The sequence below is a fragment of the Thamnophis elegans genome, chromosome 6 (assembly GCF_009769535.1).
Source record: "Thamnophis elegans isolate rThaEle1 chromosome 6, rThaEle1.pri, whole genome shotgun sequence".
Classification (NCBI taxonomy): Eukaryota; Metazoa; Chordata; class Lepidosauria; order Squamata; family Colubridae; genus Thamnophis; species Thamnophis elegans.
In genome coordinates this window covers 45,940,701-46,012,789 of record NC_045546.1, presented here as the reverse complement: position 1 = coordinate 46,012,789, position 72,089 = coordinate 45,940,701, and positions in this window count along the sequence as shown.

The window sequence follows — 72,089 nt, the reverse complement described above, 5'->3', positions numbered from 1 at the left end:
TCGCTCTGAGCATCTGATATATATCCTATCCATCTTCTAATTACTAATTAATTTTCAACTGTAGCTTCCAGGTATTACTCATAGATTCATTAAATTATACTTCTTCTGAATCAGGAATCAACATAATCTGCTGACTTTTTTAATGGGAATGAATGGTCATTGATTGATTGTAGATTGTAGAAGTTTATTTATATGCTGCCCTTTTCCCTGGGGGGACTCAGGGCGGCTTACAACTCGAGAGCAGGGGGGAGACAAACTTTTAACACGTAAGACAATACATAAGACAATACATCATTAAAACACAGCATTCATACCATTCGGGCGGGTTACAGTCTTTAGCCCCAGGCCTGACGGGATAGCCAGATTTTGAGGGCTGTGCGGAAGGTCTGGAGGGTGGTGAGGGTATGAATCTCCACGGGGAGATCGTTCCATAGGGTCGGAGCTGCCACCGAGAAGGCTCTCCTCCGTGTGGTTGCCAGTCGACATTGACTGGCAAATGGGACTCGGAGGAGGCCTAATCGATGGGATCTAATTGGTTGAGTGGAGGTGATTGGCAGTAGGCGGTCTCTCAAGTACCCAGATCCACTACCATGAAGGGCTTTATGGGTGACAAGTAGCACCTTGAAGCGTACCGGAGATCGACAGGTAGCCAGTGCAGCTCGCGGAGGATAGGTGTTATGTGGGTGAAACGAGGTGCACCCACAATCGCTCGCGCGGCCATGAGCATGTTTGCACTGAACAATTGAATTAAACTTGCAGATGAGTACTAAGTGTAATAATTCCACTGGAACACCCTATGTTTCATTAAAAATACTAATTTAAAGGAGTTGGGACGATTTGGGGAAGTAAATTTAGGTGATTCTTTTCCTTTCACTGTAGAAATACCAATACAATGTTTCTACAACAAATAATTGTTAAAACTCTGATTAAAGTGAAAAGTCCATTCTTACTTTTTAAGACTGGACAGATTTGACACACAGAGTAGGCAATTCGAGAGCCACCTAATTTGAAAAAACTAGAGAGGAAATTTGAATAGAATTTTCTGCTGTAAAAGCTATTTGAGGCCATCTGAATTATTTTATCAAGGAGAATCAGGTTGGCCCTAATTTTGGCAAAGCAAATCACTTCATCAGGGTGAGTCTAAGTTTACACAGGCCTAAGAACTGATATCAGCTGTTATCAGATGGATGTAGCCAGCTCTTTTAACTGTTCTTTATAGGATTTGGTAGACAAGAGGTGTCAGAAAAAAAAAGGAATTAATTTTTTTGCGACATTGTTGTGAAATAAGCAGAAATATTTCAGTGATGGAATATTAATAATAGGTATTCTTCAGTGATGAAAGAACAGTACTAATGTAGTAAAGAAAAGTGGCATATCCCTTATTTACAGAAAAGGAAGATATGAAGAATCTTCTACTGTTACACATATTTTATTGACCAGCAGTTACTTATTTTAAAAGCTTGCTCTGCATTTTCACATCAGCAATATGATATAAAAACTTGACTTTAATAATAAGCTAAACAGCAAACAATCAGAAGATTTTAAGAGGAGTCTAAAATTCAGCTATTCAGTTTCTTGGAAGCTTCTCTTTCTTCTGTTATTGAGCAACTGATGGTTGACTTTTCAGCACTGTTCTTCCTAATCACTCAATGATTTCACTACTCCCAGAATATGCCCTTCACATGACTTTGTTTATATTAAGGGATTTACTGCAGCCTGGCTTCATCTCAGCAATCTAGCAGACACCCCAGGAATAAAATCAGCAGGATAAGTTATTTGTTATTACAAGTCTGTCAGTTGAGAGCAAAGTCTCTCTAGAGCTTTTGTAGTTGAACTAGTCTCAGTCACTCACTTGCATATTAAACCAACAGAATGTGAATATGTATCACATAAGATGTGTGAAAGAAAAATCCCTATTTGTTAAAATACTAATGCTGTAATTAAGTACATATGTAACTGAAACAAATCCTTATCCATTTAACATGCTTTATTTCTGAGTAGATATCTGTACAATGAAATTATCAGTAAAGTATTAAAGAATCAAGCCAACTGTGTGTAAAATTTTTTTCATGTGGTAGCTTCCCAGAATTAGAATCATTGCACAATCCAAGGAATAGGTGTATTGAATAATTCCAGAAGATATTTGCAGATATATTTTTTCAAATGCCAGTAGCTGACGTGTGCTTTACAAATGGTGTTGAAATGTTGTTACTTAACTACTTGTATTTGTATGTTTGGTTGACTTCCTCTCTTCTATTTAGGAGAAAGGTGTGGGAGAAACGTTTTTTTTTTTTTTTTGGGGGGGGGGGTTAACCTAGGCAATTCTGCAGCCTACATGCGTAGGGGTTAACCTAGGTAATTCTGCAGTCTGTTTTCTGATAGACCTTCTCACTATTGAACACAAGTCTTTGCCCTTTGATTCTCCCATAATTATTAGGCATTTGATTAGATGTTAGTGGTCTAACAAAATGTCATCTTAAGCCATTTTCTAAAATTGATTACATTCAATTACCTTTTTTAAAGAAAATGTTGATGGCAACATACATAACACTGGATAATTCAATATTGTGTAAATTTTCACAGATGCCTATCTATATAGGCATCCCTGAGGTACAAGAGAGTAAGTAATGAAATGTGCATCACAATGTCGCAATGCAAACTTTTTTTCCTTATGCACTGCTATGATACAAAATGCATAAATGAAAAAGCAGAGCTTCATTGAAATAATTTCATAATTTTGCATTATCATGACTAGCTGAAGTTTATGTATCTAATGCAATTTGTTTTCAGCAGAATTAGATATTCCCATGCTAATGGCATCAGTAACGTTTGGAGCCAATGGGGACGTTGTCAACTAGATAAGGATATCTGAAATCCATTCCCCATTATTGTTGTTAAGGCAACCACTTCTTCCTACACCACCCTTTTCACAAGTAAAAGAATGTGCTGTCAGAAAACAATGCCCACGCATGTATATAGAAAAATATATTCATATGACCATGTCCTGAAGTTATATGAGCAGTAGAGTGTCTATCATTATGTATAAGCATTACAAGATTTACTCTCAGCCCTGCTTCCAGTACTCTCATTTTGAGCACGCCCTTGAATCTTGCCCTGCCTAGATATAAAATGTATTCTATTCACATTTACTTTTTATTCTATTTCAAATATATGCTTATATAAAATGTGTATTCTGCTTTTCTGAACATACAGTGTCATTTGGTTATAGGATATCCATATTCCTTCTCCCTATAGTTCTTTGAAATATTACCCAGCATTTTGTCTTCTGAAGTCTCTTCTATGATGATGAAATGAGCATCTAAATAATATTGTTAAAATTAGATGAGGCAGGAGGATGACGAAGAGGAAGAGGAGGAGGAAAATGGATGGATGGATGGATGGATGGGTAGGTAGGTAGATAGGTAGGATAAATAGATAGATAGATAGATAGATAGATAGATAGGTAGGTAGGTAGGTAGGTAGGTAGGTAGGTAGGTAGGCAGGCAGGCAGGCAGGCAGGCAGGCAGGCAGGCAGGCAGGCAGGCAGGCAGGCAGGCAGGCAGGCAGGCAGGCAGGCAGGCACTTTGCTTAGTTTTCTGTCTTGGACTGAAGTTTTTGTCAATTTCTAGTCAAACAGTTTTTGGCAAGTTTGCTGAGAATTCTAGGGACTGTAAGTCTAATACTCAGCACCAGACCAGTCAATGGAAAGATAAATTGTAATTTATCTTTTTAAGTAATAATTACAAAGATTGTTATGTTTATTTATTTCATATTGTTATGACAATATTGAAATGTGAATTTGATGCTCCAGTCTACAACATAAATCATTTGGAATCAAAATGTGCTTTTGCTATTTAGAAGCTGTTGCTCTGAACTTTCAACCTGTTGCTAATTCAGCGACTATCTGCATTAATGTCAATGTCCTATAAAATTACTAATTGTTTTTAACCAACAAAGACAAAACATTAGTTTTTCATCTGTGTCAGCATAAAGGTTGCATCAGTTTGTTTCATCTCAAAACAGCTGCATACTTTCATTGACTTTCCTTGCCCTTTCTTTGTGCACTCAGTGTAACCTCTTAGGTTATATCCTGGCCTCCTTTAGTGACCTATGACCAGAGATGACCTTTAGCTAGAGAATGTGACATTTTGTTCTCCTCTGGCAGACATGTGAGCCTCTCATTATTCAAAGGTATGTGAAAATAATGACCTCTAGTGACCTTTCAGTTTCCTTTCATTTACTGGTATCCTAAGGATGCTTGTTCAGCATATTGTTGTGTCCAGATGTCTGACTAATGTTGAATCATAATCTCTTTTTTAAACACAAATCTGCTATATGTTAATTACATATTTCAGCTCTTGAACCTATTGCCTGTTCAATCAAATGTCATGGAACATGATAGCCAGGAACAGGTGGTATCATGATTTCATCAGATGAGAAGACAGTACAGAAATGAAAGGAGATCACATTCTATGGGCAGTTCCAAACTAAGATTTACCATCCATCAGCTTCTAGAAATTTAAGACACACAAAAGAGGTCACACTGTGCTACAAGCAGAGGACATGGGTTAAAAAAGGCATAATTCTGGGTTCTAGATGAGCCAAATATATGTAATCTAAACTACATGATAAAGTCAAGTGTAAAAAGAACCACCAACTGAAAATCCAGCTCCATCTGTTAAAAAATTGAAATTATATTAGTTATTTAAATTCAAATCCACTACCATTTGATTTGTCAATAAATTCTACTTTACTCAAGATATTTGATTTTCAGTTAAGATGAAAAGAAAGTTTAGATTACACTTTCTTTCCAGGAATTAACATTTATTTGTGGGATTTTGTTCACAAACAAATAAGCTTGTAGCAATGTGACAATGTATCAAGAAATTGACTTCTTAATTTACCCAGACACAATATCTTAATCAAATTTAGTATCAATTATATGTGCTTACATTTGTAGCATTAACAATAGCAAGAATTGTGCTCAAAGTTTTAACAAAATAGTGCAAATAAATAAAGAAGTAAACTAATACTTTCACCCCTTTATGGTCTGACAATGAAAGTGTTCTGGGAAAAAGGAATCTATTTCAATATACAAAGTGCAGTACTGGTATTTGTTATTATTGTGATTTTTTCCTATTTGTTAATATTTTTAATGATAGTTTGGTATGGGTGAAGTCTTCTTATCTAGAAGCAAAAATGCATAGGGCATCTAAAATTATTCCATTGATTGTTAAGATTTAATCCATATTTCTACAAGTGCATGGACACCCTTTCCACATGATTATACATTGGGCAAGCACTTGCACTAAATTAAATACCAATAAAATTGCAAAAATAGTAAAAAATATATACAGTATAACATATGCAATTTAAATATATACCTTACAAAATAATAACTGAAAATCATCAAAGGCTGTCAAATTTTAATTTGTAATGATACAGGAGAAAATATAAAAATTATCATATTAAATGTCTCTACATGAATATTTTACATGAATATTTACAGGTATAAAAAATCCACAAAACCAAAATGAATTATACTTGATATCAAACACAATTCTAGAACAAAAATAATATTAAAATAAAATCATATTTAAATATTTAAATAAAAGGTCTGGGAAAATAAATATTTTGAAATAAGTGTCAGTGTGGAGGAGACATGTTCCAGATTCTATAGCAATACATTCCATAATGAACACCCTGCAAAAACAGAACAATCCAAATTGCTTCTTAAAGTTGAACCTATTGCAGCAGAGGCTGTAGGTAAGTGTCACATTGATGATATAGGAGTACAGAATGGACTGTAATAGCCTATAAGTAACTAGTAGCATTGTGAGGCTTTATACAAAGCATCATGAGTTAGACTCAAAAAGTAACTGGCAGTCAATTAGTTGTTCAATAGAGTTTATGTGAGGCCTCAAGGAGTTGATTCTGGATTAGTAGCAATTGAAGACTGCCCAAAGGGTGCATTGCAAGCATCCTATCTTAAGTTACCATAAATGAGCTATTGAAGTAAGATCTCTTCTAAGTAGAGGAACACTTCATTTATCAGCTGAATGTGCGTGCTTACATTTGCGAACCAGTAGGGAAGGTAAGTGAATATTACCCCTGCATCCAGTGGTGGATTATGGCCAGTACGCTCCAGTACGGGCATACTGGTGCCTGCTGGGAGCACCAGGTACCATTCCGGTATGGTGCTTCAGCGAGTCCACCCACCCACCCTCCGTGCGTGTATTTGACCCAACCGGGCCATTTGTGCAAGAGCACAGAGCATACAGCGCCTGGCAATGCTCAGCCGAGCAGCTTTAGCATTGTGGGTGGTGGGTGCAGATACACGCACAGCACGCATGCACGTGGTGGATGCCCGGCCCCATCGCAGTGTACCGGTTGTTATGGGATCTGGAATCCACCACTACCTGCATCATAGCTACCTTGACTACCTACAATATACAACAGGCTACCAATCTAATAATAAACATTTCCTTTGTATAGACTTTGATGTGTTCCTTGTTTTTCCTTTTGTTCTTGAATGTAAATCAACTAAACTAAAATAAATCTTTCTTTAGTGTAAATTCTACATCTGAGAAGACTGCACTTTTCAGGAATCAACTCATTAAAATTAATGCAACTTTTAACCACATGGCACATTTTTTTCTGGTTTGCAAGAACAGCTGAAAAAATAGACTATTTTCATGAATAGTCAAGAAGCATTGCATAGATATGAGAGCAAAACATTTATTCCAAATGATTCTTAAATTTTGTACAGCCCAAGCTTTTATGATATTTAAACATTTTTGATCAAAACATCCTTTTTTGAGTCCTGGAATTTTTTATCTGCTATATCTATATATTATTTACTTCTATGTCTATCTCTATCCTCATCAACAATATCTAATTTAAAATTTGTTCATAGCTATTATTCCTATGTGAAAACAGTAGTATTAGTGATAATTCAATAACTTTGGAATCATACTGTATGAGGATATAGCAAGTGTCAAATTAAACTGAAGGTAGTGTAATGGCAATGTCAATCGTTCCCTGGCTAAAATTATCTTTTCCACTCATTGGAAACATTTATGTACATAAGAGATATCGTGTGGTAGCAGTCCATGTCATAGACACTTCTTATGCTACCAGTATTACCAGAAAAGAACCAGAAGGATATGTGCTGCTGCAGCAGCTTATATTAGTGAGGAAATTCCAAAAGGGATTTAGACATTAGTTTATCAAGTCATCATAAATATTAATGTGCCCTACATTTAACAAAGTTAAAGTGCCTGAGGTATTTGCAGAACAGAGCTTGGTTAGGCACCAAAGTAATTCTAATTTTATTGTGCTTGTATACATTCTTTGTTCAGTACAAATATGTATAGTTAAGAGTTCATATGGTTCAAATAGGCTGATCAGGGTCACTATTCTATGACAACTATAGCTAGATATGAGCATTTGGAAAATCTGTTATATATGAGCAGGAAAACAGGAAATATCCTTCATTGTTCTTCTTCAACAGCTGTTTGTTAAGTTGATGTTCCATGAAATTCTTGTACATTTGATCGGTGTAAATTCCAGTTTAACTACTGTATGTATTCCAGTGGTGGGTTGCAGGTGATACACCCTGGTATGACCGTACCAGTGCCTGCCCAGGGCACCGGGTACTGTTTCAGTACAGTGCTCCGGAGGGCCCACTCACTTGCCCGAGCTCCTTACCTGTATTTGAGCTGTTCGGGGGCTTCTGTGCACAGAGTGCACAGCGCCTGCGCGACGTTCCACCGAGCAGCTGGAGCATCGCTAGAGGTAAGGGCACATGCAAGCGCTGAGGGCATGTGCGCATACACTGCACACGTTCATGTGGTGGACACCGGGCTCCGTTGCAACTGTACCGGTTGCAATGGGATTCAGAACCCACCACTGATGTATTCTATATGTTTAAAAGACACATTGAACCAAAGTTCTCTAACTTGTTGTCATCTAAATAGGATGGAGCTATCACTTCCAGGATTTTGGATAGCCTCAAATGGAAAAAGATAGTAGTGTGAATAAATAAGAACACCTTAACTGCAAATAATTTTACAGTTGTGGAGTACTTTTTGTACACCAATTTACAGCTGGATTATAATACAATGAACTAAACTTTTTACCTTCTCTTGTTTCAGCACCAAATATTTATTTTCATCATGTTTATGTGGCAAGTTGGTTCCAGTCTTGCTTAAAAAAATATTACTTAAAAAAGCAAAAAATAAACATAATGTCATATTTCCTAATATGCATTATATTCCTAATAGCAATCTTTTTCCAGGCAGTTGATTGTATATTTGAAAGGAATTTTTCAGTAATGGTGGATTATAGCTGAATTGCAAAAATAAGGCTTTCAGAATCGGCACTTCCAAGTTATTCTGGGAATTCCAATGATACATCATTAAAAAAAATAGAACAGAGTCAAAAGTGTATTTCCAAGATTTTTCCATGCTTGGAAAAATGTAGCTAAAAAGCCGCATGGCAAACAAGGTAGCCAACAAGACCTATGCTATTGCCAAATTCATTAATTCCATCCACTATGTGTTTCTGTTCTTCTTCTTTAATAGGAAAAAAATATGGTGATTGAAAAAGACTTCCTAGAGCAGAAATCTCTATCTCCCTCCATTGAGGATAAAATGGGATATTACATATGATATCTGTAAGCCCCACTAAAATTAAAGTGAGTTATTTTTTAGTACAACTTCTGGAATTGTGTTGTTAAAAATATCCAAACTTAATACTAGCTTTAGGGGAGAGGACTAGATTATGACCATGGTAATCCTTTTCTTGAAATGTGTTCCCAATAAAATGTTGATTCCTGACAGACACTTTCTCAACAGAAGAAAACTCCAAATAGATTGTAACTTCATGCATGCTTTCTTCTACGGCACAAAGAGCAAATAGGGTGCATTTGAAAGAATCAGAAAGTGAGTCACAGAGAAAAAGAGTAAGTGATTCCCCTTTATCAAGTAATGCTGTGACTCAGTTCATTCCTCTTTTCTGTCTGTTGTTTTAAAACTGCTGGGAAACTTGATTGCTACACCATTACTAGTGTGGCCTTGAATGAACTGGCAGTGTTGGAAGCTTTCTCACAGGTTCCTCCTAAGTTGTCTGTATTGTTGTCATGAAAAAGGCACAGAAGAAACTTCCTTAGTAAAATGTGGCATTTTTATCTTGAACACTCTCTCTCTCTCTCTGTGTGTGTGTGTGTGTGTGTGTGTGTGTGTGTGTGTGTAAGAGAGAGGGAGGGGATTAAAGCATAAAATTGCAGAACTGAGAAAAGTTTCTTCACTCTCAGCAGCTGACCTAATTAAAGAGCAGAAACTGAGGAATCATACAGAAAAAGCTGGATGCATCAGAATCACATTCAATGGCTTTAGGCAGTTGGGGTTATTTTAAAGGCTTGAATACCACAGCACTTTCCAAGGGCCCTGGGTGCTTGTGAAATTGAAGGTCTAAGAATGGAGCATGAATAAATCAAAACTCAAGCAGGTGTTATAACTTCCCTTCACAGATCTGTCATAGCACTTTAATCTTGACCTGCAACACTTTCGTTATTCTGGGCTAAAATACAAATTTGGCAGAGAATGGACATTATGACTAATGGTGTGAAGATTTTAAGGGTATCTATGAATGGATGCCTGAATGAGAAACAGTCACATTTTCATTCATGACTCAGACTTAATATGCCTATTGCTGGAAATACCCAGAGTCAGTCACCATAAATACTGAATTAGTATTTGAACCAGGACAACATATAACTTTCTAAAAACAATTAAAGAGCAGGTATTTTAAACTTATAATATGTATACAGTTGTATATATAATTAATTAATATGATATAGTATAATTATAAAATAGTACCTGATATAATGCCTGGCCGTCAGGCTATGAAAATTGAATAACTTACAAATTATGTTAATAAATTGTTTCCCAAGTGAAAAAGAAATTAGCATTTAATGGCTAAAGTCAAGTTCCAATCTTATGCCCTTTACTAGTTGAATAAATTAATAATACTTTGCTTTAATTTTGGAGATACAGATCTCAAGAGACTGATCATTCTAGGCAAGAGAAAACATTAATAGACATTACCAAATATTACCATTAACAAATATTTGTTAAAAATTGCCAGTACTTTTTAACAAATATTGAATTGGTATCAAATGCAACTATATCACAAATTTTGCTTTTGGCTTACAAGCCCTAGCTTGTTATAGTGTTCTTAGCCCTTAATTTCAGGTTTAGATATAGCACAAAGATATACTTCTTTGTGTATAGGCATGTGCAAAGGTAAGAGAAGGAATGAGTCATATTTGATTCTAATATCTTTAACTGAGGCACTTTTTCTTTTCAGGATCCCCCCACCCCTTTCCAGACTATTTGCTGTGAACAGGAGACCATACCTATATCTCTGTTAGGTTAATAGACTAGCCTGGCTTTTGCTTGTCAACATGTATTTTAAAGATATATACAACATAGTATACTCTGCTACCAACAGTTATTAATAACTGGTAGCTAGACATTCTTAATGAGAATACAGAAGGTCTCATACTGAGAGAGGATAAGTTTTCTTAAAAAATGAAGTGATCTTTAACCCAACAATATAAGTACAGGAGCAAGACTAATTGCCCTGGATTGTACAATCAATTCAGTTTCTAAGCAAGTACAGTATATTCCTTAAAGAGTTAGTCAGAAAATAACCAGAAGTAAGTTCAATTAATTTTCAATTAAGTGAAAAACAAGCTTCCTTTAGGTGATAAACTACACATGTAGTGGCAACTAGACCCTTCCCTATGCCTATAGTTCTGAAGACTGAGCCAGTCATAATCATCTTGTGGAGGAACGCAAGGAAACAGTTAATTCATCATCCAATTCTAGTTTTAATTTCTCTAATTCCTTTAACTCCATATATCAAAGTTAAATCAGACAAAATGAAAACTTCAAAACATTAAAAATATTTTTCAAATAGAATGACTGTTATAATATGTTTACAACATATTATACAGGCTGTACATCTTCTGTACCAAACATCATTTGTCAGCCTTTGATATTTACATAAATATTCCCTTTGTTCTCTTAGTGGGTAAGGATTTTTCTCCACAAAGTTCATGAATACCGAAATATTTCTAAAAGATCTAGCATTTGATGCACTTTGTTACCCGTATTTGTATTTTCACTGAAATTTGCTCAAGGAGATATGTTTTTCTCCCATTAGTTAATTTTCATTGTTAAATTGTATTTTTTAAACTACTGTAAATCATAAGATTAATTTTCAGTTTGTTCTGAGACTGGTTTGTATGAAGTGAAAGAATTTTAATTGAAATAGAATTACCCTCCTGCTGATATTCCTTTCTTCCCATCTCAATGTGCTGTAAATTTCAGATACAATTTTCAGTTAGACATTTATTTTACCTCATTATGCAAGTAAGACTTCAAACTTAAATTGCATAGTTATCGGCATTTTAAGGTTATCCCAAACAGTTTTTTCTTCTAGATTGAAAGAAAGATCATTAGTAAGAATGACGGAAATGCCAGCTCCATGGGCTGCAGAATAGAAAAATCTTAGCAAGAAGGTAGCTTGCAAATCTCAGGAGCCTTTCCCCCCACTGGCTTGAAGAGGGTTACTAAGCATATATTTGAACTTCATGGCTTGCTGGCTAGGGAATTTTGGGAGTTGAAGTCCACATATTTTAAAATTTCCAGTTTGAAAAACACTTCCTTATGACTACTACGATATCTTGTTGCACTGCTTAATAAAAAGAATAAACATACAATGTGCAACCTTTCCTGATTTTTATATATAGTTTCTCCTTATATTTTATAACTCTGAAAATGGTGCTGTCCAAATTACAGGCTGTCATTTCTCCCTGCTAACCAGATAAAATATAGAAGGTTTTGTGGGTGAAGTGAAGATGTTCAGACTCAGAACTTAACTTCAGTATATCTTGTTATATCCATTTGAACTAGTGGAAAGTGTTTCCAGATTCAGAAAGCAGGAAAATCAATTTTTGCTGACATAGTCTTTTCTTTAGTTAATTGACATGTTTACCGCTATATAGGCGATTACTTGTCATATACACTCCCGCTATAATTAGGAAAGATCAGATTTTTTAAAAATAATAATAATAATGTTCTTTATAGATAGTTTAACAAAAGGCAAGGAAGTTGCATACAGTAATATTAATGGTAAAAGATGTACATCACTCTGAAGCACCTAAATGCTAAAGAGATTGGGAGGAGAAGAAAGCGATTTCTTCCTGTGGACAGAGAAACTAATGGGAAACTAACTTATTGGCGGTTCACCGACAAGAGGGCAAAGGACAAAACCGCGCCCGACTAAACCGTGTCGCTGACGTCATCAACAGGGCGACAACAGCGCAGAGACAGAAGCACGCTGTAAACCATAAACCTAAACTTAACCCCTAAACCTAAACCTAACCCCCCTAAACCTAATCCTAAACCTAACTCTAAACCTAACCCTTAACCTAATCCTAAACCTAACCCTAAACCTAACTCTAACCCTAAAGCTAACCCTAAAGCTAACCCTAAAGCTAACCCTTACGTTAAGTTGAATCAGCTTTCTTTCAACATGCTATTTAAAGCGCCCTTCTTTCTCCGCGCTGGCTGTTGTTGTCGCGTTCATGACGTCAACGACGCGGTTTAGTCGGGCGCGGTTTTGTCATTCTCCCTTTTGACGGGTCACGCTTATTGGCAACTGAACAATAGATATTTAAAGGAGAGGGGGGAGTAGAAAAAGAAAGGAAGTATGTCCTTGACCTTTATCAGAAAAAGACAAATCCCTCCCCCATAAAATATACTGTGTTCTAAAACAGGGATAAGTAGAATATTACTATTATACATTAGTGCAGTAAAAAAACTCATAGCTTAGAGCAATGAATAAGCATGGAACACTCAATATAACAGTCCAGTAAAAACCAAAAACAAAAAAATGTATTATTAAAATCAAAGAAATTCCTTATCTCTAAATAGACACAAATTATCTTCATTTTTCTTCTCTGAATCAATTCCAAGTCTTTGTTCTGAAAATACAAACTTCTAATATCCTAGTCCTTTCTTGGAATTTTGTTGTTATTTTTTTGCTGTTGCAGAAAGTAATGATGCTTCTAAATATCTTTTATATGCTAGATTCAATTCACATGCTAAAGGGAATTCCATTCAGAGAGATGGATGTGCATTGAAGTTATTAACTCTGAAGATAATCACTTACACAGAATCATCCGATAATGGGCAAAATAACCCAGGAGGTTTGGAATGAATTAGAAGACAACAGAAAAGGTGAAGAAGAGATAGGTTATAGTGTCTGACTTTCTGCAGTCACCCAGGGCTGTCTGGCATACTGTTAGCCAATAGATTAGCTGTTCTTGTACCTGATGGAAGAACCCTTACAGTAAACTAGATAGCATGACCCTTAGAGTTGACATGATAGTATAATTTCCTAGTATGGATGGTAGTGGTTGGATTACTGCTGAAGTGACTAGATGGAAGAAACTTGTGGAAGGTTAAAGAATTCTGATGAGTAAAATGGCTGGCAACCCAAGATACTGTATAATTTACCCATCACTGTCTGTAGAAGGCTTGTAGGTGGTTCAAGGACAGGTTAGGGAAAGAATAGAGTTAGGACTGACTTCCAAGAAAAGCATAAGAAGTTATTTTATAGGACTTTACACACAAAAGGTACCAGACAATTCTACTTTCTGCAGGTGGGAAAGAGTGGAGAGAGTCAGTTAACCCTTGCCAGAAGTCAAATAGCAGTAACCAGTCTAAGAGATAGAAGGAATACTAGGCAGTATAATTACTCCTAGGAGCCATGGTGGTGCAATGGTTAGAGTGTAGTATTACTGGCTATTTCTGCTGTCTGCTAGCTGCCTACAAATTCAAATCCCACCAGGCTCAAGGTTGGCTCAGCCTTCCATCCTTCTGAGGTGGATAAAATGAGGACCCAAATTGTTGGGGGCAATATGCTGACTATGTAAACTGCTTAGAGCGGGCTGTAAAGCACTGTAAAGCGGTATAAAAGTCTAACTGCTATTGCTATTTTAAATAAGGAATAAAGTTTTTCAAGTGCAGATATCAGATCCACATGTGTAGAATCCAAGTTGACTAATTTATTATATTCTCCCTGTAATACAGGAATCTTCATGTGCGCTCACACTTGCGAACCGTAGGGAAGGTAAGTAAGTACCACCCCTGGTCTCCAACCTCGGAGCTGTTTACAACTAAGCCATGGAAACAGTGAGTACACGCATCTCCACTTGCACAAACAGCAGGCAAGCATGAGTGCCAAAGGGAGTGCATGTGCACATGTTTGCCAGCTGCTCACACAGAACTATCCCCTCTCTCACTCAGATCAGTTGTCAAAGCCGGAAAGATTGGGGAACTCTGATATGGAGTGGCAGCCAAATCAGAGAGTTGACTCTAACTGAGTAGGCAAGAGAGAGTTATAGGATTGTACCAATCATCTTTAAATGTTTCCTAGTGGTGCTTTCTATGAAAAGGAGTCTTGGGCTGTTTTCTCACACTTTCCTCTTCTTGTGTGCTAGGAAGAGTTGCATGTTTATATTCTCTGCATTCCAGCTTCCCTGATTAGATAATTTACTGAAGTTCATCTAGGATTTTCTTGCCACTAATAGAACCCTAAACACCAGGTTTTATAAATAATGTTGTTTACAAATTGCAGTGATTGGCTTCACAAATTACAGAATATTAAAAAAGACCAACCACCTAAAGGATGACTTAAAGGTTAATTTTTAACGATGTAATAGGCTACATATACCAACATAACACAGACCATACTAACAATTCCCCTTTTTATTAATACTATTCTGTTGTATAGGAGATAAAGTAATATGTTATATTATTTGGATACAGAAATATTTATGCAGTAGCACCTAGAGTTTAACACTATGATGCCCTTTAAAATAAGGAAAAATGTTTATATCGACATTAATTATGGTTCTGAAATGTTAATGAACATAAATTTGCTTTAGAACTAAGTGTAGCATTAATACACAATTGTATAATAAAGAGATAATAAATAATAAGTTTGCCTGCCTGCCTGCCTGCTGCCTGCCTACCTATCTACCTACCTACCTACTAGAGGTAGGTTCCTGCCAGTTCGCACCTATTCGGTAGAACTGATTCGTCAAATCTACCGAACCGGTTAGAAGAGGTTCCACCAGTGGACCCGGAAAGCAGGCCACACCTATAGAAGAGGTTCCAAAAAATTTTGAAACCCACCACTGGTCCTTGATATGATTATTCTACACTATCATGCTCATATTTATAAAAATCAGTGCCTCTGTGAAAAGTAAGGATGACTACTGCGTTTGTGGTGCAATCAGAACATTGCGTGTGTTGAAGTTGTTTTAACACAAACCAAAGATGCCTTTTAAAAGACAAGTTTACATCATATTCTTATGCATGCCAGTGCTGTGTGTGAGGTAATTTAAGGTGGTTCTGACAAGTATCATCGGCATCTTCATATCCAGTCACATGGGTGACAAGCCACTCCCACAAAGGAGGCCACCCACAGAGTAGGTTTGAACAATTTTTGAAACCCACCACTGCTACCTACCTACCTACCTACCTACCTACCTATCTATCTATAAATTTTGAGAGTATTTTGCATGTCCACTGAATCTAGTAAAATGTTTCATGGCATTTCCAAGATCTGTTACTGAATTCTTATATGAGTAATTCTTGCAGTATACTATCAATTTTCAACAATTACAGTCAGTAAGCTATATGGGAAGATTCAGGAAAACATCTGGATGTCTTATGTGGAACATGAATTCCCCATTCCTGAACTTGGAGGACATAAGTGTATAACAAAAATTAAGAAAAGTGTGCATTTTTTTGCATCTCACACTAAATTTTAACATGGTTTTTTTAAAATAACAACAATCTATTAGTTTGTGGTTATCTCAGCCATTATCAACTTAGTATGTTGCTTCAAATTTGACAAATCTTCATTGGGTGAATATTGCACAAGAGCTTTTTCTCATAATAGCAAGACTTGAAATCTAGTATAACATGTCCTTATCTAAAATTTACTTTAAAAAGGTTTTAAAAGATGGAAACAATTTATGGCCTGTGAATCTTACTTGATTATCTAAGTTTTGAATAAATAGATAAAAATGATTAATATAAGGGAAATACAGAATACTTCATAAGATTAAGTACATGATTATTCAAGGGAAAAAAACCCCTATCCCTATTTATCTTAGGTGAAGAAAGATTTGTTGGGCTTCAGCATACATACAAATGGAATCTCCTTTCTAGTAAGTTGTGGGCAGACTGGTCACAGCTGAAAATTAGTAATAAATTTACAGTTAAAATTGGCAAAGACCCAAATATCCTATATGTTTTTCTCTATGCAGTTGTGGAAGCTGTTCATTGCAACATTCTGGACTTTAGCCTCATTAGAACTATCTAATATGGTAGCCCAAACAGTCTAAAACAGACAATTCAAAAAACACCTTTCTAGGTTCCCTTATAGAGAGGATGTAGTCTTTAAAAACTTTATCAAGGTGAACTGCAGGTTCATTTAAATTTATTGTGCAGAAAATAATGATACAATTCTTAAATTTGAAAGCCTCAAAAGTTGTTCCAAAACCTCAAGTGCAGATCGAACATTTGTTGAAACTTCACATAGTGACATCAAACTTAAATATTTGTGTTCCTTTTTCAGGCATATCAGATTATAAGGCCCATTGAGATTTTTTTTTTCATTTTTTCATTTTATTAGAATTTATAGGCCGCCCTTTTCCCTGAGGGGGACTCAGGGCGGCTTACATAAAATAAGGAAGGGGGGGTACGAGACAGTAAACGCAAAAAATACATAAAAGTAAAATAGTAAACAACATTCATTCATCATTCGGGTGGGGACATATTATCTTATCCCCAGGCCTGACGGGTTAGCCAGGGTCTTAAGGGCTGTGCGGAAGGTCTGGACGGTGGTGAGGGTACGAATCTCCACGGGGAGATCGTTCCAAAGGGTCGGAGCTACTACTGAAAAGGCTCTCCTCGTGTGGTTGCCAGTCGACACTGACTGGCAGATGGAACTCGGAGGAGGCCTAATCTATGCGATCTAATTGGTCGCATGGAGGTGATTGGCAGGAGGCGGTCTCTCAAGTACGCAGATCCACTACCATGGAGGGCTTTATGAGTGACAAGTAGCACCTTGAAGCGCACCCGGAGATCACGGTAGCCAGCGCAGCTCGCGGAGGATAGGTGTTATGTGGCGAACCGAGGTGCACCCACAATCACTCGCGCGGGGCCGCGTTCTGGACTAGCTGAAGTCGCCGGATGCCTCTTCAAGGGCAGCCCCATGTAGAGCACATTGCAGTATTCCAGCCTAGAGGTCACAAGGGCCCGAGTGACTGTTGTGAGGGCCTCCCCGTTCAGGTAGGGTCGCAACTGGCGCACCAGGCGAACCGGGGCAAATGCCCCCCTGGTCACAGCCGTCAGGTGGTGGTCGAAAGTCAGCTGTGGTCCAGAGGACTCCCAAGTTGCAAACCCTGTCTGAGGGGTATAAAATTTGACCCCCCCCAGCCTGAGCGATGGAACAACTGATCGAATTATTGGGAGGGAAACACAACAGCCACTCGGTCTTCTCCGGGTTGAGTACAAGCTTGTTAGCCCTTATCCAGTCCATAACGGCCTCAAGACCCCGGTTCATCCCGTCCATGAGATGAGATTTAGTAAAGTTTTGTGTCTTCCTGCAACTGATGAAGGAAGTATCATGGTTCATGAGCAGAACGATGAAGACAAAGCAGGTAAATATGGTTTACCTAGAGAGGTGCCGCCCCACTAGAAGGGAGATAAGAAAGATGAAGAAAGATTGATTGTGTAATTGATGAAAAGGCAAGGTAATGCTTTCCCCTTTCTAATGCATTGGAATAGTTAAAATAATTCACAAGCAAAGAAATGAGATGAGGTAGTGAGAGTTTATAATCCTGTAGGCTCCACACGGGACGTGATGGATCAGTGGCTTAGCTTGTCGATCAGAAAGGTCAGCGAGTCAATGGTTCAAATCCCTAGTGCCGCATAACAAAGTGAGCTTCTGTTACTTGTGCCAGCTTCTGACAACCTAGCAGTTCGAAAGCATGTAAAAATGCAAGTATAAAAATAGGACCACCTTTGGTGGGAAGGTAATGGCATTCTTTTTTTAAAATATTTTTTTTATTTTGAATAAACACAAACAGACAAAACACAACAACACCACAAAAATATCTTCCATTACAAATTGTAAAGAGTGTGTAAAATTGGTTACAAGATGTTTTGTGCATCCCTTCCACAGTCATCACCTACAATTCATATCGTTATATGTTTTAAATCAAATATATTTATATAGATATTACTATCATCATAACTCAATCTTCATATGACTATGATTGTTTTACATCCCTTTATATAAAATATTCCAAAATTTAAAGCAAAACCACATGATGGCATTCCGTTATCTATTTTCAATATTATCCGCAACATTACATCTTTATAACTAACAATTTATAAATAACAATTAATTATGTTTAATAACAACGTTTCTAGAGTTTCCTCCTTTCTTAATCACTGTTTACATTTATATCCAATTTCCCTTTATCATGTCAATACAAATATTACATTATTATCATTATCAATCATTTATTTAACAATATTCATTATCATTTCATTTCATTTTATTTTTTGGTCTTAGTTTAACTAAATTTGCTGACTCTTTTAAAAAAATATTATAAGCTTTTATACATAACAAGGCTTATAAACTTCCTTTCATGATCACCATTTAGAATTTATATTAAATTTCCTCTTATCAAACCAATACATATGTGTACATTGTTATCATTATCAATTATTTATCTAACTATATCCATTCACTTCATTTTTAACATAATGCTCTAATTTTAACTAAATTTGACTAATATTTTGTTATTAGTTTTCATATCTCAACCTGTGTCTTTCCAGTTATAGTGCAGTCTTATGTCTTTTGCCATTTGTGAAATTAGTCTTCTGGTTCCTTAATCAAATTTGTGTGGACTTCTCTTCGCAACTTGTGCTTTTACATATCTTGTAAAATCTCGAGACCCTCCATCAGCTTCTTTAATCAGCTTATCTTTGGTTATCAGTAGTGCTTTTGTCAAAGTTTCTCTCCCCTTAAATCCATTAATTCTTCTCTTTTTCTTCTTCTATACTTTGGAAATCTGGGATAGAGCTCCTTTCCATCTACCTTCCCTTTCCATGTTCCACTCTTTCCATCCTCCACCACACTCAGTTCACTGTCAGTATCCATAATTATCTTGCCTCTTTGTTCATTTTTCCCTTGGGTTTTTTAAGACTCTAACCTCCACTTTTTCCATTTGCTGACTATCTTCAATTTTTCCATCGAATTTTACTGCATACAATCTATATTTTCCTATCTCTTCTTATTCTCTCGGTTGTTTCTAATAATTTTGATTTTCAAGCATAATCTGTTGTAATGTTATGGTTTCTTTTTGGTGTTGTGCCATACTTCCAACTAGTGACCACTGCCACTCTAGTTCAAAACAAGGTTTTGTTTTCACTTCTCTATAGCTGCCAAAGAAGCAGCCAAAGAGCACCTGTATAAACAACCCATGCTCTTCTCCTTATCTCTTCTGTAAACAAGCTGAAGCCTTTAAAGTGCAAAGTCAAAATGATCAAAGAGAAAAAAGAGAAAGCAATATTTCCAGGACTCAACCTCCAACCTCCAAATGGCAGTGTAACTTCTTTTCCTTCTGAATGTTACTACCCTCTTTATATTCCTTTTTATCTTCTTTATATTCCAGGCTTAAAAGAAACAAAATTCTTAAATGGAGCAAAATAAAGAGAAAAAATCATCCAAACCAATATTATAAAAATAAAGAAAAGATTTAATCCATAGGTAAAAAAGAAATAGAAGAAAATCAATACTTTCACTTTAAAAAGTAGGAAATATTTGCAAACTTCCATCCATTAAAAAAAAGGATAACACACTGTTCCAATATAGCTTAATTTCACTGCTTATTTTCTTTTCTTTGCAGTTTAATTTAGCTTTGATTTGGGGGGGGGGCAGTCTCTTTTATAACAATAAAATTTCCTCACTAGATGGACACACTTTCTCTTCCGCTTTCCTCCCGTTGCGGAGCTGTCCAAACTTCAGCAGCTTTTGGCTGCGCTTCTGTCACCGCCAGAAGAGATTTTCTTAGATCAACCAGGGACTTATGATGTCCCTGAGATCACCAAGGCGTACTCTTCCCTGTCACCATCTCTTTGGGATGGGTTAGGTCCAAAAGGACCGTCCAGTGGCAAAAGTATTGACTGCGATCTCTGAGCTCCCGAGATCGCATGTCGTACCATTGCGACGTCAGCTCCTGTCTCCTAAGATAACAGCATTCTGTGTGCCTTCGGCATTTAGTCATGCCGGCCACATGACCAGGGAGATGTCTTCAGGCAGTGCTGGTTCTTTGGCTTTGAAACAGAGATTAGCACCACTCCCTAGAGTGGGGAACGACTAGCACATATGTGCGAGGGGAACCTTTACCTTTACCTTTAAGGTACACTAAATAAAATATATTTCCTGAGAAGCAAAATTGATGTCATCCGGATTCCAGTGAATAGGTAGATGGTTAATTTGTAGCCAGTTCCCAGAACTATTAGAAAATATAATGGACTGAAGGAGAAAATAAATACAGTTGCCAACATACATATCAAGCCAAATTAAATAATAGATTACATAAAGTGTAAAGGAGCAAGGGCCTCCGATGTCTATTGTGGTTCAAATTCATCCTTCCCACAAATTAATGGCGTATTTGTGGTGTCTGTGGTGTTGAATCTGAACAGTTGTGTTTATATAACTGCCACTCTGGCATGAGAATGGCTGGCTCTCAGCTTACTTCTCATATTAACAGTATTTCAAGAATGCTATATAACCATATCATTTACAATTTAAACAGTCTTTCCAAAACTGTATAAACCTCTTGTTTCAAAAGCCTTTTTTTTAAGCTTTAAGAAATGGAATCAGGAACTAGGATTTGAACTTGCAATTCAAAGAGAATCTATATGACATTACATTTCTTTAGATCAATATCTGGGTATCATTAAGAATTAATTATAAAAGAAATATTTTGATAATGCTATCACAATCTTCTTAGATTTTTGGGGGGGAATTATAATTAAATGCTCAAATTATACCATACCTTATGAAAATATCTACTCATAAAATAAATACCAATTGTCCAAGGCCAAATTGTCTTTCTATTGTGGACATATTGATCATAATCCCCGCTTCCTATATTGTCAGGTAAAATAAACTGTTAAAATGTTGCTGTAGTTGGAAGCCCAAATTCCTGCCCTGATTTAATTCATTCTCTTATTTTCAGTTTCCATCCCTTATATCAAAATATAAGTGTTAGATGTTACACCGATGGATGAGATAGAATGTGATGTTGGCATAGGAATTCTATGATTTTTTGTGATTTTTTGAAATGGTGATCTCACTCTTCTATCCAAACAAGCTAGATGCCACTTTTTTTTAGGTTTGTCACATGGAATTATTTATTAAAACTATTTACCAGATCTAAAGGATACGTAATTGGGGAAAGCCACACTGTTAGTATAGCTTTTTTTAAAGTCCAAAATGTGCGGCCTCTTGTGTTTATCAAATTTAAAACTATATCTATAATACAGACGTTAGGGAAATAGACTTTTTCAAGGAAAAAAATACTGCTATTTCAATAACTAGCAATTGCATAGGGCCAAGGCTAAGAAATTGAAGGAAAAATATTTATTTAGATGTATAAAAGGTAGAAGAATGAACAACATAAAAGGCATTAATATAAAGTGTATACTTATAAAGTGCAATGCATAAAATAAATCCAGCATAGGTGGTTGCTCTATGGCTCTTTGTGTTGTGTAAAATCACTGCTAGTCAAAAAAGATGGAAAATGGATTTGTCAACACCTCATAAGTCTTAACATATTCTGTCATGTTATAATTTTCCTGTGTTGTTCACACATATAACCAATAGGATAAAAAAAATTCAGTCCCACATGCCTAATAATACGATTTTCATCAGCACATCTTCTGTAGATCTTACAAATTGAAAATTGTTTACTTAAAAGAAGAAAGTGCTCACTGGCACAAAAAGCTGCTGACCCTAACTATAGTGTCTATTCGCCCCATTCAAGCACATCCTGTATATTTTCAAGCTTAATAATATAGAGAGATAAATTAATCTTTCCCACAAGCCCAGTGTTCCATCAAAAAGAGCAAACCAACTAGTTAATGGATCATCGGATCCACTATTATGTAGAAAAGCATGCAATAAAGAGAAAATGAGGTTTCAAGAAGATGAAATAATTACAGATTAAACTGCTGCTATTCATTCATATTCCATATGATAATCTAGTCTAGTGGCATAATAAATAAAGCCTTGTAAATATTGGGAACCTTATTTGAACACGTGGACCTCACAAAAGAATTGCCACTGATTTTTGTAATATAGATCATCAATAGATTTGACATTTCACTTACTTGTATGATGTGCTCTTAATGGTTATTTAAAAATGATTTTCCTTTTCTCTGTAAGTTTAATGAATATTTACAATAAGTATTTGGTTCGTTTTATAAACTATTATTTTATTCTTTCAAAATTCTTTATATAGTTCACATCCTAATGTTTTGAACCTTAAAAGATGGATTAAAATATTTAAAATTAAAAGGCACTGGGTTGCAATTATTCTTGGTTTGGGGTAAAATAATAAATTTTCCAAGTCAAATAGGTGAAGATTACCTTCTTAATGTTTACAGTGGAAATCCTGGAAGTAAGAGTAGCACATCCATTGCTTATAAAACCATGCTCTATTCATTAGATTACCCTAGTTAAGAATATATATAGGAGCTTTACTAATTCTGAAAATGTTATAATTGTCATTTCTAAAATTATAACTGTTGTAGAAGAAGTCTAGAGTAAAGTGAGTACAATACATTTAATCTTTTTGAACCTACTGAATTTCCCTATTCATCCTCATACAACATTCACTGAAGGACATTATGTCTTCCATAATAATCACTGAAGAGAGGAAGCGTATATATAATGAATAGGTTACATAAACTGATAACAAATTGAGACTCATTGAAGGTACAAATGACCAGGCTCAATTATCCTACTCTGGATACATTATGTGAAAATACAGTTCTCTTGAAAGACTGTAATTCTGGGAAAGGTGAGGGAAAAGAGAAGAACAAGGTGACCAGACTCAGTTAAGATGCTGATCAGTGCACCACTGGAAGATTGAAAGACAAGATTAAGTTCTATCATCATCCTGAAAAACGTCTATGTTGTTGCTAGGAATCAAAAATATTCTGATAGCACATAATCAATCAATCATGATTTAACAGTAATTTGGAGAAGATGAAGTTGTCAGTTCTAGGAAGCATACTTAGAGATTGGGTGACATTTTCTACAGTTTACACTTCCCCTTTAGCAGTCTGGCTTCTCTTAGAACTAGTACTAATATTAGACAACTACAGCCAATATGAAAAAGCAATTTTATTAAAAGTTTGCATATTTAATGCTTAATTGTTGTTCCTCTAACTCAGGGTGTCAAACTTGTGGCCCACATGCTGTCCCCACCACTCCCGGTTTAGTGAAGGGGAAAAAAGTCCTCATACATCACATGATGATGCCATGATGATGCAAGTTTGATACCCCTGCTCTTAGTAAAGTTATAGGTGCTAGTCAGGAATGTACGAGGAGAACCTTTATCTTTACCTTTACTTGACTATATACGTATATGCTAGTAACATTGTGGTTTGAACTCTTTAAATAAAGTGGCAGTATAAGCAATAGGTGGCCCTTCCGTTAGGGGACATATAGAACTGAACATATATTAGCTACCAATTATTTTTTTAAGCTGAATTCTGTGTACTTAGTTTGGTATATAAACCTGTATGGGGTTCATTTCAAAATATCTGTAGAATTGTGTTTTACTGTAGAATCTATCCCATATTGATGGATCCTAAAAGAAGCAGTTTTTGTATGTTATTACATTTGTCTAACATGAACAGCAAATTCTGTTCAATCCGATGGTAGAACCCATGCTCTGGAATAAATTGCCTTTGGGAGTTGAGGCAGGCCTTTTTAAAAATAAAATTTAGAAGGGTGATAAAATTGTCAGCTCTGGGGAAATCAGGAGATTCGGGCAGTTCAAATGATATTAAGATTTATTACCTTAAGCTCCCTACAGAATTTGAACTATTAAGGGTCAAGGGAAATTAGCAGGAATTAAGAAATTCAGATGACCTGGACTTAGATGTCTTGTGGGCACACAGGGACTCATGACTGATGACACATTTGGCCCCTCCCTCAGGCTCAATCTGGTCATTTTCTACCAAAAATCCACCTGTCTTTGGGTAAGCTCTCTAGGTAAGCTGCCTAAAGCAGCAATGACCTATATCAATATATCAGTTTATACAGTTGACAATTTTAATACACATTAAAGGTAAAAGTAAAGGTAAAGGTTCTCCTCACACATATGTGCTAGTCGTTCCTGACTCTAGGTTTCAAAGCCAAAGAGCCAGCATTGTCCGAAGACGTTTCCATGGTCATGTGGCCGGCATGACTAAATGCTGAAGGTGCACGTAACGCTGTTATCTTCCCATCAAAGTGGTCCCTATTTTTCTACTTGCATTTTTACATGCTTTCAAACTGATAGGTTAGCAGAAGCTGGGACAAATAACGGGAGCTCACTCTGTTATGCAGCACAAGGGATTTGAACCACTGAACTGCTGACTTTCTGATCGACAAGCTCAGCATCTTAGCCACTGAGCCACCACATCCCTAATACACATTAAAACAGTTATTAAGACCAAAATCTGAGAAAAATTCTAATTGTTGTGAATACTAAGCTGAATATTTAGAAGTATTAAATCTTGCCTCTTTTATCCTAAAGATCTGAGAACACTGAAATAGGAGGAGGGTGGGATGGGAAGTAGCTATATAAAGCTAAAATAAATTTTAATAATATATTTAGTCTGCCATTTAGCTCGCAAAAATTAGAAACTAACATTTCCCCTAAAATCACGAAGCATAGTTTTAAGCTGCAGAGAGAAGCAGTAAAATCATCCCACACATGCAGATGTTTGTAATATGTACAAATATTTGGTTTCCATAAGTTCTTACTGCATGAAAACTATATTGAGACTGAGCTGATTCTGATCTCTAAAGTATATTTAACATGCTCTTAACCCCTACTTGACCTGAGATTGGCAATAGTCTGAAGCAGATTGATTCCAATCACACCCACAGTGGGACATGTGGTGGGTGAAGTTTCCGTATCTAGGAAGTGGCTAGAATACAGGCATTTAGTAATTGCTTCTTGAATTTGATAACCATGGTTACCATATGTCAAAGCAGGGCTATTTATCACTAAGAAAACTGAGTAAACAGTAATACAATAGTTCTAAAAACTTTGGGGAAGTAGATTTCCAAGCTGTCTACTCTTGAGCGCCAAAACAAAGTGAATGGCAAAATCCTCAAAAGGCTGTTCTGGGGATTTTGGTATGGGGAAGTTTCCTGACAAAATTCTTAAGTTTGGAGAAATTATGTGACTGTGCTTGTGACACAAATATCACAGCTTTACAGAAGTTTCATGACCCTGTATGATCCATGATTAATACATAATTCATGAACCAAAATCCAGAATCACCTTCTTTTCATATAGGTTAGCTAGCTCAGCATATGTTTTGCCTCAGAAAATATATATGTCTAATGTACCAGAGACATTTTTTTGGCATACGCTTCTCATATTGAAAATCAACTGTGTTGAAGACGCAACACTTAGGTCCAGCATGCGGGATTCACATTCAAGAAAGCATTCTCAGAAGGTAATCATATTTGTAAAGAACAGAGGTAGAAAGCTAATTAAAAGTGAAGTGTAAAATGGTTCATGTATCATTGATGCAATTTATTCAATTCCTAGAATTCTGTAGTACTCTTGCAAGCATGCATCACTGATATTTTCATTTTCTATAATAATACAAGAATAGTGACTGAAATAGGTGATCATCCCCTAAAATATAGCATTTGTTGGTGCCCGATTATTTCATAAAAATGTGTGACAATATGTATATATACATTTTGTGAAATTGTTTTTCAATTAATATTGAAAAGGAAATGACATTATAGCTCAATCCCTTTTTATAACTCCTCACATAGTAACATGCTTGAAAAGATGCATAAGCTTCATTATCAGAAAGAAGGATGACCATTCAAAAACAAAGGTGTTGTAATTTGTTGTTTGAATCTTCAGCAATAAACTTGAAATAATGCTTTTAAATTTCAGAATTTTACAGTGAGTGACATAGTCATTAGTTCTTATAACTGAATTTTCTCAATGTAATATTCATTGGTAACTCTAAGACTCCTCCAGTACTTTCTGTATGTCTTGTGCCAGCACAAGTTCATTTCCAAGGATCCTCAGATCGTTTTAAAAGTATAGTGAAAAGTCTTTTAAAGTGACTGCTTATGTCCCTCTCCAACAGCTATTTTGTTATTTTTAGTCTTTCTTCCATTAGGCACAAGGTCTGAACTCCAGAGGCAGAGAAGTTTGGGCCTCATAAAAAAAAGTCAATTATACAGTATTTAATTTGTTATTATATTCTAACTTCCAGAGGTAGGGAAAGAGTGTTGTGGGATTTTCTGTTCATGTGCTAAAATATTTGGCTAGCTTTAAACTAATTAGTTTGTTTACTGGATTTCAATCTTTTTTCCTTCTAGGAATTCGGGTTGGCATACATAGCATTCTTTCCTTTAATTTTCCTTATACAATCCTGAACTTCCATGAGCAGAGAATTTACCTGAATCCTAATCTTTCTAGTCCTAGTCCAAAATCTGAATTGATACATCATAGATTAACCATTAGTATACATCTGACCTTTGATTTGGATGGCAGAAGCACTCTTTGCTGTTATATTCAGGCAACACCCTTTTAATTTATATCAGAACAACAACTAATGGCAGAAGATATTCTGGATGTCAATGCCAAGATAAAGCAGAAAAAACAGCATAGAGCATAAACACTACTTATAACTGAGAGAGCCACTTTGGTTGAATGGCTAAGGCACAAGGGTAGAAACTTAGAACACCATGAGTTCAAGTCCTGTTTTAGCTTTAAAAGCCAGCTGGATGACTTTAAACCTGTCATCTGTCTCAGCCCAAATAAATTCACAATCTTTTTTTTGCATTAAAAATAGGAGGAGGGGTATCTTATGGATATGTTCACAACCATGAGTTATTTGAAAAATAATAAAGGCAGGATGCAAATAAATCTTAACTACCATGGCAGTGGGACTATTATGTGCTTACAACATTGTGTCCATATCTCTATTTTCTTTCTGAAAAGAACTGGCAGTTACATCAAATTGTTTTCCATGTAGATCTTAAATTCTAGTCTCTTGATCTATAGCTATGGATGGTATCAGTTGGGAAAAGCTGATGTGACTTATGAACAAATATTCTGTTAATGAATACAGAACATTTATACACAGTGAGGAAAGATATCTCATGGAAATGCACACTATCAAAAGAAATGACCAAAAATATAACACAGTGAAGTTTTCTCCAAAGTGTAGTTTATATTTAAAATCACAGTATATACTGATTTCTTTCTGACCTAGCAGTAGCCATTCATGAGTTCTGAAACTAGTCAATCTCTCTGTGGTGGGACTGCATAATGTTGTCTGCATTAAAGGGGATGGTAGTGATCCTTCTGCTGAAAAGACCCTGACTGGGCACCAGTTATGAACTTACTTCAACCAAGATGCCTTCATGATCATGTCCTTACTTATACCCTAATCAGTTGAATTACCTTAATATGTTCTACATGGGCTGACTAGGAAGCCAGAGTTGTTACACAGCCCAATCAATGAGAATACGATATATACTAAACTTGGTGCATTAATTTCCAGTAAGCTTTAGGGACCAATTCAAAGTGCTGATTATCCCCTTTAAAGTCTTCATAGTGCAACACCAGGATGAAATATTCAATGCCTTGTCAAAATTGAATCTGCCTATCCCACTCAGTTATTTAGAGAACTTCAATTGGAGGTTCCCATTCATGGAACAAAGGTCAGGTGACACGTATTTTCAGAGTGGTGTCCCTATTTTATGAAATACTCTTCCCTTGAAGATATGAAGAGGTATTATGCATTCAAAACTAGCAAAAGAGCATTGATCCAACATATATTTGGTCCTAAGGATAATTTAACTGAATTGTTTCTATCATGTATTAGATTTCTATTAATAATTTGTTGATTATGAATAATTTCTAGTGATTTTATTTTGACTTTATTGTAACATACCCATTCCATTCACGTTTGGGCTAGAAATATTATTAAATAAATAGATAATAAATAGTGGTTGTCTTACATCTTTGATTGCTTTCCTTCATGGCTATCATTTCAACATGTTAGAAATTTGGGAACATGAATTATAGCAAAGCAGTCAACTATTGAATTAATTGATTATCCATTACAATGAAGGCAAAGTCAGTACACAGTATTAGGAATTATTATATATCCATGGAGACTACATCTAGTTGGACTTTCTATTAAAAAGAATTGTCAATAACTAACAATAGACTGTGCAACCTTGGACAAAGGCACTCTTTTGCTCTTTCTTTCTTCATATGCTCTACCGTGACCTCAAGTCTACTCTTACATAATTAGATTTACTACTTTTATTACCATCAGAGCAAAGGGTCCAGCTAATCTAGTATTCTGAGTACAAGTAAAGGTGAAGGCAATTATCCTCTCTATATACAAAGTACCTGATCTCTCCTTTATGTCTAGTGAAATGGGTATCCACAACTGGACACTGTTATCATTACTGAACAGAATCCACAACTGAACAATCCACAACTGAAGCTATCTTGAAAGTGTCTCAGCTACAGGGGTATCCATTGCTGCTATCAACCTGGCTGATTCAAGTAATCCCTATTTTTATTTTATTTTGACATATCATACTCCCGTATTATTTTTCAAAGTACAGTATGTATGATATTCAAATTAAAAGCCTGTTTTTAAAATAAATCCAAAAAGATTGATAAGTCATGTTGTATATACAGCTTGACATAACTAAATACCAAGGTCATTCTGACCTGCCATGTGAGAGCACATTGTTTGCTCTGTAAAATGAAAGAAAAAAGGAGGAACCAAACTGAGTCACGTTTTAGTCAGCAGTTGAAAATGAAGGGAATATTTTCAGAAATAAAATTAAAAATACATTATAATAACTGAGGAAAATCTGATCATTAAATATGTCCTGTAGTTCAAACGCAGCTGAAACACTGATTCTTCTCTTTTGCTAATCATTTATTTTAATTGCAGGGGTGCTACGCTCTCTGTAGTTCAGAGGTTTTCTGACATCCTTTATTCTGACAAAACTAATTACCAGGAACAAAAAAACTGACCTTAAGTTTAGTTCATGGCACCCCTCAAAGGTATACTTTCCAAATGTGCAGAAATTGAACACAGTCTGAAGCTGGCAAGGATTATGTAACCTTTGTGGCATTGCTTAGCCTGTGTAATAGAGTCTTCTACTTCTATTTAAATTTCTTCTATAGTGCATAGAAACCACATTTGTCAGATGAGTGTATTTTAAGTTTTTATTAGCTTTATTTCACACAACATGTTTAACAGAAAGTCAATTTGACACATAAGCATTTGGTGAGCCATTCACAAACAGCTCTCTGTGAAGGTTTTTTAGGAAAAAAATTCTTACAAATCCAAGGAGATATTAAATTAGGCTATATTATGTTATTATTCACAGCTGCATGAATGTTTTTCAAATGGGGAATAATTAACAGCACCTATTTTATATACACTAGTTAAAGAGGGATGATGAGGGGGAAGCTTAATAATAGCAAATATAAAATCTATTTGTTGTATTCTTGAAAAATAAACCATTAACATTCAAGCCAATCACAACATTTAAATTGCTGAAATTCTCCCCCTCCCCCTTTAAAATTAGGGAACATTATTATTTAATTATATATTTGTATAAGCAATAGGACTCCTTTGGGTCCAGGGCACATCTGTGATTTGGTTATGGGCACTCTTTTGTAAAATACCGTATTTTTTGGAGTATAAAACACATCTTTTTTCCTCAAGAGGCTGAAAATCTAGGTGTGTCTTATACATCAATACTGCATATTTTGCCTCCTGAAGTCCCGCCCCTTCACCAAAATGGCTGTGCATACCCTTATGGAGGCTTTCAGAGAGTTGCTGGGGGCTGGGGAGGACAGAAATGAACAAAAAATGGGCTGTTTTTTGTGTCCCCCCCCCCCAGCAGCACTCTATAAGCCTCCCTAACAGCTATGCATACAATTTGTTTGACAAAAAGGGCCCATTTTAGAAAAACACGGGCTGCTTTTTGCTCATCCCCACTCCGGAACACTCTGCAAGCCCCCCCCCCAAGGCTATTCATGCCTTTTATTTGGAAAAAACCAGTCCGTTTTCGTGAAAACGGGCCATTTTTGGGAAGTTTGCACAGTGCAAAAACTTTTTTCCCCCTTTCGGAAAGCTCTTTAGTTAGAGTGATTGATGAGAATTACATTGATTAAGTGCTGTGCCAGCAGAAACAAATCTTAGGTGCTGCAGGTTGTCAGTGATTTCCTTCTCCAGCACATGGATAAATACACCTGGAAACATCTACCTACCTACCTACCTACTCTCTCTCTCCCTACCTACCTACTGTATTTCTCTTTATCTCTTTCTATTTCTCTCTCTCTATCCCTCTACCTACCTATCTACCTACACACACACTCTCTCCCTACCTACCTACTGTATTTCTCTCTCTCTCTCTCTCTCCCTACCTACCTACTGTATTTCTCTCTCTCTATCCCTACCTACTCTCTCTCTCTCTCCCTACCTACCTACTGTATTTCTCTCTCTCTCTCCCTACCTACTCTCTCTCTCCCTCTCTCCCTACCTACCTACTGTATTTCTCTCTCTCTCTACCTACCTACCAACTTTTTAAAAATATGCCTTTTCTAAACCTTGGTGCGTCTTATACTCTGATGTGTCTTATACTCTGAAAAATACAGTATGTGTTGAATAGTGCTTGTCACTCACAAAATGGCATGGGGATATAGCAGTTAAAAATCATTAATACAGCAGAAGTTTATCTGCTGCCACTGCAGCACCTTTCTCTCACAGGATGCTCTTTTCTAGACAGATTTTACAATTATAAACAATGCCCAAGGCCCTCTGCTGATTTAAGGATTTGCCCCAAGGACCCCACTGGATTCTTTCGAATTCCTTAACAAAAATGGCAGCATGGGATTTTCCATCCAGAATTGGGACTTTGTTAAGAGAGGGGAAATTCCTTTGCTCTCCTCCATGGATAATTCAGCAAAACTAATAAAAGAATCATTTCCTGATTCACTGGTACTGTTTTATTACTAAATAGTAACTACCAATTTTCTATTGCTTCGGTTTCCAATCATTGCCAAAATCTAATACAATATGTGGCATATTTTTTTCCATTATGAAGCAGCTCTGGTTGGAGTTAGAATAGAAATGCTTGTCTTAGTCATGAGCAAAAATGAAAGGAAGAAACATCACAGAGTTTGACAGAAAGAAGAAAACATGACAGACCACGTTTTTACCATGACTAGATGTAACTGTGGTCAGGCTTATGTTGCTTTCCCTGGTTTGATTTCCTGTCCTCTTCTGGCTCATGTTTCTTTTCATTTGATGTTTATTTGCACTTTCCTCTGTCATGTTATCAATTTATACTTTCCTTCAGCTCAACTCTCTCAGTATTGTTGCCTTTGGGTCCTTGTCTTTATCATTCTGTTTTCTTCTCTCCTCTCTTTCTCTTTCTTTCCTTGCAGAAAATCAAAAAGATTTCCTATTCACATTCAGTTTACTACATTGCAGTACAAAATAGCAATCTACAGGCACATTTCCAAGAAAAACTTTCCTTTGAATGATCCCATAGGTTTTCTTAGAAAAAAATTAAATCCAAATTCCTGTAAGATTATTGCAAATAGCATGTGGCAGGAGAATAGTTTTGTGGCAGGAGAATTGAGCAGGATGAGAGAAGGAGTAGTTTTTTTTTTTTTTTTTTACAAATAGAGGATAATTGAAAGCATAAAGAACTGAAAAGAAGAGGAAGGCTAACAAGAGTTAAAGCAAGTGAAAAGCAAGAGTGGGAAGGAAGACAACAGAGATAGGAAAGACCAAAAGAAGGGAGTCATGAAATAGGTGACAAGGACTGAGATGCAGAGAAAAAGAGCAGAGAGAAACTACAGGACACAAATTAAGTGTGGAGATGACAGGAAGGATAGAAAGTCAGAAGTGAGAGATGACAGGAAGAAAGGATATGGATAGTAAAGGTGCAAGAAATTATGATTAAGAGGCACAACAGAAATGAGGTATGATAGGTAAGAAAACTACAGCAGTGAGAAGCAAAGATACAATAACTGCAAGAAAGATTATAAGAATAAAGCTTGGATTACCCTATAGTCACAAAAAGTCAATGCTAGTCTGGAGGTATCTTTTTAACATAAACTTTTGTGAACTGCAGCTCACTTTGTCAGAAATATCGGATGAATTTTGCAGACAAATAGGTGATTATAACAATTGAACATGAATAATAGGAACAAAGCAACCATTACTCAGCCTGCACTTGGATGCATTTGATATAGACAGCAGGACAAAGTTTTAAACGTTCATGCAAGAATCTTCTGAATTGAATTGAATTTTATTATTTGTATGCCGCCCTTCTCCGGGAGGACTCAGGGCAGCGAACAATTCAAAAGGGGATAGGGGAACATAAAACGAAATACAGATAATTAAAATAAGCAAGAGTCACACAACTATACAAGTCGAGAGGGGAGGGAACTCATCACCCCCAGGCCTGCTGGCAAAGCCAGGTTTTGACGGCTTTTCGGAAGGCCTGGAGAGAGGTGAGGCTCCGAATCCCTGCGGGGAGTTCATTCCAGAGGGCCGGGCTGCCACAGAGAAGGCCCTCCCCCGGGTAGTAGCCAGATGGCATTGGCTAGTAGCTGGAACCCGGAGGAGGCCAACCCTGTGAGATCTAATGGGTCTGTGGGAGGTAATTGGCAGCAGGCAGTCTCTCAAGTACCCAGATCCAATACCATGAAGGGCTTTATAAGTTATGACTAGCACCTTGAAGCATATCCGGAGACTGATCGGTAACCAGTGCAGCTCACGGAGGATAGGTGTAACGTGGGTGTACCGAGGTGCACCCACAATCGCTCGCACGGCTGCGTTCTGGACGAGTTGAAGTCTCCGAATACTCTTCAAGGGCTGCCCCATGTAGAGCGCATTGCAGTAGTCCTCTTGAGGTCACGAGGGTGTGGGTGAGTGAGTGTTGCGAGCGCCTCCTGGTCCAGGTAGGGACGCAACTGGTGCACCAGGCGAACCTGGGCAAATGCCCCCCTGGTCACAGCCGACAAATGGTTTCTAAGGTCAGCTGTGGATCCAGGAGGACCCCAAGTTGCGAGCCCTGTCTGAGGGCGTAGATTTTCACCCCCCAGCCTGAGTGATGGAATATTGACCAAATTTTTGGGAGGGAAACACAACAGCCACTCGGTCTTGTCTGGATTGAGGACAAGCTTGTTAACCCCCATCCAGACCCTAACAGCCTCCAGGCACTGGCACATCATGTCAACTGCTTCACTGAGTTGGCATGGGGCGGACAGATACACCTGTGTATCATCCCATATTGATGGTGTTTTATCCCGTGCCGTCGATGATCTCACCCAGTGGCTTCATGAAGTTATTAAACAGCAGGGGGACAGGACCGAACTCTGAGGAACCCCATATTTCAGGGGCCTAGGGGTCGACCCCTCCTCCCCAACTAACACCGACTGCGACCTGTCCGAGAGTAGAGGAGAACCACTGAAAAACGGTGCCTCCCACCCCCACCTCTCACAACTGTCGCAGAAGGATACCATGGTATCGAAGGCCGCTGAGAGGTCAAGAAGCACTAGGATGGAGGAATGACCTCCATCCCTGGCTCTCCAGAGATCATCAGTCAAAGCGGTTTCCGTGCTGTAGCCAGGCCTGAATCCAGACTGAAAGGAGTCTAGATAATCGGCTTCATTCAAGGACCGCCGGAGTTGCGAAGCCACCACTTTCTCAACAACCTTCCCAATAAGGGGAGGTTGGAGACTGGATGGTAGTTGTTCAAACTGGCTGGGTCCAGTGATGGCTTTTTCAGGAGGGGTCTCACCACCGCTACCTTCAATGCCGGTGGGAAGAAACCCTCCCGAAGAGAGGCATTCACCACCGCCTGGATCCAGCCCCACGTCACCTCCTTGCTGTTCGCGACCAGCCAGGAGGGGCGCGGGTCCAGTACACATGTGGAAGTAGTCACTGCTCCCATGGCCTTGTCAACTTCATCAGGAGCAACAGGTTGAAAATCAGTCCAGAGGTCATTCAAGACCTTCCCCGGGTACCTCGGCTGGCTCTGCGCAATTGAAGTCCAGGTCCATCCGAAGCCGAGCAACTTTGTCCGCGAGGAACTGGACATATTCCTCTGCTCTACCTTGTAAGGGGTTCTCCGCAACCCTCGTATTTAAGAGGGAGCGGGTCACCCTAAACAAGGCAGCAGGGCGAGACTCAGCGGACGCTATCAGAGCGGCAATGTGGTTGTTCTTGGCTGTCCGTATTGCCAATAGATATGCTCCGATGCAGGCTTTTAAGAGTGCCCGGTCTGACTCAGATTTACTGGCCCTCCAGCGGCACTCTAGGCGTCTCTTTTGGCGCTTCATCTCCCGGAGGTCCTCGGTAAACCAAGGAGCCCTCCTGGATCCACTGCCACAGATCGGCCATAAAGGTGCAATTCGGTGGAGAGCCTCAGACGCTACCGAGTTCCAAGTAGCGACTAAGGTCTCCGTCGAACTGCGGGCGAGAGTATCAGGCATAACGCCAAGCGCCGTCTGGAAACCCTGGGGATCCATAAGACGCCTGGGGTGGAACCACCTAATCGGTTCCTCCTCCCTACAGCGGGGGATTGGTCTCCGAAAGTCGAGCCTCAATAGGAAGTGGTCCAACCATGACAGGAGCAAGATCTCACTACCCCTCAGACCAAGATCACAACTCCACTGCTCCGAGAGAAATACAAGGTCGAGTGTGTGACCCGCTGAGTGAGTCGGACCCTGGATTACTTGGGTCAAGCCCATGGCTGTCATAGAAGCCATGAACTCCTGTGCTCTGAGTCTGGGGAACTCAACCGCCAGCTCGGCTATTGACTCGAGGAGCAAGGGGAGGGCTGTTGCCACGCTGTTGGGAGGCAGGTACATTAACAACAAGCCCATTTGACCCGCAAGGTCCATCTTCACCAGCAAGGACTCACACCTGACAAGCTCCGGAGCAGTGATCCTACGAGGAGCTAAGGACTGTCGGATACCAATGGCCACTCCTCCGCCCCTTCTCTGGGGTCACGGTTGATGAAGCACCTGAAAACCCTCTGGGCACATTTCTGTGAGGGGACGCCTCCCTCCGGGCCCAGCCAGGTTTCAGTAATACATGCCAGGTCTGCCCCCTCGTCTATAATTAGGTCCTGGATGAGGGGAGCCTTGTAAACCACAGACCTGGCATTTAGCATCAGCAACCTGAGACCAGGGTCCTGACTGCTCACGCCATCTGGCCTTGGAGTGGAACCCACAGGGCCGGAAGGAGGGATACCTCTGATATAGGAAACCCTCCTTCCCCGGTAATGGCTAGCCCTGAAGTTCCTGCCATATCTGCCCCTCCCCATTATGACCCCAATGTTCCGGCCCACTCCCGCATCTGTGGTCCCTCCACCTCTCCCCCAGCCACCGGATTCATTGGCAGGCCCTTCGACACACACATCTAAGGGCTGGAACCGAGCCCGGGTCCCCCTAGCACTTCTGCCAAGGCACTCAGTGCAGGAAGGTCCAGCTAAACTTCCAGCCCACCTAACATACCCATGCATACAACCAATCAATCCCCACATACAAGTTAAAATAGAACAACAATATTATAATAAAAGTGGGAACACTCAGTCAGTCACAGTCATGCCATACTCTTCCCACACATTTAAAATATAAAAATTTAGTATATAATTTTTTTTAGTAAAAATTACCGGTTTATAAAAAAAATTATGAGTCTGCGCAGTCCGGCAGTTGCATAGTCCAAGGAGGCCAGAAAATAATGTCCAAGCCTCCCGAAGCTGAATGTCCGAAAGTCCAAAATGATAGCAAGGGCATAAAAGTAATAAGCCAACAATAGTCCAGAGCAAGGACAGGAAAGTCTGAGAGACAGCAGGCTGCAACGGCGAAAGCTGTAGGACCAGCCGCAGGAGATGGCGGCCAGCAACACCCCCTCCCATCGGGGACAAAGAACACCTGGGAGCCAGGGATAGCCCCACGGTAAAGGGGGGAACAACCCCACTCCCGGCTGTACCGTGACGCCACCTGTGGAAGCAGCCCGTCGGCAGGCCATCAGGCTAGCAACCCCACCCCCACCCTCACCCTACCCTAACCTTAACCCAACTATAACTTAACACTAACCCCACCCTAAATTCTAAATAACCCTACCCTGTCCCTAGCCTGACCCCACAACAGCACAGCAGCAGAGGGTGTCAGACAACCTAGGGGGGTCGGATCCCCCCAAACAGTCACCGATAGCCGCTTCCACGGCAGCCAGACGGTCTCAGCCTGATCTTCCAGGCTCCAAGCAGGTGTCTTTGGCCCCGTGGTCGGGAGGTCACCGCCCGCCTCCCACCACAGGCGGCCCAACAGGTTCGCAAGATGGTAGTGGCCCACAAGTTCTCAACAGCTCACCGTTAGGCTACAGCATTCCCAGGTGGCCACAGCATTCCCAGGTGGCCTCGATGGTTGCAAATGATCAAAAGGACTCCCTCCCGGCAGCCAGGCTATAATGTTCATTCAGGCACCATTCACAGTCCCGCGGGACTCCCAGCTGGTCTCAGAGTCATAAGCAAATAGCAACTTCAGAGAGGTCTCCTGGTCAGCTGAGCCTGCTAACCACAACAGTGCTGGCCTTGGTGTCTTCAGCGTCCCTGAGCACGGCAGCTCCAAGAGCAGCACCACCCCAAGCACGCCCCAGACACCCCTTAGTTCTTCCTGAGAGGGGGGAGCGCTTCCCCCAAACTCAGCACTGCCTACCCCTTAGATGGTATTCAATAGTATACAATAGTACTCAATAAGTCAACTCCCGGGGCTCCTAGTATCTTCCGTGTCCTCAGAGCTCAGTTTTTCCAGCATATCTCAAACAGCCCTGACATACAAACAGTGCGGTTTCCAGCAGCAGCGGGGCGCTAGCCACGATATCCACGGTTATTCTGATTGCTGGGAAGATTTTATTCTGCCTGTAACATTTGAAAGACTTACAACAATGAAGAAGTAAGCAAACACTGGATTAAAACAAAGGAAAACAAAGGAAAACTCCAATTACTTGGAATCATTTACATACCCTAACTAAATTATGGTTCAGTAGAAGAGAAAAACCTTAAGATTTTAGCAATACAAGCAAATCCCAAGTTTCAAAATATTGCATAAATTCCAGGATAGACAGATAATAGATAGACAGATGATAGATAGATAGATAGATAGATAGATGATAGATAGATAATAGATGAAGAAAGAAAGAAAGAAGAAAGAGAAAGAAGAAGAAGAAAGAAGAAAGAAAGAAAGAAAGAAGAAAGAAGAAAGAAAGAAGAAAGAAAAAGATGGGATGTGATGCTAATACAAATCCCGAAAAAGCTATTTGGTGAATCTTTGGTAACAAAAAGGTAACAAAATTTATTTTGTTACAATTATATGCAGCTGGTACACTGATAATTATATATTTTGGTAATTATTCTATATTATAAAAGCAAATAATGCAATACTATGGTTAATATATTATGCTTAATGTATCTTTCATATTTATTATTGTAAAGTACAAATTTAAATTTACATAGCATGAGAAAATCTCAGTGTATACATATCTCAGACTGCACCATATTAAGTCCTTGAGTTAATAAGTAAAGTAATTCTTTGTGCTACTATTAGTACTAGGATCTCTCAGCGGTAATACCAAAAATATTAATTAAAAAAGGAAGCCATCTTGCCAAGGCTTCTTTTCAAGTTAGGGCTAATTTGTAGGTATTCACTCAGTTGCTGAATTTAAAAGGAAATGGGATTAGATTACATCTCTGAAAATAATATATATATATATATTATATAATATGATTTTTACAACCCCTGGTAAGCCCCAATTATGGGAGGAAGCTAACTGCTTCCATCATCTGTCAATCGGCTCGTCACAAGAGTCCATCACGACAGAAACCCAATATTTTTACTGTTGCCTTTGTTATATTTGTGTTTTTTTATTTGTGCTGATAAATAAATAAAGGGAGACTAGTATAGATCTATTTCAAGCTATTTAGCTCTCATCAGCTAGCCACACCATTACTGGGATTTGAACCTGGGCTATATGGCATACTAGGCACACCAGGCAGAGATCTTAGCCATTAGGCCACAGGCTCTTATCCTGTTATCAGCGAAGCCAGGGTGAAAGGTATCTATTAGATTTTTACAACCCCTGGTAAGCCCCAATTATGGGAGGAAGCTAACTGCTTCCATCATCTGTCAATCGGCTCGTCACAAGAGTCCATCATGACAGAAACCCAATATTTTTACTGTTGCCTTTGTTATATTTGTGTTTTTTTTTGTGCTGATAAATAAATAAAGGGAGACTAGTATAGATCTATTTCAAGCTATTTAGCTCTCATCAGCTAGCCACACCCTTACTGGGATTTGAACCTGGGCTATATGGCATACTAGGCACACCAGGCAGAGATCTTAGCCATTAGGCCACAGGCTCTTATTCTGTTATCAGCGAAGCCAGGGTGAAAGGTATCTATTAGATTTTTACAACCCCTGGTAAGCCCCAATTATGGAGGAAGCTAATCCTCCCTTTTGTTTATTTATCAGCACAAATAAAAACACAAATTAACAAAGGCAACAGTAAAAATATTGGGTTTCTGTCGTGATGGACTCTTGTGACGAGCCGATTGACAGATGATGGAAGTAGTTAGCTTCCTCCCATAATTGGGGCTTACCAGGGGTTGTAAAAATCTAATAGATACCTTTCACCCTGGCTTCGCTGATAACAGGATAAGAGCCTGTGGCCTAATGGCTAAGATCTCTGCCTGGTGTGCCTAGTATGCCATATAGCCCAGGTTCAAATCCCAGTAAGGTTGTGGCTAGCTGATGAGAGCTAAATAGCTTGAAATAGATCATACTAGTCTCCCTTTATTATTTATCAGCACAAATAAAAAAAAACATATACACACACACACACACACACACACACACACACCACACACACACACACACACACACACACACACACTATATATATATATATATATATATATATATATATATATATATAAATATATATATAATTTAATGCAGTATCGATGTTCAAATATGATCAGAAATTGACAGTCCTATGCCTTTCACCACATGCTTTTAAATATGTCTGTTGCAGAGATAGGAGTGCAGGTAGGATTTTTAAATCTACATTTGAAAATGTTAGATGCTGCAGTTTTCATAGTTCCCACTGTGAGTTTGAGGAAGTGAAAGAGTTTTGGCACAGACCTGTAGATACTTTTGAAGTTATGTAAGAGCAGGCTTGAACTGCTTTTCTGTGTTAGACTGCCTGTTTTAGTAAGTTAGAAGAACATATACATGTGCTCCAGAAATTGTAGGAGAGAATATGTTAGTAACATTAACCAGGCACCAGAACTTATGTAGCAGACAGGTTTATCTAATTTAAGTTTTATATTCATACAATTATGTAACTATATAAATCATAGAAGACTAGTACATTACATTATATATAGGTTTAATAAAGTGTATATACTGTTCACATGATCTGTTTGTTATATTACTAGACTTTTTAAGAAGCACTTTTTGAAGAAAAATCATAACTTACATTTATTAAATTTTGTACATCTAAATCAAATAAATATTGCCAAAATCTTAATTCACTATCCTTATTCAGAAACATGAATTTCTGAATTCTGTATGCTCATTCAGAAACATGTAAAATGTCTGGATAAGTTATAAGCTCCCTTTTTGTCAGCAAATTTATGTATGTGGGTAGTAAATCAACTATTTGATAAGACTGGAATTTACTGCAGCTAACAATACAAATTGCAGCTAGTTTATTGTAAAATTCCCTGCCTACATTTCACATAAAAGGGTTTGGTAAAAAGGCACTAAAACTCACAATTCAGTGACTCTGATTTACTTGCTAATGGGAATTAATCCTTACAGGTAGAAAATACTTTCAGATGTGGTTCAATATGTGTAAACTATTCCTATGTGGAAATGATACATTCAAAAGATGTTAGAAGATAAATTAGACTTGTACAATTCACTCACAAGTACATGTTTCCAATACGCTGCAGACTTCAAATTATGTACAATGCTATATGTATTACTTTTAAATCTTTGTTGGATATCAGCTTTCTATTTTACACTAAAAAGTTGGTTGATTGCCAACAGAACTTTAATTTGATATGCTCTACAGATGACAAGGTCAGAGTTAAATAAGTTGCTTGATGCGACTCCAAGAATTTAAACTTAGTCTGGAATTGGAAGAGTCTATGTGTTCTATTGCCCTAAGCAAATGGATATTATATATTTTATGACCTACGGATCAAAATTTGACATTGTATAACAATGAATTGAAATTCTTTGTAACAAACAATAAAAATATGTGATTGTAGGGTACATATGTCATAAATGGGTCTTGAAACTTACCCAGTTCTTGTGTGCAGTTGCACAGTTCATGGTTTCAAATCACTTAAATTTCAATTTAATTCCCCACATTGTGCAATGTCCTTTGACAAGATTTTCATGCTGTCTTGTTGCCCAATGACACCAATTTAAGGCAATTTCTTAAAAGTCATGATGTACAAAATCATGATGTACAATATTTTGGAATTGTGGTATAAAATCATATTTCTTGATCTGATGAAATGATATCACTTGGTGGGTAAAATTTTCTAATAAGTATTTTAATCAAAATAGATTAATATCATTAAATACAGGTATTTCCTGTGAATATCTAATGCTAACAACAACATTTGCATATAAGATTAACCAATGTAGTAAATTGAGTAGAAAAATGATAATATCATGAATAATGAAGATTCAAATATATTAGGTTGGTAGTTTGGGGAGAATTGAAGGGAATGTTTTTTCCATTGTTGTCCAGATACTTTGTTTAGATTTAAGGAAAGCTGTCCTATAGGCTTTGAAGACATTACAAAACCAATTCTGTCCTTCAAAAGAATTTCTGACTTCCAACTGTAAATTATCTTTCCCAATATTATTTTATTAAAAAAATTATCAGGAATATTTGTGTGGAAAGCAGTTATAATTATCATTTATCATGGAATGAAAAGCAGAGTTAGAAGAAGCAGTGCATATGAAACACTTCCAATAGCCATGACAGATGATGAAGTACTTGTTAGTATGCTATATAAGGCATGTCTTCCAGCACAGGATAAGGCGTTAATAGGCATATGATAACCAGTAAGAAAGCCAGTACTTAAAATAAACCCAGGTCTTAACGTTTTAAAGGTTTGTACGTACAATATATTCTCTGTAACATGATCCAGATGAAGCATCAAAAGCCACAAAGTAAATCCCACAATTTCAAAATCTGGCAAACCATTCAAAGCTCACCATATTTACTTGCCTCAAGGAAAGTGTCTTTCTGTATTTTTCTCCACAGCCAAATGTTCATTCTCAGCCCGATTTCTTAGCACAACAGATTGTATTTCATTGATGAGTCAATCATTTCAAACTTGCCATTACAGAAGCCTTCATTCAAATTATTTTATCATCACACACTTTTATTTGAAAATACTTTTTGCACTTGGGTGGAAACAGCTTGGAAAGCCTAATTTAATTTAAACACTTTTGATTTTAAGGTGAACTTTATGTAATGCTTTTTGGTGATTTGTTCTGTAACTTTGCCGCATTGATTGTGTAACTCTACATATACTTGCAAGTACAAAAGCTAGCTGAGGAGAAGCTGTGAGAAAATGTATTAAGAAAGCAGTGCAATCTGATGAGCTGAAGCTGTAGAATGAGGCTAGGAGAGCATCACATTTCCATTCGTAGTTTATCATCTCCTATCTTGCTTTGAAATTAAACTTTTATAGCACATTCCCTTCAGAGTCAACCTGTTAGGTGACATTTAGAATTGCTTTGATTTATATTTAGTTATTACAGATTTGCTCATAACTACTTTGCTAAATGATACTTAACATTACCTTTGAGACTGTAATGTACCTTTTCTAAACATTGAATGTAAGTGAGAATTATGCTCCAATTGATCAATGAGATTACTTTAAACCTTATTGCATCATCACTGGTAAAAAAAAACCAACCTTCATTATATATGCCCTGAGCTATTGTTTATATATTATTTCTAAATCCATAAAAAGCTCTTCCCAAGACATCACCTTTTTTGTTAAATTATGATTGGAAAGGATAATTTCTTTCCTGCTGGTTATGTTATTAGCCCTTGGACTCCAGGGAATTAGAGACATGGTTAGTTAGATCCATTACTGAACTGGCTATTTTTATCCTTTCTTCACTTAGGGTTTGTATCTCTGTTTTATAATATGTACATTTAATGTGGTTTTTATATTTTTATATTATGGGTTTTTATATGGGTTTGGGACATTTTTGTGTGCAACCAGAGTCAATTTCAGTGAGATGGACAGGTATATAAATCTGATAAACCCACCTGTGCCAAATGTTCCATTGCTACTGTCCTACACTTCCAACAAAGAGCAAACCAACAGCCTAAGAGTTTCTAATTGCATGGGATAACTAAGCTCTCTAAAAAATATAATGAAACAGGAGGACCATAGTATATCTATCCAGAATACATTTCTGTTCCTGATCAAAATGTTGTAATGTTTACAGGTACAAGATTATTTAAATGTTAATATTATTGTAAAAGGTAAATATTTCAGGTTCATTAAAATGATACATAAATCATAATATATTGAGTATGCTGTTTGTCTTCCGCCAAATTAACAGAATGTACTGTTAATCGTCAGCCAACAGCATATGCTCCATGTATGACATATGCCTAATGGCACCCATTACAATAAATGAAATACACCTATATTACTTGCAGCCTTATATAAATATCTGCCAGTATAATAAGCAGGTTAGACTTGGCTTACAGTGAGTTGATCACAAAGGGGCAAAAATATGTTCGGAATAGAAAAATGCGATTAAAAAATCAGACAATTTACAAAATAAAACAGAACCTTTCTGATTCTAAGCAAGATTAGATTTAGTTTAACATATGAGCAGGTGTGGCTACTGGGAGTTCGCATGGGTTTCAAGCCAGAGACGGTTGCTGCCGGTTCGCTTTGGATCGGTAAATTGGTAGTGGCGGCGGTGGGAGGGCTCCACCCACCCACTTGGACACTTCTGCAAATGTGCGAAAGCTTCTGCATATGCACGAAAGCTTCTGCACATGTGTGGAAGCTTCTGCGCATTCGCAGAAACTTCATGCAATTGCACGAGCAACCAGTAGTAAAATACATTGCACCTACCACTGGTTCAGGCAATCCTCTAGTTAGGATTCTGCCCAGTTCGGTGAACCCTTAAATGCCACCCCTGGCTCTGGCCTCTGGAAGGCTTCTGGAGCCCTGAGAAATCAGTTTTTGCCCTCCAGAGGCGCAAGGAAAGATTTTGGAGACTGGGAGGGTGAAAAATGGGCCTACTGGAATTCCATGTCTGCAAATGGGCCATTTCCACCTTCTGGAGGGCCTCCGGAGCCTGGGAAAAACAGTTTTCGCCCTCCTGGAAGCTCAATGAAAACCTCGAGCCTGGGAAGGGCAAAAAATCCAACCACAGCCATGGTGCATGAGGCTGACTAGCCACTCCCACCATGGCCACACCCACCTAGTAATGGGGCAGAAAACCTGTTGCCTGGAACTTTTGAAGCCCACCTCTGATATGAAGGTCCCAAAAAATAAAAACCTTGGAAAATACTGATTAAGTTTAGAAAATTTGGCAAAAAGTTTTTGTCTCAAGCATTTGCATTTCTAGTCTAAATTCAGCTTGATAAAGAACACCTGTTTTTTTCTCTGTACTTTATTTTTGTTTGTTTCTTTTGTTTTTTTTTCTTTACCAGATCACTAAAACCCAGAGAGGAAAAAAGGTTTCAATAAAGTCTTGCAATATTTCAGTCTTCTTAGATTTCAACCATTAAAATCTTATTTTATTTTACAGGGATGGAAGGAGGGACCACCTTTTCACTGCTTAATAGATATATAGCATCTTCAAATGAAATGCTGCTGATTTCTATTGTACTTAAATATACATATGAATTAAAAATACAAACAATGATCCAGATACCATCTGTTAATTAGGTAATCTGATTTCAGTCTTGATTTATTCTGCAAGAATAGCATTGAATAACAATAATTGAAACACAATACTCCCCACACACACTTCCAAGACCTAATAATATTGTAATCCTGTCTTGAAACTGGGGTCATTGTGACCTTTTATCAATGAAGTTCACATTTCAACAGTTTCTCACATGCTTGTTCCTTCTTGGACAAAACCTCAAAAAAAATAATCATCCATGCTGCAGTAGATGATTATTAACTTAGGGAGTTCTTGGCTTCATCTTCAAGAAGGTTAAACTGACCTTAAATGACAGTAGAATATTATGGATACGTACTGTTGTACTTCATGCAGAGTTTTTCATGTATATATAATGGATTCAATGGTGTGTTCTTATAAAGAGGCAGTTCTTCTCACTGCCTTCTATTTAACTCTGCCAAACTAGATGGCAAGGTTAATCCAAAACAGTGGGTTGATTACTTTCCATGCAGTGCAATTCCTGTCTTCCACTATATTTCTATCAAATTTGTTACAATCAAAATACAACCATTCTCTCCACTTTCTTGCTACTTTCATTGTCCAAATAAATAAAAAGAAGTTAAGGATTAGAAAAATACTCACATGAATCATACACTTGATTCTTTTGGGACATTCTGGGTTTGTATTAAAAAGTTTGGTATACGATGATATGATAAAACAGAGTCAGATTGTTTAGGAGCACAAAAACTAGAATATGTCCTAATGTATTCTAATAACTGCTTAATTTCAGGAAGGAAATACGATTTTGTTAGATTTTTATTCATGTGAGTGAAAGCAACATCTATAACTTGGCAAGCAGGTAAAACAATTGCATGCAGTGCATATACAAATAAGTCAATGTTTTTAAAAGAATAATATATATTAATACAAGAACACAAAAATATTCCACCCATCCATGTCAGAATAAGTAGAAAGACACACCATATATTACAGGCAGCCTAAGTGAAAAGGAGTAATTTAATTTCCTAGATTACTATACCACCAAAACAAGTCTTTTATACATCTTCATATGTAGAGCTGAGGATATAATTAAACTTTTCACTAACCTCTGAAACATTCTTCCTTAGTCAAACTACAAAGGTTGATTATGACAAATGACTATTGCAGTTTTCAGGAACAGATTCTATTGCAAATAGTTCCAGCAAATGCACTTACTTAGATATGTTAACAAATAAGAAGCCTTATTCAGAGAAGTATTGATGATGTGTTGAGTTTTGGGAAATGCAAGCAACATTTCCAAAACATCAGAATCATACTGAGTAACCATGCTGGAGTAGTTTATCATGGTTATTAACATCTATTTAGTTCAACAATGTTGATGATTTCAAAATTGCAGATATTAGAAAATTTATCTATTGATTGATCAATCCACCCACCCACCCATCCATCTACCTATCCATTCATCCATCATATATGTATCCTTTAATTTATATGCTCTTTGGGGAGGGTCCATGTTGAACCGGATGACAATTCAGACCAGAGATTATTAAAGTGGTTTGGGCCATTGTCTTTTTCTTAGAGAAAAAGTGATGTATCCTCAAAGTCTACAAAATCTAGAAAATAATTTTCTAGTCCAGTGCTGCACCTACTGGCTCTCTAATTCCAAAATACTATTGACCTAACAAGAAGGTATGAAAGAAGGTTCTTTGAATTTGACACATCAGTATACATAGTATGAAAATATTCTTAAGTTAAAAACAATTTCAAATGCATAGTCTCCACTAAGGGTGTAAGCTGAAAAATCAAAGATGATTACTAAAATCTCATTATAAATGTTAAATAATTTATTGGAATTTGTATTATGCCATTTGAAATCATTGGTCAATTAATTGGGATTCTGTGCTAGATCTAGAAGTTGCTTTTCAGTGTTTAATGAACAAATCTTTACTATCTCTACCTGGACATAACAACACTGGGCATAAGAGTATGTGCACTAGGCATGTGCATTTGATTCTATTAGTTTGTACACCTCGATATTAGAAAACCTAGAAAATATAGCAATTGTTTCATTTCTAGTGATTATAGTAGCCCCCTCAAAGTAGTATCAGCTTCTGAATCAGGGAATTAGGGATTTCATATGCTATATATGTGTACACATTCATGTTTACACTTTTACATATTTAAACTTATTTATATACATATTCCAGTGACGTGCGGTGAGGTTTATGGCTGGTGAGGCAAGCAGGCAAAAGCCGCCCTATGTCGGATATAGCGGCAGAGTGTTCGGACGCCCCGGCGCCGTGTCCGCCATAGAGGTGGGACGCGTTCCGCTGTATGGCAGACACGGTGCCAGGTCTTTAAAGCCATGCCGCCGTGTCCGCCATAGAGCGGGATGCACGTCACTGACATATTCTATGGGATGCACTTTGATCAACTTTTGTTTCCCTCTTCCTTCTTTCCACTGTCCCTGAGTTATATGAGTTATATATGGGCTAGATATCACATTCCATGGCAACATACATTCTACATAATATATTCATTATTTAAAACAATACACAAGTAGGCCAATTTTATTTATCACATTGACTGACACAAATTCCAAAGATTAATTATGTGTTGTTTAAAATAATCATTTTGTCTATCCTGATATTTCCTAGGTTCAATTTACTGAATGACCTCTGGTCCTAGCATTTGGGGAGGAGGAAATCAATTGATTCTCACTCATTTTATCTACATAAAGATGCATAAACACTTCCATTATTTTCCTCAATCACGTTCCCTCAAACTCACTTTCTTCCTAAAACTAAAGACTAAATCCCAAATATCACAATATTTCCTCACTAGGAAGCTGCTCCATTCTCTGGTTACCTTAGCTGCCATTCTCTGAACCTTCTCTAGTTCTTTTATAACCTTTTTGAGTATCAGCAACCATTACTGCACACAATATTCAAGATATAGTTGTGCCATTGGTTATGTAACGGCATTATATTAGCACCCTCTTTTCAAGTACATTTTTATGGTTACTGACATGCTGCCTTTTTTAAGCAGATGCATACCCTTTACTGAACTATTTACTATTACTTCAAAATATCAGTTGCTGCTATCTCTGATCTCATTCATTTGTATGAGTAGTTAGGATTTTTGGCACCAATGAGCATCAGTCTACATTTGCTCGTACTGAATGACATATATCACTTTGATGTCCACTCCCCTAATGTGCAACAATTGTTTTGGAGCTCTTTACAATATCTTATTTTCACTACTCTGCACAAATAATGATAGGACTGCTCTATATCTCACAAAAATACTAAATCAGCATGGTATCGATGCCAATAATGAATAGACAAATATTAAGAAGATTTCAACTCTAATGGTGGACAAAATACCAAGTTTTGTCTCTAACATAAGTAAATATTCTAGATTAATTTCTAAATTCTCCTAGTATCAAGGATTAATATGTAATGATTCTTATAATTGATTGGTGATTATATTCTATCAAGTTAGTAACCACATAGGCATTCTATAATATGACCTATCCCCAACTTAGCCATGAATGTCATCCACTGTTATACCATTGCTGCTGTAATAGTCCCTTCACCTTGCTGCTGGTTGTCTTCTTATATTTCCCTGAATCATTTACCTATCAATCATATAAGGTGTCTAAAATGTAATAATTCAGCCTTTATGCTTCAACTAAAACTCTGGATTTATTCTATGATCCATATGTTTGCTTTCTTGGTTATTCCTAGTCCACCAAATTCTGTACTAGATCTATCCTATCTGATTCCACACCCCATTTTTTTAGGTTTTTTTTGGTGTTATTAAAAGTTAGCAATCACTGAAAAAAATCTATGTTTTCCAATTAGGAGTTATCTTTTCAAATGTACAACATTATCAAATCTTTGCATCTCTTAGAGGTGGCAAAATTCTTTTAAAATATTGTGCATACTTTGTGTTTTAGCAAACCTTTCACAGTGGATATTTTTGCTTAGCAAGAGACATTACGCAATTTGACACAAGATGAAGGAAGCCTTCAGGCAAGCCAAGATTAGAAAGCAAGCTCCTATGTACCTTTTGCTTCCTACAAACAAAGATAAGAATGACAGAGTTTAACCACATTTAAAGTCTACCATTTTAGCTTTAATTTGGATACTTACTTTTAAAATATGACATAAAAAATAAGCCAAATCTTCAGATGAGTAGAATTTGCTTGTTTTCGTCCCCTGAGGAAATTGTTTCTTATCTTGGGATGTTATTTGTTGTTAGCTTAAAAATTTAGTCCGGCATATTGAAACCGAAGACCCAATGTAACTACATTTACTTTCTCCACAATTTGCTCCTTTTGCTAAAAGCCACCTTTGCCATGATACCTCTTTCTGTTCATACAGGATAGAAGAACGTATGGTATCACTAATAATAAACATGGGATTTAGTCAAAAATATAGCAAACAACCAGATATTCTCCTCATAAAGTAATAGAAACAATAATAATATTTGGATCTATTTGATTAAATGGATCAAAATTTTTATATATACTTAGGCTTTCAAAAAGCAAGAGTGTTTTCTTCATTAAGTGATTGCTAGAAATATTTATAATACATTTCTGAAAACACCACTGAGAAAATATCACCTGTTTAATTGGTGTGTCCTGAGTTCATAAAAGACCTTCAAAAGGTGAACATTAAAAAAATGTAACCTGTAGCATTACCCATTAGTGTCCTTCTAAAGACAATATATAAGAATAATTGTTTGACTGGAAGAATTCATCATAATCATTTAGGAAAGAAGTAAACTCCCACAAAAATTATCATTGAAGATTAGCCTTGTTTATTGAGTGATGAAATATCCATTTCAATTCTTTTAGATTCCAGACATTACTCATTTGCTGTCTGAGATAAGTTTGCCATAGCAGTTTCCTTATTAAGTTTTTTTTCCTTACCAAATTAAATCGGACAACTTATAGACTTCATCACTTCATAATTCAGCCTCAGGAATTATGGCATATTTTATTTTACGGCCTTTAAAAACACTGTCATATTGGTACTATCTATAGGATTTTCAGCAATCAAATTGCTTAATTTTCAGGCTGGTTCTTCCTCTTCAGCCAATCACACACAAATAGATTTAAATACTCACCCAAAGTATTTATTCAGTCTGGTTGAATTGTTTCTAACTACGTATCTAAATTTCTTTGGAGTGCATCTATTTTCATATCGTTTCATATGAGGTTTCAGGAGTTTGTTGAGGAAAGAAGACTTTCCTGAAGGCCAGTGTGGTTTGGGAAGTGGTTGCCTTCCAGGCGGTGAGCTTTTAAGGCTTCAGCAACAGCAACTTTATTAAAGAAGAAGCATGAAGAGGTTAAAAATCAGTCTTGCCTTGAAGCACTATTCACTCTGCTTTGACGTATTTCTGGAGCTATAAGTAATATTTATTCACTATAAGAAGCTTTGCAGTGCTCTCAGGACTGCTCATGATTTTGAAGGGAGGCAGGAAAAATGTTCACAGCGGATTTGTCATTTTTAGCAGGATGGATTTAAAGAGTCATTAGCCTTAGGTTCACCCTATTTATGTGAAACATCCTGAAATGTGATATTTTTAAAAATATATCATCATTCTCGGGCCAGAATTTTCAACTAACTTTTCTTATCTACTAGAATTATTATAAAGACAGAGTATATTATAATAGCTGACGGTTAACTGGAGAAGAGAAATGCAGATTGTCATCTACAGTCAGTTCTGTAACTCCCTGGCTAGCTTTGAGCCATTCTCCTCTTTCTAACTAACCTTTCGTCCAGAATTGGGAGGTTAGGCATTTGCTTCAGAAGTTACCTGGAATGCATGTTCATTAAGCAGAGCTGAGATGAAGTATTTTTCAAGTTTATAAAGCTACTAGCAGCAGTGTCACAATATTCTTTCCCTTGGGTTGATTTTCTACACCTTCTCCCCCACCCCTGCCCCAATATTCACTTGTGAAAATGCCTCCTTTGAATTGTCCTTTCATTTGCTTTAATTAACATTGCACTCCTTGCCCTTAGTGATGTCAGATCAAGTTGAATTGATGGTGTACTATTGTGGCATTTGCCATGAAATACTTCTATTTCTCTGCAGCAAAGTTGCTAATTTCTATGCTGAATTTGAAATACTGGTGAGAAATCGATGCAATTCCAGTAATAAGAAATCCATAGGAAGAATGTGTGATGTAAAATTGTTTATGACTTCATTAATAACAAAGCATACTTTTCTATCTTATCGCCATAATAATATCTGAGCTAAGGCACTTTATTTTTACTCTATAATGATCAATTTCAAGTTTCAATGTAGAAGTTGGCTTTCAAGTACACTATGATAGATAAACTTGAAAGACCAAGGTTATAATTCACATGAAAATAGTTAAATTTAATGCCCAAATGGTTTATATTTGACAAATCTGATATTATGTAAATGTAATATCACCATCCCATAATAATGATAATGCTGCCCAACTCTGTAATATATACCAATAAGGATATGCAGTGGGTCAGTTACGTTAACATCAGATTGTATGAACAATTGTATGGCTTAAAATGCTCCAAAATTATAAAAATTCTCAAAGATTATAAAACTGATGGCAGTTTCATGCCATTTCTGTTCTGAACCCTCAAGGCAGAAATGATTGTATTTTTTTTCTGTGCATCAATTTCCACATACTGATTAACTAGTTCTTTTTTCCCACTATTCAATAGGAAAATTTAAGAATGACTTCAATCAGTAGCTTATAGAGTTTACGTAGTATATGTTTCCCTGATTATCTTTTTCATATACATTGTTTGATATAAGAGAAAGAATCAAATCTGTCAGTCTCTCTTTGTCTCTTCTGTGTGTCTCCCTCTGTCTCCCTGTCTCTATCTCTCTTACATTTTAAGAATATATTCTGAATACCAGATCTAGCATCTCAGCATGACACTGCAGCAACAAAACCTTTGTGGGCAGACAAGAAAATCTATCTTGACCTTAGGAACTCTACCAAGACATGTGGTGATTGAAATATCTACAGTACAGAGGTGGGATTCACTTACCTTCATATCTGCTTCTGCACATGCGCAGTGCTCGCACATTACATTGGGGCGGGCAGGAGGAACCTCCTGCAGCGCTGCTACCGGTTCGCCCAAATTGGAGGGAACTGCTGAATACCACCTCTGCTATCGTACCAATATTCTACAGAACTTCAACATTGAAATAGAAATAGAATATTTTGAGCAATTCTAGATACACCACTGCTGAATCAAGAATAAAATGGTTACCTGCCAAATACTGTACTAAGTATGGTGCCAGCTCATATGAGTCTGAGCTTAACCAATGGAATAGGCAAGGTTGCTCCTACAGGAGCTGTAAATTTCAACAAGCACACACTGGGCATTCATTGAGCTTCTTCAAGAAGCATTCTACAAATAGGTGTTGCTGCTGCAAGACTTCTTATAAGAATTATCGATCAGGAAGGTAAATTGGCTGTGCAAAAAGGTTATTTCTACTATGTAAATCCCATTAAATTTCATTCCAATTTATTTTCTTTCTTCCCAAAATTGCTCCAGGCTCTATATGTTGGGAGTAGTAAACTGGAATATAAGGACAATGATTTACTGGCCTCTTCCCTTGACTACTGCATCAATACATTTGTATCATAGCACTTTATATTATAGATGTTTGGTAGTATAAAATTAAGATTAACAAATATAAAAATGTTAACTAGGGTTCCCAATGATAGTCATTCAGGGTCCAACTTCCCAGTGTCCTGATAGATATGATGATTTGGTTCGCTGACTTGGTGAGTTTCAATGATGTTTGATAAATGTTTAGTTTGTTCTATTGCCCTAATATTTGTTCATATTAGTTGTTGAATTGAAATTTGTTCTGATGTTTTCTATTCTATTCAAACTTTTGCTTCTCTATTCAGGCATATAATAACAAGTGATTAATTATATGCCATCAAGTCAGTGTCACCTCTAAGCAACTACACACTATTCATAGATTTTCTCTGTAACTATCTGTCCCTAATCTGGTCTTTTGAACAGAACACCCACCAGTACTGTAATTGTGTCCATTTTGTGTCATGTCATGGCTCAGGACTCAGATTCTAAGTATAATCCTGCACAAGAAGCTGCAGCCAAACCTGTGATATGACACTTTCAGGAGGAACCACATTAATCTGATCAAATACAAGAAACATATGAGCCAGAGAAGCATTATGAAAGACCTCCCAGTGCACACATATAATAAGTAGAGAGTAGAGTAGAATAGCAAAGGTCGATTAGGTTGCTTGCCAATTAAAGAAGTAAACCTCCTGATTAATACAGCTGGTGCTGCCTATATAGAATCTTCTCAGCATTTATTCCCTTACTGGAAATAATGCCTAACCTCCAGGTTGAGTTAAACTTCCATGTGTGAAAACTTCTTTAGCCCTTAGACTGGCTCATAAACTTGACTTGGCTCTTTGAAACTTTGATCTGTGTTGGATGCCTCTTCAAAACCATTTTTTCAAGCAAACCTTTGTTTTACTGACATTACTTACTTTTTTGTTAACTTCTGCTGTTTGAAAGTAAAACTGATAATCTCTTAAGAAACTGTGCATGTGTGGTTGAGACCCAAAGCAGGACAATTGCCTTGCTGTTGATCATCACCTTCCTCTTTTTCCTTGCATCTAGAGCCTCCCAGAAAGGAATAAGGAAATTATTAAAAGTCAACAATTTTTTTTGTTAAAACAGATCATACCAGAAAAATTGTGTTGCTTTCTTGATAAAGGGATTAAATTAGTGAATCAGACAAATGCTGGGTGCATATAGTATACATGGACTTCAGAAAGGCATTTAATAAAATAGACTGCATCTTACTGGTTAGACAGAACCACCACCAGATGGATTTGCAATTGGTTGATCACTTACACACAGCATACACCTTAGTCTTCAAAGGAACTACATCTACATGGAGGAAAGCACAAGTTCCTCAAGTTACTGTATTGGAGGCAGTACTCGTCAACATCTATTAAAGGAGAATATTTGTAGCTTAGAGATGACATGAAGGGTCTTTGGCTCTCTCTGAGCTTGCTTGTTTTCTTGCAGACATTTCATTATCCAAACTAGGTAAAATTATCTTAAGAGTACAGTTTGCTATCTGTTTATATTCTAGTGGCTTGTTTGTAAGTGTTGATGGGGGTGGTCTTAGAGATTCTTTGGAAGGGCTGTTTGCTGTTGGCTTCTTTGCCAGTTTCTTGCTTGGGGCATTGTTTATTTGATTGTTGATCTGATGTTAACCTCGGAATTAATCTATGCTGATCAGGGTGGTGATTGCTGGTGGAGAGGTGCTTGGGTCTTTTTGTTCCTTTTTTGGGCTGGGTGATAGTCTCTTTTGTATTGTATAGTATAGATGTTGTTAATGTCTATATGTCTATTGATGGCTGATTTTTCCGTGTGCTAGGCTTCTAGAAATTCCCTGGCATTTTGGGACTTGGTTTCGGGTAGAATTGTCACATTTTTCCAATTGAAATTATGTTTAAATCTGTCTGTATGTTGTGAAATTAAAGAATTTTCATTATGTCTTCTGAGTGCTAGTTGATGCTTATCAATGATTTCTGCCAGTCTTCTGCTTGTTTGTCCTACATGTGGTTGTTGCAGTCCTTACAATGTATGTTGTAGATGACTCCTGTTTTAATTCTGGAGTTGTTGGGTCTTTTGGTCTGCTTAAGATGTTTTGAAGAGCTTTAATTGACTGTTAGTCTTCACCATCTTCATAAATGATTTAGATGAGGGCACAGAAGGAAAGCACATCAGATTTGAAGATGACACCAAGCTGGGGGAATTGCTAACAGAAGCATTGTGACAGACTTGAGTATTGGGCTCTAGCCAGCAAGATATGCAGTTCAGTGGTGAGAAAAGTAAAGTCTTGCACTTAGGCAAGAAAAACCAAATGCAGGGATGTAGATAGCTTAGGGAACTTGAGTATGAATCAGCAGTGTGCTGCAGCTGTCAAAAAGGCTAATGCAGTCAAGGTCATAAGAAATGATAGTTCAGTATATATTGCACTAGGGAGATCACCCTTGGATTGTGATCTCATAGTGTCCAATTCTGGTCACTATGATACAAAAATGATGCTGAGACCTTATAAAGTGCATAGTGAAGAACAACAAATATGATAAAGGGTCTGGAGGCTAAATTGTATAATGAATGGTTAAAGGTACTTGGTTGTCTAACTTAATGAAGAGAGGGTTTAAAGGTGATATGATAGCTATCTCCGAGTACTTGAATGGTTGTCACAGAGAATAGGGAGTTGTCTTATTCTCCAAAGGACGTGAGAGTAGAACAAGAAGGAATGAGTGGAAGCCCATCAAAGAGAGATCTAACTTGGAACTAAGAAAAAGTTTCCTGAAAGTGAGAACAAATAATCCATGGAACAGCTTTCCTCATGGAGTTGTGGGGTCTTTGTTATACTCAGATAGTTTAAACAGTTTAACAAGTGAACAGTTAATTTTTTTAAGGAACTAATTTCTGTTAAAGTTGTGCTTCTCCAATGATAATTGGTCCAGTCACTTTCAACCCTAGGAAAGAGACAATGGCAAACCCGCTCTGAAATCTTTTTTAAGAAAACTGCAGGGACTAGTTAAAAAGTGTCTCAAAGGCAATGTATGCACCAATAAATAAGAGTTTGATCAAGGCGCTACTAAGAAACACTCCCACCAAACTAACAGGGCAAGTTACTCTATTTAAGCAAATGACACTCATCATTGCCATCTGGCACTGAAGATGTTACCTAGCTGGATAATAAAACAACCGCAAGTAAGACTCTATAAGGTCATGTTTCCACAAAAACCTTTACATAGAAGCCTTTTTATATGTACCTCTAGTATCACAAAGCCATTGAATAGCTATATAGTAGAGAATATATCCAAGTCTCAAGCTCAACATATCTGAAAGATTCTTTTTAAAAAAATCTCTTTTCTTCAAATATGTATCAGGAAAAAACATGCTTTTATACAAAAAAGCAACAGGTATGCTTATCATTTTGGTTTTGTCAAAGCAAAGCCTTTTAATTATTTTTTTGGGGGGGGAAATGCTATTGTAATTTTTTAGCGCAATCCCCTCATTTAGGCTGCTGTATAAACACAACAAAAATTTAACTGCAAATAATTCAATGGAAGTTTCCATAATCCTGTTTCATGACAATGCAGCTTTTTGATAAATCATGTCATAAATTTTACTAAACACTAAAACTTCATGCTAATTTTGCGGTGCCTGGAACCCCAAATACCAAGAAAGATCCGAGATGGTAATTGGCATACAATTTATTATAGTTGTCTTTCTCTTTGGTATATGGCATTTAAAAATCATAATTAAGGGCACTGAATACTGAATAGGTCCTACAAAAATTAATGTGAGCACTGCAGCAACATTACTGTCCATAACTTATGATAATGTCAATAAAATGAAACATAATTTAATAGTCCAGATTTGACATATAGGTGCTGTTTCAAAGCCAGCACCTTCTTTCATGTCTTCTTGCATGTTAAAATTAATTGCCTGCCTGAAAACTTATGGGAACTATAATTCTTTGACTAGTCATTATAAATAGCAAACTTGTAAATACTTCTATAGCTTTCAGGGATCACTGACCTTGAATTCTTCAATAAAGTATAAGTACATTTTAAGCAAGAAATTGTATTAAACAGGTCCTATATGTATATAATTTCTAGAAATTGGCAACATAAGGAAATATTTTTTGATTGGCCTGGAATTAAAATTGTCTTTCTGGGTCTATTTGAGTATAGGACTGGGGTACATTTAAGATACCATAACAAGAGAGTAGGACAAAATACTGGAGAAGCAAACCTGCCCTGCAAAAAGCTTAAATAATGTAATTTGTTCAAGAGAACTGATGGATAAATTTTCACTAGTTACATAAATCTACATAATCTTATGTTTGTAACCTTTAACTGGGTAAAAGTGCATCCCAGGGCAACAATTTTTGAATCACGATACCTTGAACTTGTCTAAAATCAAGAGTCTGATTCCCATGCAACTGAAATTTGACAAATTTTATAAAACATCTTATAAAATAATCATAAAGCATTTATGACATAATATGCAAAATGTCATAAAGCATTTCCTGTGGTCAATGTCTTATATATGACTGTGCTACAGTTCAACCTGAACTCCTTTCAAGGCAGGTATATCTCTGAAAATCTCTTTGAATTTTAAGGAGCTTTTCAGGTACATTAAAATCTCTATTATTGTTGAAAGCTTTGAAGTATGTGATAAGGAAATATCTCTGAAACTCTGTCCTGAAACATTATGGTTTGTCTAGTTGTACATAATTTCAGAACTCTGCTTCAAACTTAAATGTAATGTGTCCTCCTTATTAGAACTTGATTAAAAAAAAGTCTGTGATTGTGGCCAAGAAAGAAGATGGCCAAGAAAAGAATAGTCTATTGGCTCATTGGTTCAAAAAGGCAGAAGGAAAATGTCCAGAATTTAAGCCTTAGCAGGCTGCACTAAAATCTATCTGGTTTCCTGGGTACTGCTATATTTTGAATTTCTGTGTATGTATCATTTTCTCAGCAGCATTTCTCTGCAATGAAGCTACTACACTACACTTTTTGAACCTGCTAAGAATGCAGACATAAGGAAGTTATATAGTTAGTCCTGGTATTAAGTCTTGACATATAAAATTGACATGAACAGAAAAAATGCCATTGACAAAACATACTACACTGCAGGGAACTGCCTATCCAATTGGCTATTTTTTTAATTCCTATTAGTTCTTAATGACAAAAACCAATTATGGTAGTTGTAAATAGTCAATCCTAGATTTTGACATTCTCAATTCCTTTAGATTGATTAATATTTTTTACAAGTGCTGTATATTTTCATGAGTTGAGATGATAAAACAAGATAAACTGCTAAATCTCAGCTTACTGCAGCACAGATTTTAAATAAGGCCAGGAATCTAAAATGTCAAGGCTATCAAAACTGCCAAATATTTCATAATTTTTTTAGAGTGTCTATATTGCAGAATGGTGTTTTTATTTTTTTTATAATTGCCCAGTTTTCCTTATAACAATAATGATATTGTGTAGCTTGTAATATTGCATGAATCCAACCAACTTTGGTTTATTTAAAAATATGGACGAAAAAAGCCTAGTATAATATTACACTATTCAAGATTATTTTTATAAAAAACAAAATGTGTAGAAATAAGTCTAAGTCAGGGGTGTTCAAACTCATGTCACAGAAGCGTCACATGACATATCAGGACTTTCCCCCCTTTGCTAAACCAGGTGTGGCCATGGCCAGAGCGTGATGCATCCAGCCCGCAGGCCAGGAGTTTGACATCCCTGGTTTAAGTAAACTTAATGAATATGTAAGTAGTATCTTGTATAGATACCAAAGATGAAAAAATCTTACTGTAGACAGAATTATTCCATACATAATGTGAAGAAGGGTTTGGAAGAGGTCTAGGTAAGCAGTAATGTTAAGACAAAACTTTAGAATAGAAACTCAGCAGAGAAGTCACAGACTATAGCTTGGCTAGTTTAACACTAATTTACTAACACTACTTATTGTCACTAAACACGTTTGAGATTGTAAAGCAGTACAACTTAGTTGTTTTCAAACATTGCAGATCCATAATGTGGTTTCTTTGGTTATAGTTGATATGTAAGTTGGTCATTATGATGTAATAATATGATTTAGCTGCAGCTCAGTGAACTCGAGGTAGAGAAATGTATTGCTTCACATCCATAAGTCAGAAATATGACTAAGAGATCAACCAACCATTTCCCCCAATGAAGATTCCTTTAACATTCTCTAGATGTTCAGTCATATATCAGGTGGATCAGTCTTTAGAATCTATCCTATGCAAACAGATGCCTGCTTCAAAAAGCTTCCATCATTTTCTAGATGCTGCTTCATTTCAAAGCAAATGGTAAACATTCCCTAGCAATCATCTGCATGTTGAGTGTGATATTTTTTTTAAAAAATAATAATAATCAGAGTATGATAAGAGTTAATGAAGACCCAGACAATCCCCTGCTGATCTGGTAATGAGTAAGCAATGTAGCTGAATGTCAATAGCTTGTTGTGAACTTGGGTAACCCAGCTGAGCCGTGCTGCTTGCCTGAGCTAGAAGAGCTAATCAGCACGACCTCTCTGACCTTCCTGAGGCTCAGGCTGTGTCTTGCATTCACAAGTCTGCTTGCATATGATTGCTACGTGCACCTTGGACTGAATATGAAACCATTTTAAAATGATATTTGACTGTGTTACTTGCTGAACGTAATCTAATATACAGTAGTTTAGTCAGTAGGTCTGTGATGTTCTCTATACCATGCAGTCATTCTGTCCAAGCAGCACGTAGAATCACCATCACCTGGGAAATCCTTTTAGGATTACCAGGAACGGCAGTGGCATCCAACCTTCAACTGTTATTAAAAGAAGCTAGTGATTTTATAACTGCTTGTAACAGACCCTCAGTTCTCCAGGGAGTTAAATTTACCAAATGCCTATATGATTCTGTGATTCACAATTTCTTTATATTATTGTTTACCCTTCCATAAGTATTTAATAATTTATTTAATTCTTTTACAGTGCTCCATTTTTTCATGCTTGTTAAAAGGATTTTCATATTCAAAACATATTTCAGTAGCAACAATAAAGTTGTCCCTCATTTTCCCCAGAATACTAGAATGCTAATTAGCTTGTAGCTAATGATTAGTAACTCAATTTGCTTTTAGTAATGATTTTGCATGAGCTACAGACTGGAACAATGTTGTTTATAAAGTTCCCAGAATTTAATAGTTATCTATGTTGGAGAAAGATGGATGTAGAAATTCATTTGTTTTGTGGGGAGGAGGTACCAAGAGTATGTACTTTTTCCATTTTTCTCAATTTCATATTATAATTCATACAATTCTTAAACCACAGTTTCCTTCATCATGGCCTATTGATTAAACTGACTTAACACTGTATGCCAAGCTATTACCAACAAAGCCCGTGGCAATACGGGCGGCGAAATGTTTGCATTTTGCCGCTCTTATTGCATCCGCTGAATCGCGCCCAGCCACCTTGTTTAGGATAACCCGCTCCCTCCTGAAAGGGAGGGATGTGGATGAAACTTTGCAAGGTAGAGCTGAGGAATTTGTTCAGTATTTAACGGATAAAGTCGCTCGGATTCAGACAGACCTGGACTCCAATTGCACGGTACCAGCCAAGGTACCGGGGGAAGGTCTTGAGCGGAGTTTATGGAATGAGTTTCAACTTGTCGTGCCTGAAGAAGTGGACAAGGCCATGGGAGCGGTGAGTGCCTCCACTTGTATACTGGACCCGTGCCCTTCCTGGCTGGTTTCGACCAGCAGGGAGGTGACACGTGGCTGGATCCAGACGATAATTAACACCTCTCTCCGGGGAGGGATCCTTCCCGCTCCTTCTAAAGGATGCGGTGGTGAGACCCCTCCTGAATAAACCATCTCTGGACCCAGCCATTTTGAGCAACTATCGTCCGGTCTCCAACCTCCCCTTTGTAGGGAAGGTTGTTGAGAAAGTGGTGGCCTCTCAACTCCGATGGTCCTTGGATGAAACTGATTATCTGGATTCCTTTCAGTCTGGTTTCAGGCCTGGCTACATCACAGAAACTGCTTTGGTCGTGCTGATCGATGCTCTCTGGCGAGCCAGGGATAGGGGTCAGTCCTCTATCCTAGTGCTCCTTGACCTCTCAGTGGCCTTCGATACCATCGACCATGGTATCCTTCTGCGACGGTTTCGAGAGGTGGGAGTGGGAGGCACCGTTCTTCGGTGGTTCTCCTCCTACCTCTCGGACAGGTCGCAGTCGGTGTTGGTTGAAGGGCAGAGGTCGACCCCTAGGCCCCTCAACTATGGGGTGCCGCGGGGCTCGGTCCTGTCCCCCCTCCTATTTAACATTTACATGAAGCCACTGGGTGAGATCATAGGGCAGCACGGGATTAAATACCACCAATACGCGGACGATACACAATTGTATCTGCCCGCCCCGTGCCAACTCAGTGAAGCGGTAGAAGTGATGTGCCAGTGCCTGGAGGCTGTTAGGATCTGGATGGGAACGAACAAGCTTGCACTGAATCCCGACAAGACTGAATGGCTATTGATGTTTCCTCCCAAAGATTGGCTAATTACTCCATCTCTCAGTCTGGGGGGTGAAATTATACACCCCTCAGAGAGGGTTTGCAATTTGGGAGTCCTCCTGGACCCACAGCTGACTCTAGATCACCATTTGTCGGCTGTGACCAGGGGGGGTCTTTGCCCAGGTTTGCCTGGTGCACCAATTGCGACCCTACCTGGACCGGGAGGCACTTCAGATAGTCACTCACGCCCTCGTTGCCTCAAGACTGGATTACTGTAATGCGCTCTACATGGGGCTGCCCTTGAAAAGTGTTCGAAGACTTCAGCTAGTCCAGAATGTAGCCGCACGAGCGATTGTGGGTGCACCTAGGTACATCCACGTTACACCTATCCTCCATGAGCTGCACTGGCTGCCCATTGGTCTCTGGACTCGCTTCAAGGTTCTAGTTATTACTTATAAAGCCCTACATGGCATCAGACCTGGGTACCTGAGAGACCGCCTCCTGCCAATTACTTCCCAAAGACCAATTCGATCTCACAGGCTCGGCCTTCTCCGGGTCCCATCTGCCAGCCAATGTCGGCTGGCGACTCTCCGGGGGAGAGCCTTCTCTGTTGCTGCCCCGGCCCTCTGGAACGAGCTCCCCATGGAGATCCGGACCCTTACTACCCTCCCGGCCTTCCGTAAAGCTACCAAGTCCTGGCTGTTCTGGCAGGCTGGGGGCTGTTGAATATCCAGCCCCGCTTCATTTGTGACTGTTGTGTATTTTAATATTGTTTGTATTGTCTTATTTATCCCCTCCCCCGTTTCATTGTGAGCCGCCTGGAGTCCTTCGGGAGTGGGCGGCATACAAAACCAATAAACGAAATGAATGAAACGAAACGAACGAAAGCCACATATCTGGTTTAGCTCAATGTGTGACCTCAACCAAAAAGGTCTTCAAGCAATGTTGAAAATCTGAACTAATAATAAAATGAACAGTAGAAGGCTGTCCATTAGTAATGGTTTCTATAAGATAGGGAGCTTTGGGGCTATAACTGATATCATCAGTGAAAATTTGCCATGCAAGCTAATGTCTAAAAGACACTGCATTATCTATGCCTAGCATGTGTTAAAAAAAACATAAGTATGGGTGAATTAATTTAAAATGGTAGCTCACTTTCATGTTTCCTTTTTAACATCATATACTCTATTTTCCTAAACAGCTGTCCTTAGTGTTAAGCACACGGACAAATAGTATAGTTGATATAATACAATGGTTAAAATAACAAACAAAGAATTACTGAATCCTCAGTTTTAGTATGCAAAAGCATATGATGGCTTCAGATAGGCCACCTCTCTTAGTCTATCTTACCCAGTTGCTGAAATAATCACATCAATGCACCAATGCACTAATACTATTAGATTATTAAGTATAAAGCTCAGTCTCTTTTTAAAATGAATCTCTTCAAATAATTAATTCATCTGTTGTATAAAGCAAGATCATCCACTCTTGTAGCCCTGAAAGGCAGAAGGAAAGAGGAAAAGAGGCTACTATAAAAACAAAATAAAAGAGAACTACCAGTATATAAGATTTAGGATCAAGGGATATGGCACTGGAGCAAAACTGTAGCTGGAACAGACTCTCATTCTGTAATGATGTTTTATGCTGCAGCAAGAGTCAATTTATAGACTTTACAATGCAAATTTTTCAAATAGGATGCTTCATAAAGTGTGTTGGCATGAGGTTACACATTTTTTTCAAGTGTGAAAAGAGCTGTATTCTTCTGAATATTCACAGATGCTTCAAAGGTTGCAGGGAATAGCCTTTGAAGTACCAAAACCTTTCCAGAAGATGTAGCTGCTTTAATGATTCAGAGGAGGATGCTTTTTCATGCTAACATGCTTTCTGAATTGTTCCTTTTGAATGCCTCAGTTCCAAATACTTAAGGGAAAGCAAAGTATTTTAAAATAATATCTGAGGAATGGAAAAAAAATAGAACTATGTTGCAAGAAATGAAACAGCTCAGTTGTCTGTGTCCAATTGGCCATCTTGGCTTTTCTTTGGGTGTCTCATGTCAAGATAGCACAGATGGGCAGATAGGTTTACATTGCCATAGTACCTTGACATTAATAAGCTAACCATCAGAAATCTGCATGGATTTGCAGGGACAAGTCTTAACAGATATATCTTATTTCATTTTTCTTTAGCAGATGGTAGGAATGTTGTAAACACAAAGCATGAGACAAGATTTCTGATCTTTAATGGATGTTTTTAAGATACTCCTCTCTTTCCTTCCTTTTGCCTTTACTCTGTTAAATGAAATTTAGCCTTCATTTGCTATTTTTCAGCCGTGGATATTATCCATCAGATCTATATTTTATCTTTAAATTGTTGTTGCCTTTCTGTGCTAGGAGTTCAAGGTCATTTTGTTTATTTTGCATATCCTGAGTGTTTATGTATAGACAATGAAAGCTATTAGCTTCATTACCTAAGCATCATTGCTCTATGCTAATTTTGTGGCTGAGAGGGTTTGGTTTCCTGTCCTGTCCATCACAGTGTGATGTAAGAGGTTCCATTTCAACAATATTCCAACTTTTTCCTCTTTATCTGAGGTTCTAATCTGGAGTTTTATTACACCACCATCCATAAATGCCAATATATGGTCCTCCTAATTAAGGTCACCAAACACATGCTTACCAGTCCTTGTGATATGCAACCACCTTATTCCCTTGCTCCATCATATAAATAAGCCAGTCCTTCCTATCAATTATATTTGCTTATCAAGTAACTGATTTAGAGCATTTATTTTCTCTTTAAATCTTCTTTCATAAATCTAAGGATGCATGGAAATGCCACCTGAACACTTGCTTCTTTCTAAAATAGTTGAAGTCTATGCTGATACAGTTGTTGCCTTTTGTAATATCATTTGTTCTCATATAATTTTCAGAATATTTTGGAAGTTATTCTGTCCCATTCATGATCCTTACTCCTTGTGGACAGTACCTTTCATTAGTCATATCTTGCTGGTATAATTTTTTTTTTAAATGTATTGAATAGAATAGAATTCTTTATTGGCCAAGTGTGATTGCATACACAAGAAATTGTCCTCTGAGCATAAGCTCTCAGTGTAAATAAAACCTATTAGTGATAAATCATGATCATGGTCATCATAAAAATAAATTCATCATAAATCATAAGATACAACACTTAGTGATAATCATAGGATACTAAATAAGCAATCAACATAAATCATACTAGGAATCTAGATAAAACAATGTAGATCAAAAAGATACAAGCAACATAGTTATTTGCATAAGTAGAAAAGGAGATGGGTAATAGGAAAGATGAGAAGAATAGTAATACAGCCTTACGAAATAGTTTGACAGTGTTATGGGAATTAGTTGTTTAGCAGAGTAATGGCATGGGGAGAAACCCTGTCTTTGTTTGTGTCTAGTTGTTCTGGTATGCAATGCCCTATAGCAGTGATTCCCAACCTTAGCAAGTTGAAGATGTCTGGACTTCCACTCCCAGAATTCCCCAGCCAGCGATTCTGGGAGTGGAAGTCCAGACATGCTGGCTGGAGAATTCTGGGAGTTGAAGTCCAGACATCTTCAACTTGCCAAGATTGGGAAACACTGCCCTATAGCGTTGTTTTGAGGGTAGGAGTTGAAACAATTAATGTCCAGGATGCGAAGGGTCTGTAAATATTTTCACGGCTCTCTTTTTGATTCGTGCAGTGTACAGGTCCTCAGTGGAAGGCAGTAATTGTTTTTTTCTGTAGTTCTAATTATCCTCTGAAGTCTATGTCTGTCTTGTTGGGTTGCAGAGCCAAACCAGACAGTTATAGAGGTGAAGATGACAAGCTCAATAATTCCTCTGTAGAACTGTATCAGCAGCTCCTTGGACAGTCTAAGCTTTCTGAGTTGGTGCAGAAAGGAAATTCTTTGTTATGCTTTTCTGATGACTTTTCTGATGTTAGGTGTCCATTTTAAGTCTTGAGATATTATAGAACTTAGAAATGTGAAGGTCTCTACTGTTAATACTGTGTTGTTTAGTATTGTAAAAAGGTGGTAGTATAGGTAGTACATGTAGTATAGGAGGGCTTTTCCTAAAATCTATCTTGTGGACAGTAACTTTCATTAGTTATACCTTGTTGGCATATTTGTTAAAATTGTATTGGTTTTATATACTAATAATGAAGTAATTTTGCAAGTGTATTCGTGCACAATTAAGAGACATTACCCAATTCCACATTATATTTCAATAGACAAGAGCAACTCTGATCTCAATTCAGCTATGGCACTCAGTAAATGTCTTTGATTTGTTACTTTGTTTTAACCAAAATTGTGATTTGAGTAAAGCCACGGTTAAAGAAACCATGATTTAGCACAATGAATGGAACCAAGCAATCTTTTTCAGGTGTTATCTCTAAGCATTGCTCTACAAAATTGTTATTGTAATATAATGGTAGATAAGCATATATATGTTGAAAAAAAGCAGAATATGAGTAAGTTATATAAATTATGTCAGGAAAGTTGTAATCAGCAGGTATTTATTTTTACTACATTATTTTAATCTACAACTGAATTATTCTCAGATAGCTTTCAAAAAGTTGACTAAAATTGGTAGAGAGGCCGTTAATTTCAACTGTGAAAGAAATATTACTTTATTACATGTGTCTTCAAATGAATTATATGCAAAGAAATACTGTGGAAGAAATCAGACATATAAGGAGTCTGAACAAAACAGCCACATTGTAGCATTTTGTAACACTGCTATGTTAGGAACAGATTTTAGGAAACTGGATAAGGGGAACCTAAAGTATGCTGATGTAAAGCCAGAAAGATGAACTCAATTTTTTATGACCACTTCCATTCCAATTTCAGTCTGCAGCACTGTTTGTAGAAAAATAATTGCTCTTGAAAAGATTCTTTTTCAGGATCTAAAATGATTTACTCCTATTCTTCTTCCGTTTACTATTTCTTTCTGCCTTAAAGATAATCTAGGCAAGCTAACTAATCAAAGCACTATGGAAATAAGAATCTGACAGCTGAGTGATATTTGGCACTAGTAATTGCTGAATGGATTGGAACTGAATACTGTTTTTCACTGGCTCATAGAAGTTAGCAAAGATGAACTGGCCATAATCCAATGCATAGTTTTAGGTCCTTAGGTCCCACCAACAAGGGCTGCAGTGTCATCAGAACTACAAGAACCACATGGCAGTCAGTGGAAGACACTAAATATCAAAGTGTGGTTTTCAGTTCAAGCACACTCAATTCCTGGGGGTTATTCTATTTCTTGTGTAAGTCATTCTAATGGCAGTCATAGCAATAGCAATAGTGCTTTACAGCCCTCTCTAAGCCATTTACAGAGTCAGCATATTGCTCCCAACAATCTGGGTTCTCATGTTACTGATCTTAGAACTGTGATAGTGAACCTATGGCACGTGTGTCAGAGGTGGCACACAGAGCCCTCTCTGTGAGCATGTGCGCCTTCACCAGCTGCTTTTCTGGTTTCCGGCATGCACATGCACAGCTAGTCTTCACAGATGCTGGAGCGCTGAAAAATGTCCCAAAACAGACAAAAAACAGACCCTTTTTCAGGTCATTTTCAGACCAAAAACAGTTTGAAAAAAGGCCTGAACATGAGTCAAAAAACAGTCTGAAAATGACCCCAAAACAGCCAAAAAACAGTCCTGTGTACACCTGCCAGCTGGTCTTCGGGTTTATGTAGTTGCGGCACATGTGCATGCACAAATGTTCCATTTTGGGTACTCAGTGCCAAAATGGTTCACCATCACTGCCTTAGAAGGATGGAAGGCTGTGTTAACCTTGAGCCGGTCAGAATCGAACAATACTGCATTCTAACCACTGCGCCACCACAGTCGTATGTTTAGAATATTCTATTTTTTCCCTTTTTTTGTTGTTATGCTTCCCATCTTTACTTTTTGTTTTGACTGTCATACAGGTAGTCTTCAAGAAATGACAGGTCATGTAACAACTGGTCAATGTTACAACTGACACCCCAAAACTACATGCAACCCTGTTTCTTAGTTATGATAGTTGCCGTGCCCCCACAGCCATTCACTCTTTTGAGAGATCATGGGGAAGCTGCAGTGCCCCTAGCTCTCTTACTCTCATCCTGCCTGATCGGATCCTACAACACTTGGGCTTGCTCACCATGCCTCCTGGAAGCAGCTGCCATTTTCAGCGCCTGAACAATTCCTTGCAGAAATTGCAGCTTTTTGACCCATCAGCTGGCAGGCAGGAGGCTGCATACCTCTCATGGTTTTTGCAAGGTTTTAGGAAACCAGCCGCTCTCTGTATGCAAAGATGGACGCTTCAGGATGAATTTCTCAAAACCTTTTCCTTGCTTTAACATTTTCCCTCCCCCAGAAAGCCACAGCTCTTCAATAAAGAAAACCAAGGGGCCAGCTTGTTGATCTTTCTCCCCTCCACCAATTAGGTGCAAAAACTAAACTCCCCACCTCTGTTCCCCAATCTCTTTTTAAAACCTTACCTTGACTCCAGGCTGAAGAGTAGAAGAACAGAAGCAAGCAAGGAAAGAAAATCTTTCTGCAGCTTTTTCCTTTGAACAGGAGAAAAAAACATTATGTGTCCAAAAATTTAGTGAACTAGAGACTTGTGCATCAAAATGGAGGAAGCTAGATCTTTGCAAGGTTTAGCTGTTCATCTGACAGCCTGTAGAGGCAGTCTAGCCTTTAAGTCCTAGCAAAGATGTACATGCATTCTCACTTTTTCTCACTAAACCTTTATCTTTGGGGCATCTGAAAGGTCATGTTATCAGCCATTCTGTATAAGGAAGCCTTTAATAAAGGCAAAGATACTACTAACTTAAAGGGGCCTTTGCAGATTTGCATGTTAATTATTTGTTTGCAATATCGTAATAATGTTCTACTTATTTACTAATAGAAAAGCTAATGTCAGGGAAAATGTCATAGTTTGTTAAATGTTCAATGTTTAGCCTAATGTTATTACACTGAAGGCTCGGGAAAGCTTACCATACTGGCTCAAGAAGGCTTACCATGCTGACTCAGGAATTATGGGAGTTGAAGTCCACTAGTCATAAAGGAGCCATAATTCCTCCCCCTGTCTTAAAGGAACCAGCATTTTGAAAATAAACTATGAAACATTTGTAATTTTGGTGGGAAAGGCAGTGGTCAAACTGCTTTATAATGTTTGTAATATTCATATCTCAATTTTATTCAAGGAACTCAAAGCAGAGTACAGGAGGAGAATCTCATTTTATCCTACAACAACCTTTTGAGATACATAGGACTGTGAAAAAATAGTATTATCAACATTAGTATCATATACATTTATTGCACACAGGAAGCATAAAATTGTTAGCCTAGGACCAAAGAATTCTTTTGACTATTTAATTCTGGGGGAAAAAACAAGGCCTAAATTTGCAAACTGCTCAGGATTTTTGCAACAACATTTTTCAACACTGTAATGGTTTATAGTTTCATATAAAATACATCTGTTTTTCCTAACAAAACTGGTTGAATAAAATAGATTTCTCAAATGTATCTTGTTTCGCTTGTTTTCTTATTGAGTACAAAGGATTTGAGATAACTGTGTATCACTTTGCTTGATATGATGTTGGAAGAATGAGAGAAAAATAGGAATGGCATAAATCACAGCAGGACAATGTGTACCTATGCACTTTTAAAAGTAAAATAGTTCATGCTGAAATTGTCATATGAGAAAATAGGAAGGTAAAAATTGATTTACAAATAATTAGCTTAATTGATACAATATAGATTTATAAATAAGTCTTAACAATTATTCCTGACATTTTTTTTCCTGAAAATTGCTTTGAGTAATAGTACTGGAGTTATTCTAGTTCAATGAGTTTAAAATAATCCTTAAAATATCAAATCAATAAGCAAAAAATATGTTGACACAGGAGCACAGGCATACATGTTAATTTGATGTATTTGACAGATAGTCAGTGGACAAACAGACATATTTTGCCATAACTTGCTCTAATAAGTAATTTATAATTACTGGTAAATAAAAATAAATGCAGCTTCTTATGTGGTTCTTAAATCACTTAGAGATCCATTGTGAGCTAAGAGGAAAAACATCTTCAGATGTTGACAAAACATATGGAGATGGCATAAGAATGCAGCTGGTTCCATTCCCTGTTCACCCTCAATAGCTTTGGCATGTTCATAAATAAGTATGCAAGCAACTGATCAGTAGAATGATTATTGTGAACTGTGCAAATTAGATTTTGCACTATTGGATCTTCTCATTGCATGAGCATTTTAAAATCAATTGTTTTTAATGCTAGATGCCATTGTACTGAGTATTAAGTTGAATATTTAATATCAAATAATATTAATATTATTGTTAATGTTAATATTGTCTTCTAATATTATTGTCTTCTAATATTCAGCATTTTATCTTCTGCTTATATCAAACATTTGATACTATTTATTTTGAGGATATCTAGAACTTTAGAAAATTAAAAGAAGCAATGGTTTTTAAATATATATAGAAAACAAAACCTGATTCAACTAAATGTAGGTATTCAAAACGTACAAAGAACACAAAACACTCAAGAAGTCTCTATCTCTCTCTCTCTTGCTCCCTCCCTCTTTCATAAAATGTGTCTTCTTTGTGGGTCCACTGAAATCCACTGGCTATGGAGAGTGACTATTTCTTTGGTTAATGCAGAACATTAGATGAACAGAGACTAAATCATTTGTGTCAGGATGATATTAGTAAACTGAAGGTCACTTTCCACATACTTTAGCACGCCTTGGAGGCAATACTGATAAGGAGAAAGACAAAAGGACAAAGACAAAATTAACTTTTAATTTCTCACCAAAGCTACAACTGACAGAAAAGGCGAAACTGAGACTGCATGCAACATACCATATAGGGTATATATGAAAAAACTTATCTGATTTAGTTTATCAAATACTGAGCATATAGTATTTATTTATACTTTATATACGCTCCAGTACATAAGAAATATTATAAACTCATGTCATAGCATTCTTCAGTACCAAATCTTCTTGCCCTGAGTTAGGTGATATAAACAAATCAGATATATTAATTTTCTTTTGTGGAGATGTTCATGAGTGCTTTCCAAGAAAACGTATTCACATGCTGATAAAAGGTTTTACTTAACATGTTACCTAATTTTCTTTTACTCAAACAAGTACATTAAAGTCACATTTTCCGTCATCATATATTTGCAACTATTCTGCAGAATAAATACATTAAAGGGAAATGGTTACTTTGAACCTGTTTTATTTCTATAAAACTGATTTTTTAAAAATTCCAGACATTGATTATATAAACCAGGAGCCTTCCTGAAAGTGATGCCTTCCCCGCTTGTTTATTGCTAAGAATTCAGGACACTAAGCCCACCTATTTAAAGAAAGATTGAATATATGTGGGCAATCTGATACTCTCCAAATGTTTTAGATTGCAACTCTGTCCATTCCTTGTCCTAAACTATACCAGTTAAGGCTGATGGAATGACAATTCAAATCACCTACAATAGGAGTTTTTCTAGGCTGCAGAATATTTCAAAAATATAGAGTTTCTGATCAGGAGAGAGGAATCTAGTAATAGAAAATGACGATTGGCTTGGTGTCAGTTGTTTAAGGTTGCACTGATTGGAGTAGGTTATAAGCCTAGTAAAATATGTGAATAAATTTATACATCAGTTTAATGTGAGGTAGGTTTTAAAAAGCACTTAACTGTAGCCGAAGAGATGAATACCTTCTATATAATAATTATCTATTAGGTTGCTCAACAAGAGCCTTTTGTAGGCATCATGTGTATTTTGTACTGAAAAGAGTTGAATATATTTCCATAGCTACACTCCTGGTGTAATTCTGTGACACTATTATGTTAATATGTGACAATAATGAGCAGTTATTTGGGGAAGAAAGACAATCTTATAAAAGATAGTTTGAAAGTATGTTTTGTAAGTTTCCAGTTTCCAATGAAAAGAAATATGACATAAGCAACATAGAGATTTTTTTTCCAGAAAAGTAGCCATCATCTGTGACAGCAAAAACAGCAAATAGTTTCAGGATATTATAATAATGAACCAATTTATTACAAAATAGTCTTGGGTTACATTCCGCTTAATTCAGGTGGATTTTGCTTTTTCCTGAGATAGAAACATTTATATATGTGCATACCAATTCAGAAATAGTGTAAAGTGAAATTGGAGATATAGGAAATATTTAGGGTATAGAGAGTGATAATCATTTTCTTGATAGATGCCTAATACAAGAGATTTGCTATGTACAGGGCACAAAGTCTTAAACTGATTAGCCAATTATTACATATTAAGGTTGAGAACGTTAACTTCTTGAAAGTAATCCTGTCTACTATTTCCTTCTGGCAATCCAGAGGATTATTTCTGTTAGTGAAATACTGATTAGGATATCAATGTCAATAAATAATGAAATGTGTTTGTATGTGCATGCATGTTCATGAACATTAAATATATATGCTTGTGCACATGCACATTCACATACACATTAGGTGGTGAGCATCCTAAATTTTGTGCACATCACTTTTTACCTTTTTTTGCTCCACAATATTACAAACAAAACTTTCCATTCAGACAATACAGCCTCCTTTAACTTGTCTGCTGTATAATAAATAATAAGATGAGAAGGATTATTGAATTAGGGTTTTTTTTGTTTGTGATTTTTGGCCCTCATTGTTTCAATTTGATTGTAACTACCACCAAGTGATCACAGGAAAAATTGTTCCTTTAAAAATACTACATCATAAAGGCTATTATATGACCTGATGCCAATAATGTAATTTAGGTGAAAGTAAAAGTAATTTATTATACTCTGAAGCCCAAACTTTCCCATGCTTGTTTGCTTAAATGTAATCCCACTAATCTAGTTATTTATTTCCAAGAAAAATTGCTTTCTTGTTATTCTATCCAGAATTTGCTGTTTAGGAGCTTTTTCAATCCAGCAGATATTTCTCTCTGCATGTGAATTAGCATCTGAATATTCAGTTCTGCCTCACAATATAAAATCCAAATACTCCATATTTTTGTAAGATTGGCCTGATTAAGCAGATTGCACTGCATTTGTTCGAAGAAATTAGCGAAATTCTTGACAAAGATTAAGGAAAAATGCTTATCTAACTCCAACAGCACTGCTTTGTTTCTTTTTGAGCTAGTCGGATAAAGCTGTCAAGTAGTCTAGTAAAATACCAAAGTATATGAAGTTAAAGCAAACTCGCAAGCAACTTTTAGGTTCTGTGTCTAGCACCAACTCAGCAGACGATTATAGGACATTCTGACCCTTGGCAATTTGACAGGGTCACATTTTGACATGGCTGAACTGTTCCTGAACAATTCCTCCAATGTACCGGGTACAAACAGTCTTTTCTTCAACATCAGGCATGCATGTCTTATCTTCCCTACCTATTATTTTTTAAGAAGCATGGCTATTGAAATATAGTGAAGGTTAACTCGGCT